The sequence below is a fragment of the Macrobrachium rosenbergii genome, chromosome 43 (genome assembly GCF_040412425.1).
Source record: "Macrobrachium rosenbergii isolate ZJJX-2024 chromosome 43, ASM4041242v1, whole genome shotgun sequence".
Lineage (NCBI taxonomy): Eukaryota > Metazoa > Arthropoda > Malacostraca > Decapoda > Palaemonidae > Macrobrachium > Macrobrachium rosenbergii.
In genome coordinates this window covers 46615633-46676580 of record NC_089783.1, presented here as the reverse complement: position 1 = coordinate 46676580, position 60948 = coordinate 46615633, and the positions used below count along the sequence as shown (strand labels likewise).

General features: G+C 36.4%; 1 protein-coding gene across 2 annotated transcripts; it reads left to right on the top strand.

Moving 5' to 3' along the window:
* The first annotated feature begins 297 nt into the window (after positions 1-297).
* On the top strand, positions 298-57693 carry LOC136828860 (tudor domain-containing protein 1-like). Of its 2 annotated transcripts, XM_067087136.1 has the most exons (21): positions 298-398; positions 3905-4032; positions 12768-12918; positions 14910-16290; positions 17091-17213; positions 20718-20847; positions 24971-25078; positions 27609-27655; positions 29566-29963; positions 31418-31607; positions 32879-33032; positions 33792-33929; positions 35666-35784; positions 37307-37437; positions 40219-40253; positions 44374-44566; positions 46146-46307; positions 49900-50111; positions 52042-52131; positions 55381-55502; positions 57422-57693. In XM_067087136.1, exons 2-21 carry the CDS (start codon positions 3925-3927, stop codon positions 57519-57521), a joined length of 4092 nt encoding a protein of 1363 aa, XP_066943237.1. In that variant the 5' UTR covers positions 298-398; positions 3905-3924; the 3' UTR covers positions 57522-57693. The 2 variants fall into 2 exon arrangements, with proteins under 2 accessions (XP_066943237.1, XP_066943238.1); XM_067087137.1 differs by lacking the exon at positions 46146-46307.
* Positions 57694-60948: the final 3255 nt, after the last annotated feature.

The following is a 60948-nucleotide window of genomic DNA, read 5'->3' as shown; positions in this document are numbered from 1 at the left end:
AAAAGTAAATAATGTCCATTTGAATGTTCTAATTCGTACATATCTACTGCACGTTGCTGGATACATCTATTTATTGGGGCGGACAGTAAAATCATTATCAATTCACTACATAAAAAATACAGAACTAAATACATTTAGCCTTGTGGGTGGGTCGAAAATGCAATGAAAAAAATAATTCGGTTGAATTGGAAAATATGTAATTGATCTTTCTCGTCGATATGAAGAATATTATTAGTTAGTTCCTAAAATTGCAATCTGATTTCTTTTTTTAAATGAAGAAGAATGATTAATTCTTAATAATAAAATGATGAATGAAACGCAACCAAAGCATTTTGCTTTATTGAACGGTCCCATAGAAACACTATGCAACGGACGCCGACTGGAACAACCCTTGAGAGGTAATAGAATCTGCATATATATATTTTATATTTTATACTTTAACACTAGTTCAGTATATTGGAGTTTTATATTTTGCTCCGTCATTCAGTCTCCTTTATATGGTTAATGTGAATTGAGTACTAAGATCTGTTTCAAGTTAATTGGTACCGAAATAATTCCAGCCTTTGTTCGTGTTCCAAGACCATACTGTTACTTTAAGAGGCCTATCATTATACGGTATCGGACTTTATATTTTTGCTTTGTTCAAGTCTACCTGATGTGATTAATGTTGAAAGCATACTAAGGTCTGTCTCAAACTAATTGGTACCGAAATAGGCCTACTTATTGCATTCGTGTTCCTACCTTCATGCCTGTGATGCTCGTAGGCCTATAGGTTAAATCACATGACCATCATGTAGCCTACTAATGGAGTAAAAATACAGACAAAAGATGGAGAATTTATCATTATCCCGGGAAATTTCTTACATTATCTCATCGGTAATTTTTCGGAAGAAATACCGGTAATTCTAAGTATTAGCTCCGCGCCTGTTTTTACCTTGGAAACTGGTTTTTTCGACACTTTTAGGGCTTCTGACACTGGCGGTGCATTTGTTTGTTGTCGGCCAAAAGGAATGTCCCTTCGCCGTGTTTAGTACTGGCCCCGGGGTGGGCGGTACCCATACGTTAACAAGTTATTGCACTTGCTGGACGGGATATGAACCGTTCGAAACAGACGTAGTCTACCCGCGCTCTGTCTCGTGGAGATCACATATGGAAACCCCTTGCTGGATGGACTTCAGGGGTTAATTACAAGTTAATTACATTCGTGTGATAAAAATTGAAGGTAAATCCACAATTAGCAACCAAAAACCTGTAGAAAAAGTCAAGTTGGAAGGAAATCGCCACCGCTGAGCTACTACTTAGATCTACCAAAATACCAACCTATCATAACGTAGGAGTGTGTACCGGTTACATTTTTGCCGTATTATCTATGGAGGGGGTGGTGGGCAGGTATTGTCATATCTTATAAGTCTGGAGGGGGTGGTGGGCAGGTATTGTCATACCTTATAAGTCGTAATTTGATTAATTATTTTTCTCTGTTATTAAGCATTTGCGAAGGTTATGTATTGAGAAGAATTTTTTGTTTTGATGTGTTTTACCCGAGAAAAATATAAATTATAAAGCGGGAGGTGCCTGGAGTCTTCTGAAAAATAACCATCTCATCTGTGCTGCATTTACTTAAATACTGTAGCCCAGGTTACACCCTCTTCCATATTGTTTAGCCAAAATAATTAAATAGCCTAAATAGGCCTAGGCTAAAGGATATCTTCATGCGGTCTTCTCCTTTACATTTACCATAGGCAGGAATAGAAATACCGACTGCTGCTACGCCCATCTAGTTTTGATAAGAAACAATATACGTGTAAGATGAACGTACAAACATAAACAATGGATGGTGAATATCGTAAACACAAACAAAAGACATCAACATAAACAAAATGCGGCAAATATTCTGGTCTGCAACTGTTGGGAAATAGGCTACGGTAGCCTAGTAGTCTTCAGTTTTACCAAAACTAATTTAGTTGCAGCACAGAAAGGTCAAGCTGATGGATAAATCACAGTATCCTACCAGAAGGCCAAATAGCCTTCAAATAAGTGGGCATTATTTGTCTGTAATACCATAGGCCAACTCGACATGGTAACATTACACTTGAAGCCAGTAGGCCTATTACATTTCAGACTTGAAAGTGTAATTTTCGTAAGTTTTGATGTGCACATTGAATGTTTCTGAGTGTTGTTTCATAAGCAAATTAACAGTTATGGAGGCAGTGGACCTCATCCCAATACCCTGCAATTTGGGGACAACAGTGGAAAAGGGGTTTTTTTGAGTAGGGGAAATGCACAAAATGAGTAAAAATATAATGATTGATTTAGGCTAACCCTGCTTAACTGAGCTAGAGGATTTTGTCCCCTGGACCTCCCCGGCCCACATAACCAAACCTAGGATGACCCGTATTTGCCTAGACCTAGACCCCCTGCTTAATCAGACCTAGGAGGCTACATCATTCCCTTTCTATGGGGAACCCCCACCTAACCTACTTAGGATGCAGGGTCCTCAAATAGCCCTAGACTCCCACCTAACTTAACCTAAGGTACTGCAGTTGGATAATAAAGGTTGCAGCCTAATCAACCACACTTGGCCTAACCTATCTTATTGGTGTAAATTACACAGGCTACAGTTTGGAATAATCTGTAGTAGAGGAGTGCCAGTTACAGGCTCCTGGGCCTTTGGCTTTGGGTCATCAGCATCAATCTCAGACTCAAGATAATCCAGCACTAGCAGTTGAGACCCGCATCTTCTACAAGGCTGTATGATCTGTTTTACAAAGTTGTAAGTGTTATTTTGGGCTATAGGGAGAATGTGATTAGTGGAGAGGCAGAGGCTATTGCAGCAGGTTTTGTAAGGAGACCATAAATGGTGACTTATGACGCACTTTCTGCCTGGAAGGCCCCATACAGGTACTGCATGGTCTCTAAGTTGTTGAAATGAGAACATCTCTTGACAAACTTAAGTACAGGGTCAAGTGCCTCTAGTGCAGTCAAACATGTCTCTTCTAGTAGTTCTTTATCTTCATATTTGTCATTGTCCTCCTGTGTGTTTAGTGCCACAAGGTAAGTCACACTCAAGATTATTAGGTCCTCTGTCATCTCTGAGACCACTGGTATTCATGACCATCTTGTTGCACACAGTCCACAAAATCCTGCTCTGTCAGGTTGCACAGGCCATGACTGGGGCCACCTTTAACAATATGCAAGGATATTTTTTCATTCATTTGCCAAAGTTGATATCTTGGCCCCATTCCAAATTGTCTTTGATTTCAAAATTTGCTAGTAGTCTGATACAGAGAGGAGTCTGTGCTTAGTAACAGTACTCTCAGATCTAGATATACCATCTAGATTCATTACTGCCATTGGTTTGAATGTTCCTCAGCCCCCATCCAGAAAGGCACTGTTCTATAACTTTCGTGTCTTGATAAAATATCTTGACTTTCTCCTCTATGGTGAGTGGGCCTGAGAAAGGCTAGCTTTTAGCCCTTAAAGCAGTAACCACTTCTGTAGCACTTGGGTCCAGAATATCTGATGAGTTTCTTCATGGCTTTCTGCTGAGTCAGCAAAATTCTATCAACCATGAAAACAGTTTTTATTTTTTATTAAAAGTAGGATATAGTCATAGGAATGCAATTTGTAAAGGGTATGAATCATGTTTTAATTGTTTCCTTTGTAAAGCTGACTACTACTTGTAAGAAATGTTGCATCTCTGTTTTGAAAAGTCAAATAAGAATCAGGATCTACTAAAATATTCAGTTTAACAGTATATTATTTTGTAGCCTTTAACAATTTTCATACAATTTTAGTGCAATGTAGTCTTGTCTTATGAATTGCTGTGATTGCATGGATATTCCTGTGTTATGAAAATAGAGATTGCCAAACAGGAACATTGTTCTAAGATTGTTTTCCTCCTTAGTTTCATGAGGTATACCTGACATGGCTTCCAGCAACGAAAAGAAGCGTTGTGTCCTTGAACATTACTTTCGTGTCGTGAAACTTAATGTTGATAAGGCCAAGATTCAGCTTGATCAACTCATGGAAACAGTAAGTACTGCTAGTGTATAGCTTATTACAATTAATCTTTATTGACCTTACCTAACCAATATCCAGCTTCAGGTAGCAGTTAAAAGTGACACCTATGTAAATAAACTTGTGTTCCTATAGCCAAATCATTGGCTTTCTTACCCTCAAGATTCAATTTAAGGTGGGTGATCTGATGCCTGTTAATTTGAAAAATAATGATTCTGCCACACTTGGATGTAAGATATAACCCTTAGTAGAATCAAATCCAAGAATTTCTGTCTCCCATTTTCATCATAAAGTCCTATGGTATATTATCATTTGGTTTACTACTCTGTATCTGTTTTTACTGAAGTGTTCATACTCATCCTCTTTTCTGTCTCTTACTTCACACTGTGGTTTTATACATGAACTTACCTGTTGTTTACATATAGCTGTAATTCTCGATCTCGACAGAAAATTCAAAACTGGCGGTCCCGCTAATATATGGTCAGGTGATACGACTACCCCGCCCTCTACCGGGGTACCTGGATCCATTTCCATCAACAACTAATCATATTTTCTCTGTCGGGGCCGGCGACTAGTCGTCTGCTCCTCTTCAGGAAATTCATCGGTGCTTTTTCGTTTCTTCTTTGGTGAAGTACCCACTTTTGTTGACAGTTCTGGCTTGTTTTTGGCTTTGTTGAGATTTTTCTAGTTATGTCTGATTCAGGATCTCAAATTAGATATTGCGGGGGTTGTAAAACTCGAATGTCTCGGTCTAACATAGACCCTCACTCTTCTTGCTCTAACTGTAGAGGGAAATTGTGCATGAATCTGGATAGATGTGATGAATGTTCGTCTTTGTCTGTGCTTGATTGGCAAAAGTTGGCTAAATATCAGGCAAAATTAAGTAAAGATAGGGCACGTAAGGCTTCGGCCAGAAGTTCCTCCCAGAGTAGGAGTAGTATTGCCTCTTGTTCTGTTCCTGTTACCCCCTCCTGTTCCTATTCCTGCCCGGAACCTGTTGTTTCCAGAACCCACTACCGTGTCAGACCTTCGGGCAGAATTTGATGGTAAAATTTCAGCTCTTTTCTCTGCGATAGAGAAGATTGGCCAGGATGTGAGTGCGATGTCTAGACATCGAAGTGTTTGCAGTGATAGTGTTGTGGAGGAGGTGACTGTTCGTCCCCCTCGTTCTCCTAGGTCGAGGCCTCTGTCCGGCTCCCAGGGCTCAGGGAGAAGACATGCCGAAAGCCGAAGGGAGGCGAGTGGGGTCTGCTCACGAGCAGTTGCTCCCTCTAACAGTCCTGTTGCGTCCCAGGCTGTTGCAGCTCGCTATAGTAAAAGCGATGCGGAAGTGTCTTCTTGTGCTTCTGTTTCGTCGAGGAGGAGTTGGAAGCAGTCAGAGTCTAGTAGGCCGCTGAAGAGACACAGAGCTTCCTCTCCAAGTCAAGTTCCTATCAAGAAACCTTTGGCACGTTCTCCTCTTCCGTCTTGTAGCTTTTGGGATAGCCCAGAGATCTCTTCTTCTTCAGGCAGTCCGGATGTACGTTCTACGGATCGTAAGCGAGCGCCGGATCCTCCTGTTAGCATGCAAGTAGCGGCTTCCTTCCCGTTGGATCCCAAGTCGGCTTTTATGCCTCCGGTTCCTGGCCCCCTTTCGCAAGAGGACAAATTGGACAAGATTTTGAGACTTTTCGAAGGTTTTAAAGCTCCAGCTCTTCAGGTTCCTTCTGCAACTGAGGCTCCGGTCTCTGCTCCCGCTCACGCACCTGGCGCCGCTTCCGCTCGCACGCCTGACTCCGCTTCCGCTCGCGCGCCTGGCTCCGCTTCCGATCGCGCTCCTGGCGCCACTTCCGCCCGCACCGGCCGAACTCACGACGCTACTTTGGCGCTTGGCGCCTCTCCAAAACACGTTTCCAAGGCGCACAATGTTTGCGCTTCTAGCGCTACCATGGTTTTTGGCGCCTCTTTGGCTCTCGGATCTTCTAAGGCTCCTGACTCCTCTCAAGCTCATGTTTCGGATACGCTTGACGCGGGTCGGGCTCTTGGCGCCTCGGTGACGTTCGGCGATAATCAAGAGGATAACGCAAGTTTGGCTCCCGGAGACGTTTCTATCCGCGGTGCTCCAACTGCTTCAGAGATTCTCTCCCCAGTTTCCGATGTTTCGGAAGTAGATGATGTTCCGTCTGCTCCTACTTCCAACTTTAAGCATCTCTTACAACTTTTTGAAGAACTTTTTCAAGAAGACTTTGCTCCAGCTTCCCCTTCGTCTCCGACTACGCAGTTTGCCAAGGATTTTAAACCTCCTTCCTCTAGATTTCTGAAGCTGGTCCTGTCTGTTTCGGCGAAAAGAGCTCTCCGAAGGCAAGAAGGATGGTTGAGCAAGAAAAGATCTCAGGGTAAAACATCTTTCTGTTTTCCCCCCTCTCAACTGTCTTTTAAGTCTCGTTCGTGGTATGAGACTGGGGAAGTCTTTTCCTTGGGAGACTCTGCCTCCTCTCAAGGGGATTTCTCCAGCCTTGTGGATTCTGCCCGTCGCTCAGCTTTTTCTTCATCCAAAGTCGGCTTCTCGTCTTCGGAAATTGACCATCTGGTGAAGAGTTCCTATAGGATCTTGGAGATCTTTTCTTTTATTGACTGGTCTATAGGAGCCTTGAGCAGGATAGTGAAAGTCTGTGATCTTCCCCCCAAGACTGCTACAGATCTTGATGCTATTTTGGCCTGCCTGGACAAGGCCATCACGGACGGAACGTCAGAAATTGCCTCAGTGACTGCTACCGGCATTTTGAAGAAGAGAGCACATTGGATTTCGTTTGTCGCGAGAGGAGTCTCCAGGAACCAGAAATCTGCTCTTCTTTTGCTCCTTTGCTTAAGGAATCCTTTTTCCCGCCACGTTAGTTAGGGAAATTTCGGAGGCTCTCTCACGGAAGTCTACTCAAGACCTACTGGCTCATTCTTCGAAAAGACCCAGGTTTTCAACTACTCCAGTAGTACCCAAGCCTTCTTTCCCTGTATCCTCTAGGCCTTCTCGGGTACTCCTTCTCGGCCCTTTCCCCGTGCTAGGGAAGAGGAAAATTCTCTTCTCATCCCCAGAAAGCTAGGGGTACCAACCGATGAGTTCAGGGTCCTTCATGCAACGGTCGGAGCCAGACTACAGTCGTTCTGGCAAGTTTGGGAGGCCAAGGGAGCAGAACCTGGGTGATCAACGTTCTGAGAGAAGGCTACACCATTCCCTTCTCAGAGAGTCCTCCTTTAAAGTCTTCGCCAGTAGACTTCAACGTATCATCCAGGGACTCAGAGAAACTTGTGGTGTTGGAGGAGGAAGTTACTTCCCTCCTTCAAAAGGGAGCCATAGAAGCAGTCCTCGAACCTTCATCTCCGGGGTTCTACAACCGTCTGTTTCTGGTTCCAAAATCGTCAGGAGGATGGAGACCAGTCCTCGACGTAAGCGCCCTGAACAAATTTGTGCTTCAAACACCATTCAAGATGGAAACCACACAGTCGGTTATCAATTCCCTGAAGGAAGGAGACTGGATGGTGTCCTCGATCTCCAGGACGCATACTTTCATGTACCTATCCATCCGAGATCAAGGAAATTCCTACGGTTTGTGTTCAGAGGCAGGGCTTTTCAATTCAGGGCTCTTTGCTTTGGCCTATCAACAGCCCCACAAGTTTTCACAAGGATGATGGCTCCAATTGCGAAAATGGCTTCACTTAGAGGGAATTCACATTTCCCTTTACCTCGACGACTGGCTGATCCGGTCTCCGTCAAAAGGCCAATGCATGAAGGACCTACAAAGGACCCTTTCTCTTACCGACGAATTGGGACTCATAGTAAATCTTCCAAAGTCACAACTCTCTCCATCTCAAGACTTGACTTATTTGGGAGTTCGGATGAACTCAGTTCTTTTCAGGTTTTCCGACGTCTCAAAGGATCGAGAAATGCCTGCTGAAAGTGAGATACCTGATGGCAGCCAAGACTTGTTCTGCCAAGGAATGGATGAGCCTTTTAGGCACCCTCTCATCGCTAGAGATGTTCGTCAGTCTGGGAGGCTACACATGAGACCTCTTCAGTTCTTCCTACAGCAGATCTGGAACAGGAAGAAAGACACGGATTCGTTTGTTTTTCCTCTATCCACTCAAGTAAAGCAAGACCTGTCATGGTGGAACGACAGGAGCAAACTAGATCGAGGTTTGTCACTGAGACAGAGGAACCCAGACCTGATGTTGTTCTCCGACGCTTCAGACGAGGGTTGGGGAGCAACATTGGGGATCTTCAAGTGTCAGGCAATTGGTCTTCATCCCAACGGGATTGGCACATAAATGCGAAAGAGTTGAAGGCAATACATCTAGCCTTGGAACATTTCGTGCTTCTGGTGGAAAACAAAAGATAGTAGTGCACTCGGACAACTCCACTGCTCTGGCGTGCGTGTGAAGAAACAAGGAGGCACTCACTCCTTCTCTCTGTTCGAGATCGCAAAAGACCTGCTTTTGTGGGCGGCAACCAAGAACATAGAGCTAGTAACTCGCTTCATCCCGGAGCTCTCAACGTAAGAGCGGATATCCTCAGCAGGTCACTCCAGGTCATTCCGACGGAATGGACCCTCCACCAGAAAGTCTGCCAAGGCCTGTGGAAGGTTTGGGAACTCCCATGTTAGACCTGTTCGCAACGAGGGAAAACCACAGACTACCTCTCTTTTGCTCTCCTGTTCCAGACCCAGAAGCATTAGCGGTGGATGCCATGCTCCTGGACTGGTCGGGTCTCTTCCTTTATGCATTCCCTCCCTTCAGGATGCTGGGAGAAGTCCTGAAAAAGTTTCGAGCACACAAAGGTGTGTCAATGATCCTTATAGCTCCATGGTGGCCAGGAAGATCATGGTTTCCAGAGCTACTGGAGAAAGTAGTGGATTGGCCAAGGAGGTTGCCATTCAGACCAGACCTTCTGTGCCAGTTGCACAGCAGAAAGTTCCACAGGAACCCGTCAGATCTAAATCTGACAGGGTTCAGACTCTCGAGCGACTCTACAGGAGGAGAGGCTTCTCTAGAAAGAGTGGCGCAGGCAATGGCTAGATCAACCAGGCCCTCGTCTACAAAGGTCTATCAAGCGAAGTGGAAGCGCTTCAGGGAGTGGTGCTCCGAGTCTGGAGTGTCTTCCACTTCTACGACTCTAAGCCAGGTTGCGGATTTTCTTTTGTTTCTGCACAAGGAGAAGAAATTGGCTGTCAGCACGATTAAGGGTATAGGAGTATGCTGGCGGCAATTTTCAGGAATAGAGGTATAGATCTTTCCTCAGACAAAGATATTGCAGAACTCCTTAAATCCTTTGCTACCACTAAAGGCAAATCTCTTCGTGTACCGCATTGGAATTTGGATGTGGTGCTAAAGTGGCTTACCTCCAAATCTTTTGAGCCTTTGAGTTCCTGCTCCGTTAGGAATCTAACTAAGAAAACTCTCTTTCTCTTGGCACTGGCCTCGGCAAAGAGAGTGAGTGAGATTCATGCTCTGGACAAAAGAGTTGGTTTTTGTGCGGATAAGGCTGTAGTTTCCTTCACCTTGGGTTTCCTAGCTAAGAACGAAAAACCCTAGTAATCCATGGCCAAGGGAATTTCCCATTCCTAGCCTATCCTCCTTGAGTGGAAGAGAAACAGAGAGACTTCTCTGTCCGGTCAGAGCATTGAAATTCTATCTGGACAGGACCAGAAGTGTAAGAGGAACTCATGATTTTTATGGTGCTCAACTAAGAACCCCAAGAACCCTCTATCTAAAAATGGGATTTCTTTCCTTTTGAAAGAACTGATTCAGGAGGCACACAAGGAGTTAAGGGATGTGGATTTCCCTTAGTTAAAGTGAGGCCTCATGAAATTAGGGCTATTATGACTTCTTTAGCCTTCAAGAAGAACATGGCTTTAAAGGACATTCTAAGTTCAACTTATTGGAGATGTTCGTCTGTTTTTGCCTCGCATTATCTGAGACAGATCCAAACCACATATGAAGACTGCAGTACGTTGGGCCCCTTTATTGCGTCTGACACGGTGATGGGCAAGGAAACCAGAGGCTCTAGATCCTCTCCTTAGTTTCCTTGGGTGCAGAAGTTTTCTTTTTGGTCGACTACTAGAGCCTAAGAGGTTAGATGGCCTAGTAGGTCTAATTTTAATAGGTTGGTGTGAGTTTTTATGGTTGGGTGATATGATGGTGGATGCTTTTGAGTACTGCGCCTGAGCAGGGCATTATATGCTTTGGTTGATTGTGTCGAAGACGGCTGGGCCAACAGACCTTTCTCCATATAGCAACCTGCGTCTGAGCTACTAGGCCCCGCAGTTGCACTAAGGATAGCAGGTTACAGAGGCAGTAACCGAGAAAACAGCTTCCTTAGCAGGTAAGGATCCAAAGTTAAGACGTTTTTCTTAGCCTGATGATCTCAGGTTTTTTCCATTTAACACTTACAGCTGTCCATGCCCACCGCCTCAATGTGGCAATCAGCTATATGTAAACAACAGGTAAGTTCATGTATAAAAATGACATTTTTATAATAAAATAAGATTTTATATCATACTTACCTGTTGTTTACATATAAAACATTCCACCCACCTCCCCGCAAAGGGACAAGGGGACATAGAAAATATGATTAGTTGTTGATGGAAATGGATCCAGGTACCCCGGTAGAGGGCGGGGTAGTCGTATCACCTGACCATATATTAGCGGGACCGCCAGTTTTGAATTTTCTGTCGAGATCGAGAATTACAGCTATATGTAAACAACAGGTAAGTATGATATAAAATCTTATTTTATTATAAAAATGTCATTTTTCTTTTGGCAATTTTATTCTGGTATACATAGTTCTTGCTTTGTTGCTTTCTCTTGTTTTTTTTATATCCTGCTATATGTTGTTGATAGAAATTACATTTGTTTTACCTCAAAGTCTTACCACTATTTTAGCCAAAGCACCCATCAATTTAAGCTGGTGATGATGATTGTTGTTGTTAGATTAGTTTAGGTTAGGTTAGGTTAAACTGAGGAGGAGGAGAGCTCATTTTATTCATACTTGCACTTTATATTACCATGTCAGCCTTTTATCTTAATTAAAATACTTTTTAATAATAGTGTATACTTAATTTCTCTTAATTTTTTTTATAAATCTGGTCTGATCAGTGGTTTTCCTTAACCCCACAAGCCCAGGCAAATGTACATTAACATCATCACCTGGCTGGACAAATTTCGAGGTTAGGCAGTTAAAAAAAATCAGCAGCTCTAATACTAACAGTTCTGCTAATGGTGAGCGGAGCTGACTGGAGGGTTTTTGGCTTGGTGTATGGCCTTTGCTTAAACAGTTATAAAAATATCACCAACTTTTATCAAGTTATAAATATTCATTCATTCTAAGTGTTTTGTACTTGATGTTGCAAAGTTACAATCACAGCTAACATTCTAAAGTATTCACAACTGGATTTGCCCATTATTCCTAACAGCCAAGAAGAAATAACCATTCTCTCTCTCTCTCTCTCTCTCTCTCTCTCTCTCTCTCTCTCTCTCTCTCTCTCTCCATTAAGTTCATTAGATATCATTTACGATAGGGAAGCATATTGTTTACGTAAGTTACATGAAAAAAAGGACCTGTGAATTTATATTTGTGCTTTCGCCATTTAGCTGGGTTTTACTTTCATGTTCACACTGAGAAAGATGCAGTCAGCGGCATAGTCTTGATGATCGAAGAGTTACTATATAGGCTATGATTTACTGTTTTTTACTGTAAGGCCAATAATGGGCTAGCTCAGCCAATCCAACTGTACGCAAATAGTCCTGATAGCTCTACATTGACTTCAGCAAGCATGGTTTCCAGACTTTGTTCTTCCAGTGGACAATCCGAGAGGACTTCCAGGCTGGAGATAGCTATTTTGTCCGTTTCACTTTGTTACTACCTCCAAAATCTAAGCCTAAACTTTCATTAGAAGAGTAGTAACTTCAACTAGACAGTTGATATCTGCAACCCAGGTAAGGAGTCTGTAGTAAGGTTTTGCTGGTCCAAGTTGAGACTTTTGCATACAGCGTTGTAGGAAGGACTTTAATCCACTTCTTGCCACTAGGCCTTATTTAATGGACTTTGCTCTTATCCTTAGTCGTTTTAAGAAGTTGGCTGTGTCTGTGATTGGTTTAGAACCTTCCCTTGAACTGAATGTAAGTGAGCATGGGAATGTGGAAAAATTAGATACTGATCCAGGAAGTTGAGGCAGGATTGAAGTTGATGTAGGTGGTGATCAGATGCTTTACTCTGATTGTATTTGGAATAAACTTGAATAGAGCACACATACACAGCCTCATTAGAAAATCTGTTAATCTTTCTCTTCCATGCAGCACCATTGATTAGTATCTGATTGATTAGACTTGTGGCAGTCACATATTTGAATAGTTGGATAACCTGGCTAGATTGTGAACCCTTGGTTGATGATTAATTCCTGTTGTATTCGGTTGAGTTCTTATGTGTCAAGATAGCACTTATCTATAGATATCTGGAAAAAGTGCTTCCTCACCACAAAGCCAGTTTATAGCTTGATTCAAGAATGACCCTTCATTTGTTTAGTTTGATTTTTAGATGCTGTTAGACAGATATTTATGTTTTTAAAGTTTTTTCATGAGAAAGTGGAAAAGTTTTCATAGAGACACATTTTGTACTTATCTCCCTGAAATTAGAAAGAAATGTGAAATGCATAATTTGACCCAAAAATGTGTTTTGATTATGTTAGTGGTTTATACTTATTTTGATTTGTTTCAAATTTCAGGGTGTCGGAAAAGCAATGCCTTTAAAGTTTTTACCGCCAAAGGAATTCACCAAACAGTATTCACAAGTTGAGATGTTCCTTGTAGAGTTGTTATCAATGATGAAATCTCTGAATGAGCAGTTGGAAGGTTTCATGAAAAGGTACCCGTCAGGTATGTTGAATTCTTTATTCTTTATCTCTTAACATACACAAGATGGGAAGTAACTCAACACAATTTTTGTATATACAGTATAACATTTCATGCTGCATGTGAGGAGATATTCTAGTGATGTTTTTAGAATTTGTGGCCTTCTTTGTATTTGTTTATACTAGAGTAGAAAATGTATCTGATATAAGAAGCCATTGTTAAAATTTGGTAGCCAGTTATGAATTTTAGACCTTCTATGCACTGCTTCTTGTTACTAAAGTATTATACTGTATGTGCATTGTGTTAGAAGGTAAAACGTAAGTCTATGTTTCTAGTAATTTTTTAATTTGAAGCTAATTGAGGAAAAAAAATTAATCACCAGATGAAACAAGGATAGGCATTAATAAAAAGTTTCCCCATAGCACAGTAAAAGAGAGATTAATTGACAGTAAAATCTAGGGCACAAAATGTAATGACATTTGAGATGGTGAATTTGGGTGGTAAATGAGTTGAGCACAAGGTAATAAAAATACTGTAGTATGATTAAGATGATTATTATAGAGTGTGAACACTCATGAACCCTGTACAGTATAGCATCATTATAGTGCTATTTTATTTTCTTCCTTGCCACCATCAGATTAAATAAGAATAAAACAGAAAAATAAACCATATACTCATTGATAATTGTCAGGAGAGAGAGAGAGAATTTTCATTAACTGATCAGTTCTGTTTGTAGGTTATTGAATTGGCCTGTATGTATTAGGGAGAAGAAGAAAGGGAGCACTAACTCATTTTTGAAATCAACCTTGGATTAATATCTTTTATTCTAGGTTTAGAGATAGGTCTGAAATATACAACTATTGCCTTTCTGTTTCCATCAACATGTTGGATGGACTTATAATTATTGCTTAGTATGCAATATGACCATCTACTCAGCTACAAACAGAATTTCTATGAAAGTTACACTCACAAAAGCTAAACATAGGCCTAAGCACAGTGTCATTCTGTTTTCCCCATGTACATTGTGAAGTTTCCTGAGTTTATTGTAATAGTTGATGAGAATATTTTCAGCTTATGCGATAATCATCAGTATTTTTTATTTAATTTTTATTTTTTAAGTAAGAGTTTCTTTAGCATGATGATTTTAAATGTATGTAGCCATAAAATGGCTCAATGTATGTAGCTGTCAGCAATATTCTCTTCTTTGACCTTGAACAGCTTTTGGTTCTGTCTTCAACAGCACATCAGTTTCTGTATTATGATTCAAGAATCTTACTGATAATTTTGGTAGTTATCATAGCAAGTGATTGTAGTGCAAACTCAAGTGCAGAGCGAGCTTTCAAGGCTGATGGATTGAGCTAAGCTAACCCAAATGCAGAACACCAAATACTTGACTCAATTCAACTATTTTTTTCTCTTGTAATTCAAATGTCACAGAGGCTTTAGCATGAGACATCTTTATAATATGATGGAATGATTACAATTCTTTACTTACATGTTATATCAAACAAAAACGGAAATCTTACATGAATAAAAAGTAATGTTGAACTTTTGAAATCAAGAATAGAAGACCTACCATTAGTTAGCATTGCTCCTATTCTTCATGATGATGAGTGAAATATTTTGAGACTTAAATTGTGTAATTTGTGCACAGTCTAATTCATGGTAATAGGTTTTTACTCTTGATATTTTTTGTGTGTATTAGGCATCTTATTGTTTCTTTGTACAGTTATACCAAATCAGTAAACTTTGTAGCATGAAAAGAAAAGTTTGTGTTTTATTTAGTTTGTTGGATCTAAAGACAGTGAAAGTCTAAATTTAGTTATGTGAGCAACTGTACATATTCTTTATTGATGATGCTATTTATGAAGGTGCACAAGAATTTTCTCTTTTAATAGTAACATTGCTGTAATTGTTTAAAAAACTCATGCAGTGAAGATACTATATGTGAAATCTCATTTGTGATACTGTACTACATAACATTGTGGTTTTGAATTTGTCACCCTTTATTCCAGAAACATCTCTGCTGCTTCATGGATTAGAAAGTGAAAAACTGTTGCATCCTTGGAACTTACCTGGTGTTGAAGAACCAAGTGCAGTTTATCAGAACACACCAGTTCAGTTGGAAAATTTACCCTCAACAGTTAGTGAAAGCAATGTTTTACCATTGTATAATCTAAACTGTGCAATGTTTGTGACTTTCCCTGAAGAACCCACAGTTACAAGCCTTTATTTACCGTCTACAAGTAACTGTGTTTCAGCTCCTTTAAATCTAGGTGTCACTCAAAACGAGTCTGGCTTCGTTGACAACCCTAATCATAGTTGCTCTCTAACAGCGAGCATTCACGCTCCAATACCGTCTGTCATTCCTGTGAGTAGTTCTGCTCCTAAGTCTACTTTTGCAGATCACATGTCACATGGCTGTGTATCTCCCTTACCATTGTTTTCCACACAATTTGATGACCATAATTTAACTGAAGGACCCACTGTTGAATTATATTGTGAAGCACATGATAGCGGGGACATGGGTCCTGTGCATAAAGAAATTTCTTCTGATATTTCGGAGAGAATGTTTGATGATCACATTATGAAGAGGGATGTTCTATCTGTGATTCAGGAAGGCAAGGAAAGTGAGGTTGGAGGCAATCCTTGTGTATCGGAAGTGTATACCTGTGATGTTTCTGATTCACTGAATAATTTTTATTTGAGGGAATCATCTTCAGTTAAAGTTTTAACAGTTGAGGATGATAATTTTGAAGTGCTGTCATCCAGTGACCAGATGGTGATACCTGATTATCTTCTGAATCACTGTGAGGTATCACAGAATAAAACAGAAAGTTCCACTTGTGGAAACAGTGTTGACAAGAGCCAGTCAAATATTCAACAGGAGCATAACTACATAAACTCTGATGAAAAGTGTCATTCTGATAATACTATGAGTGATTGTAAATTCACAAGTGGTAAACCTGAAGGCTGTTTCACAAGTGTTGAAGATAAAAATAATCATGGAAATGCTCTGGCCGTGGAAAAAGTGAGTAGCGCTCTAAGTGAGAGTGGGCTTGGCTTTGTAAGTGTTGAAGGCAAGTGTGATACTGGAAATAAAAGTGAATGTAATCAAGAAAAATCAGGAGCTGAACAGTGTGAAGATGAAATGGATGTACAAAATTATATTCAAAACGAACATAGTTATTCATTGACTGAATGTGAAGATGAAAATAAGAGGGCCAAGAATTTTGGTTGTGGATCCCAAGCAGTTGATACTAAAACTCAGGAGTTCGTTGAAAAGTTACTGGTTAATGAGCCTGTGGAGGTATATCTTTCACACTTCAAGCCACCGGATTGTGTGTGGGTCCAACTAGCTAACTGCAAAATTTTAGAACTGCAAGATAATCTTTGGTAAGCTATTTAATTGAGAATATTTTCTTTTTGTTAGATTACTGTTTTAAATTAATGTATTAAGCTCTACAGAGCCATCAACAATCAACTTCTGACAATTAATTAGGGTTTGTGAAGCATTTACAATCAACCTCTGACAATTAATTAGGGTTTGTGAAGCATTTGGGTATTATAACTAATGACCCTAGAAGCCACCCTTTATGCAAGGAATGACAGGAAGAGTGTCAAATAGAAAATTACCACATTCGGGTTGTTGTTGATAATAATGACTCGGATCTTTGTCCTGTGAGAGTTTGGAAACATCTGCTGTCTGTGAGTTTTTTGGAATATTCACTATTCCAAGAAAAATTCTATGAAAATTCATAGCTTTCATTGTTATTTGGTTTTCACGTTCTATCCAGAATAATTGAACAGTGTAATCCATTGCTTTATATTTGAAGAACATATGTTTCCCTTTGATTGGTAAGTGGCTTATTATAGCCCTAATTTCTAAAATTTATTGAATCACTTTCTGTTTTTACAGCTAAATTCATGCTTCATTTCTCTCTCTTTCTAGAAAATAATTACCATAGTACAAATTTGATTGGGCTGTACACTGTGGTTTTGATGTTTTAAAATGTTTTACTGTACTGTAATGTTCAAGTTCAGATTACAAAATTTATTCATATAATGTATATTTGCTACTTATTTGGTTATTCATCTTCTACTAAGTGATTGTAGTATATTGCATAATAAGTTCAAGAATTATTAGCTGTATCATAGATAAAACATGGCTAACAGTAATATATATTGTATTTCAGCAATATTCTTGAAAAAGAAGGGGTAGCACCACTGGAAGAAATAAGTGTTGGAACAATGGTTGCAGCACGATACAAAGTAGATGGGGTATTCTACAGAGGTATTATTACAGAGTGTTTGAATAAGTAAGTTTTAATTCTTGTTTGAGGCTTTCATCAGTTAATGCAAGGAAAGAATGTGCTTGTAGATCCAGGAGTGTTTGCAAAAAGTTGTTTATTCTTACACAAATACAAACCTTCATTCTTTTACATAGAAGAAAATTCCTTCAGGCAAGAGCTGGAAATGGCCTTTCATACTTATTGACAAGGTAGTTAACTACAGTACCAATAAGTTGGGAAGGTCCCACCCACCTGTTGGTCTGCACTCCAGTCTGCTTCCGGCCGCCATTGAGCACAGACATCTCTCTAGACTCTCTGCCCGACTTGGCTGTTCAAACTTTCCTTGATTAATAAACTTGAGGATAAGTATCCTTGCAGGGAAATTCTATATAGATTTTCCTTGCTAGGATTTAATAATTTGTTTTCACCAAAACATAGCAGCTTCTGGAAGTGTTCATCAGCAGTTTGTGTCGTTCTCTGATTTATTTACTAATAATATTTACTTGTTAGGTTTGTAAGACTTAGTCAGTATTTCTGTTCTACATGTGATTGTGCATTGATTACTTTTATCGTATTCACTCAGAAGGGATAATTTGAAATGCTATCAGTTGGGTCACTGCTGGTTCTGGAAGTTGGGTACAGTGGTACTTAGTTCCAACTTATTTTATGACTTGTGTGGTTCAGTTGGTAGCACCTTTGCCTTTCAGCTGAAAGACCGGGGTTCAATCCTGATGTGAGTCAGAAATTTATATTCTAAATAGAAGGGAGAGGTGGTGAGGAGGGGGGATGAATGGTAACAGACGGCAACCAGTCAAAGGCAAAAAATGAGCACCCACTGTTTAGAATTTAAATACAGTACAGTACATTAAAGTGAAAACTCATGTTTTTATTGTTGTTTCTGTGACCTTCTAATGTACTAATGTGATGATATTTCTTTAAATGTTATAGTAATGTAATATTTCTTTTGAAAGGTATAGTATGGTAACCCTCAAAATAGGCAAACTATCTCAAGAGTCCAGGAACTCGACTCTACTCATTAATATTATTTTGTGTGGGAAAATTGTGTTTAAATAGCATGATTTTAAATAGTATGACCTCTCCAGGAGCATAACCCTTGGGTTATTTGAGGGGTGAGTGTATTGTCATAGAATTCAGAACATTAAGGAACTTCAAGGGGCATCAGGTTTTTGAGGGGTGGAGTTGGTTGGGCCTTGAACGTGTTTTACAGCACCTTTCAAGTCTTCTGACTCACAATAGAGTTCTTTCTGCCATTTTTTGGGACAGTCCGTTTCTTTTCCGAACAAAACCACAGTCATGTTATTTTTGCTTTATGAGGAGATATGGATTCTTACTTTTGAGTCCGTCATGCCCAATCTTGTAGTATTAAGATGGTCACATCCTCATGGAATGCTACTAATTGAAGTGCGCATTAGAATTTATTCAAGCAATATATTTTTCGCTTATAGTCCTGGCCTTTTTTTTTTCTGTTCTTTAGGCAGTATTGTGCTGATTATGGAAAAGGTGCTGTTATTTTCTTTTATTGTAGTTATCATTATTCTCTGCAATGAGTAGTAATATCTCTTGAGGCAAAAGATTTTTCTTTCGCTTTAGATTGCTTATTATGGGGATAAATGTGATCAGACAAAAAGAAATCAGTTGTTGTCCTCTTGTCAGACTGTCTTTCCTGTACAAAAAAAAAAAAGTTGCCATTTACCACTAGTTTAGCTCATAATGTTACCAACTGATGTTCCTACAATTTGTATGAGAGGGAAGAGAATTTCGCCTCAGAATTCAGTAGCGCACTATCCTTGAAAGAGGTAGGATGTGTTACTTTGTTGAGAGCGTTATGATACGGGATTTGGCCGACCAAGATATGCCGTTGATGACGCTTAATAGGTTAATAATAAGGCTTTTATCTTACTTTACAGGTACTGTTTGCTTATATAATCATACTTTATAGCGAAAAAGAAAATGGAATGACTTCAGTACTATGAGAAGAAAAAAACACTAACTCGATTAGTTGTCACACTTCCGTAAGACATTTATTTAATTTGTTTTAAAGATTTACGTAATGGGTGTTAAACATTTTATAGATAATTTGCTGTGTTTACATTAATATTAATATTTTAAAATTACTAAATCATTGTTATAAGCACTTTAGGGTGTATATACTTGAGATTAACAGTATTAGGAGGGTAATCGAAGATGACTTTGGGGGTTTTGGGATGATGGTTTGGGGTGTATTTTTGTTTGAACTGATATTAAATTGTTTTAGTACGATAATTTAAGGTATATTTTTGTTTTAACTATTATATTAGGCAGTGAAATGTTAAGATAAGCCGTTATAAGCATTTTACAGCAGTTTAAGGGGTACAGGGTATAAATATATCTATACTTTATGGCAAAGACATGCATTCACCTATATATAGAATGATGTATCGGAGTTTCTTTTATAGCGGGGTAGGCTTGGACGCTTTAATCCGTTATCTCAGTGAGCTACTTTATTATTATTTTTTACTATTGCTATTATTACAGTAAACACCCCATATTCGCGTCCTCATGATTCATGGACTCACCTATTTGTGGATTTCTCTATGGAACATATATACAGTACACATTATGCGCGGAAAATTCGCCCATTCGCAGTACTTTTCACTGAGAAATATTCACTAATTACTATATTTTCATATCACTTTCATGACTAAATGCACTTTTTGTGATAAATCTAGTAAAATACTCTGGTATAAGCATTTTTAGAGGGTTTTTTTTGTGTTTGAACTATCAAAATAGGCAGTTCTAAGTGTTTTTAGAGGGGTTTTAAGTATTTGCAGATTTAGCTATTCGCAGGGGAATGTGGTACACATCCCCTGTGAATACAGTGGGTTCACTGTATTATTATTGTTACTATTATTAATCTTAATAATATTTGAAAATTAAATGGTCATTTTTTATCATAAAAATGCATTTAGTCATGAAAATAACATCAAGACATACTAATTAGTGAATATTTCTAAAAAAAAAAGTCTGTGAATTGCCGAATTTTTTGCAAATGATTTACAGATATGTTCCACAGAAAATCCCATGATTGGTGAGTCTGTGAATCGGGAGAATGTGAATACGGGGTTTACTGTATATAATACATGTATACACTGAGAAATTCTGTTTGGTAGCAAACACAATGTATACGTTTTGTTAAGCTTCTTGGTAAAGAAGAGGTTAAGTAGGTTTTGATGCATTCTATTAAACTATGTTCTGTCGTCTTTTTTTTTTTTAGATGAGTGTTATATGTGTTTGTTATTGAAATTTTTGTGAGAACAGGTTTGGAAGTAAATGCTTCCTCCCAAGCAGCTGGCACACCAGTTTTGTCTAAACTTTTATGGAGCCCACATTCTTCTCTGCTAGTTTTTCAAGCTAAATAGCATGTAATGGTTTTGTTGGATAGTGAATTGTTTTTGCTAGTTTGATTAGAGTTCTTATTTTTATGTATACTAGATATGTATATCTTTTTTTAACTTGCATGTCTCTCCACAGAGCTCAGGGGGCAAAGGTTCTTTTCTTAGACTATGGAAATTTAGAAATTGTTGAGAAAGCTGACCTTTGTATGCTGCCTGATCGCTTGAAGGCTACTCCGGCCATGGCCTATGTATGCATTTTAACACACGTAAGTTCTAGCTGTTGATCAATAGTTAAGAAAACTGCATAGTTTGGGAAAAGGTATTTTTAAGACTTTTTTAATATACTGCATTAGAATAGAATTGCAAATTATGTTGGATGAGAAAGTAATATTAAAATGGTTAAAAAATGACTCGTTGGTAATGGATGGGCTGTAAGCTACAACTGTTAGTGATATGTTTATCAGCTTCTGTATGTTTATGTGTACTGTCATTCTAGCGTGTGTAAATTTCTGCCACCACTTATTGGTCTTTTTGCCGATGTCTCTGAAAACTAAAGGAAAACAGGCCAGAATTTATACCCAATGTTTCATGTTCGTTGTGGTACACCTGCATATGAGACAGTAGTATTGTTTCAGTATATTCGTAGATATTGAGACTTGGGGGAGTTAAGAGAAAAGAAAGAATTAGGAAGATTGCAATACAAGATAATCAGAGGAATGAACAAGTTGCGAAAACATTGTAATGAAGTCTAATAGCAGACAGGCATGTGGCCAGTGGAAAATAGAACCAAGTATAAAAAGGTGATGCTTTTACATAATACTGTATAAGAATTTATAATAAAAGTTTTGTAAAGAGATAGTGGAAGATCAGATAAGGAAACCATGTAGAGGATGATGGGATAACATTGTATAAATCCAGAAAAAAATATAGAATTAAGGTTGAAGTAATAAAAAATAATTGAAAGCAAGATCCCTCGAAGGAGCTAAAAAGTAAAGTATGAACTGAAATACAAAGAAAAATACATACTGTACTGTATAGGGAAAAGAGCAGAAATGATAATGTTGAGGTTTTCCAGTGGAAAAGGGAAAAACGGGTAAATTGAGTAACTAAATATCATAGAATTGTTATTTTCATGAAGACAAGATGAAATATGTCAAGTCTGAAAGAAATTACAGTAGCTGAAAGAAAGATAGGTTATAAGAATTGTGTATGGAGGCTGTTGACACCAAGGAACATTGGTTAGCTCCATGTTACTTGAAAAATCAAAAGGGGAAACTTTTGTATAAAAGACCAGCTGAAAAAATAGTTGAGTGCCAGTATGCAGAATTTCAACACAGTAATAAAAAAGTCATCCCCCAATTATTGTCAATAATAGGGATAAAATCAGTTTGTCAATACTGTACCATGAGGTTGTGTAATGCAGTGACTTATAATTTGTTTTTTGCTTTTAGCCATATTTGTTATGCAGTTAAAAAGGCAAAAGCGTTGAAAATGATGAAATGTCGACACATTGTGGGTACTTTGAGTTACCCAGTGATTGCTTTGTTTAGACCAGTATTGTAAAGCAATTTTTTTTTATAGTAGAATGCAAACAATTATGTTTTTTTTTAGACAGTTAGTTGTAAATTAGTGCAATATACTCAGGAAAATTTAAAGAAGGTATGAAATTCAGTGAACATAACCAGCTTGCAAAAGACTTACATAAGAATATCGTTTTATGTGTGTGTTTGTATGTATTACAGCGACAGTGCAGATATTGGAACAAAATGAAGTATAATGATTTATTTTTATATGTGGTGGCCTCTATGTCCAAATCATTCATAACCTGTCATTAGCATGTATATCCTACTTGGAACAAGTGTATTGTGTATTGGATGATCTTTCTTAAAGAATTTGAGTTTTCCTGATTGGTTGCTGTTGGCAGGTTTTGTGGCCTGGGTGAATAGCCATAACTTTGAAAATACAATAGAAGTTTTGAATATCAAGTTTCAGGTGAGAGTCTTAGTTTTGATTTCTTCAGCCAAGGTGTAAGATAAAGCATTGGTGTAGTAGTTTAAGGTTTAATGTATTTGCCTTTCATTGCAGTTAATGTAGCTTCTCACCATGAAACTTGATAACTTCAGAAAGTAGGTGTATTAAATCAGGCTTTTAAACTCTAATATAGTATTGTTGAAAGTGAAACTCTAATATAGTATTGTTGAAAGTGAAATAGTTAAGCAGACTCTGGTATAAGCTCTAAATGGATTCTTTCAGCCATGAATGAAGGGAATGAGGTACTTATCCCTTGGTTTTGTAAACATTATTTTTATATAAGTAACTTACCAAGTAACTACATACCTATAGTTTCTAACTACTGTACTGTGTTGTGGCAGCCTTAATTGAAAATTCACACAAGCGCTTCAGTTGTTTTGTGTAGGTGACTAGTCCCGCCCACTAATGGGAATACCAGTAACAACTTGCCAGGCAGTCTCATTCTGTTTCTGCCATGCTCGGTGTAAACATCAAGTACTTGCAGCAGCTTTTTCATTATTTGTCGGTTATCTAACTGGATTTCGGTGAAACACTATCACTGATTTTGTGTATCCTTCAAGCTTACAGCTTTTAGGATCAGTATTTTATTGTTTTATTAAGATCTGATTCAAGTTTATCTTAAATTTTGCCACCATAGCAAATTTGCAATCAATTGGTTATTTTTCCTTTACAGATTTTTCGGTAATGAATACATACCTGCAGTCTCGAATTACATATGTTAGGAGTTGAGATATGTTTGTATGGTGGTACTCTGTGTACTTCATAACATTTGTCGGTAAAGAATTAATTTAACATCTTATTATTACACTTTCCTTTGTAGAGAATTGAAAAGTATAAGGGCAGGAATGCAGTAGGGGAGAATTGTGGTTAATATTTTGGTTATGATGAGCTTTAACAAGAGAAGACATTCTCGACAGCCAAGAACTGTGCTCTGGTACTTGCTTCGGCAGTACATATACTAAAAAACCTGGCTTTCAGCTCATACTACTAATGCCCAGTAGCACTCACCAACTCTGAGGAAGAGTAGAGAGCTCTCTGCGCAGTTGGTTTTACAGGTGTTTCCTGCTCACCTGAGCAGGACCTAAAGACCAGAGGACCATCCATAACCCATTGCATTCTGGCAAGGACCCATTTTGCCTTCTGATTAAGAACGCATTGTCCTTCATCCTAAATGGGCTTTTTCTGAGACACTCAGATTCAGGAGCGCATTTAGCCAACTTTTAGATGAAACTAAGGACGTCAGAGCAGAATCTACTTAATTAGCTTTCATGATTTTAATGAAAGTTAAACAGTGTTAATTTTGCAGTACCTTGCGAACATTATTAGTAACTGGCATGGTATCATGGAAGGAAGCATAGGATTTTCTCCTACTGTCTCTTCACCTTTTAGTGAAGTGTCTATTTTGGATAGCTGGAGGAGTACAATGTACCCGGAGCATCCGCCACTCTCGGTGGATGGGGTGTGGTTTTCTTTCACTGTAGGTGATAGCATTATCTGGTTCATTTTTTTATTATGGTCTGGCGCCGAGGGCAAGGGCACCTTTTTAGGTATAGCTAACCATCGGACAACTTGAGCCGCATAACTTCCACTGATGCATTGTTAGCAATTGTATTACTCCTTTGCTACAAAGTTCCCACTCAAGTAGAGGCGCTCCTCAGCTTTATTGCCATGCCACTACAGGTTAAGATGAGCACCAACCAGAGTCAGTATTCTCCTGCAGTAGTTCCCTTGACTGAAGAGGAACGACAAGCTTTGTTCTCAATGCTAGCAACTTTTCTATTTCAAATTCATTACGTGATTTAATGTTTTGGAGGAGAATATGTCCATGTTTCCAACCTCCTGTAAATGTGGGATTCAGCTACGTAGTTACTTGGTAAATTACTTATATAAAAATGGCATTTTTATAATAAAGTTTTATAGATACTTACCAAGCACCTACATGATTGGGGCCTTCCTTCCTCCCCTCTCATGGACATAGGGCACAAACAGAATGAGATTGTCTGCTAAGTCGTTCTTGTTATTCCTGTTAGTGGACGGGACTAGTCACCTACACAAAACAACTGAAGCACTAGTGCAAATTTTGAATTTAGGCTGCCGTATGAGTTAGAAACTGTAGCTATGTAGTTACTTGGTAAGTGTGAATGAATCTTTCTTTTATTATAAAAATGCCATTTTTTTTTTAAACATTTCATTTCAATCTTGACCCCTAATTTATTTTAGTGACTTGTTTATAAAGATTAGTAGAGTGGTGTGCCAGATATTGTAAAGCTTCATGAATATGGTCAGGGAATCCAGAATCCTTTTTTTTTTTCTAGTAAAGTATAAAAGAAATGTGGAAAATTAATTTTTCTGTTGCAGTTTAATGACATCGAGTTGAAAACAGTCAGTGGTGGTCAAGCAGCTGTTCTTACTGAGATTAAATCATGTGTTATTAATGCTGAGTCCGTGAAAGCTATATTTGGAAAGGTAAGTAAAACAAAGAATGCTAGTTTTAGAGTTCATAATTGTCTTGATCATATTTTGGATTATGTTGGGGTGGAGTATACTTTGACACATTTTGGAAACTCTTACTTGATTACTGTTTTTGCATTATATGATTGATATTAAGGTTATATGCCATTGGATATTTTGTTTCAGTACAATCTAAGGGGTAAGAACAAAAACTCAATTTAAAGATTGCCGTATAGTATCCTTGTTATTGCAGTATGTTCTTTAGTAACAAAGCAGTTGACTATGATACTGTATAAAGATATGGTAAAGGAGGAAGGTAGTTTTTGACAGTACCAGCTTAGAAGAAAATCTATGTAGACAGGTATAAATGGGAAAAATCCGAGGGGAGTCTGTACTGTATTTTAAAACCCTTTTTTTTTTTAGAAGATATGTGATATTTAACCCAAAAGTTGCTGTGCATCACTAGAACCGACACTTTATATGCTGCTCTAGGACAATGACAATATTATCGACACTTTATTTTGAAATATCGCAGTAAATTTAGTCCCTCCCCTTAGCTCTGTTTGAGTGACATCAGCAGTCTCACCAGCCATTCAGCTCACTCTTGAACATAAAAGACGCCAGATTTCTCTTAATCATAGGTATAAAAATAGCAAAATTGTAAACCTTCCGTCAGTCAGGGGGGTGGGACCAGGGAGGCTTTTGTGTCCTGAAGTTGAGCAATAGTCAAAGATTTTTATAAATCTTTGTTTATTTTGTGAATTTTGGAGATAGTGGCTTTTGATGATGATGCTTTTTCATATGCATCAAACAGTGATATCGAGATAGATAATTACAAAGACAGTGACAATAGTCATATTGGTTTTAAAGTTAGTGTGCATATGAGCATATGACAATTAACATACACCCACATATACACCCATTCAGCCAATTAATAACTGTTGTATATTTTTTGTACTTTTATAGGTGTTTCTTGAATAGGTGGGGAGTAATATTGTTATGACAAATTTGGAATTATCTCAGAAAATACTGCATGAAGCATTCCAAAACTAAAAAGTGGTTTTTGAAAAAAGTTTTCTTTCCAGAAAGTATTCTTTTTAAATATAAGTTTTTAAAAGTATCTTTTTTTATATTTTATTTTTGATTATTAATCTGAGACACAAGGCAATTACAACCATCTATAACATTAGTTGACAAGTTAAGAAATGAGCAAGAAAATATTGGTCCCTTTACTGAGTTGCAAATGTATAATATTGCCATCGTCCTTAAGTGGCATCCCCCTAGCATCTCTTGAGTTAAACGACTGTCCAGCTAAGAGTATCAGGAAGCTTGCATTTAATGCCTTTGTTTCCTGTCTGAGGTGAGGGAAGAAGGATTTCAGTGAGCATAATTGAAAAGAGCATAATTGCCTTATCATTCTAAAGAACAGACAAACAAGTAAACATAGAAACTAGACCAAAAACCAGATCTCCTAGTTAAAGATGATTATTGGCCCAATCATTTCTCATATATCTAATGGTATTTCCTTTTACCAGTAGCCAGACAATTTGTATCTACTTTATTCAGACTGTTGTTATTCAATTTCTTACTGCCTTCTCAATACCTTTACAGTATAGTGTCTTCCCAGGTTAACAGGTGTGTTCTGTCCTTTTTAAGGTTTTTCTGCTACAGCATGGTGCTCTTGCTTCTGTTACCAATATCCTCCTACATATTTTGAGCATCAGAAATCTCCTGCTCACATCATATTTTGCAATCCCAAGCATCTTTTTTATGCTGTGTATGATATTTGATACAAAGTGCTGAGTTCACCCTTGTCTTTTTTACAGTGTACTCATGGTCACTTTCCTTACTGCACTTTTCCCTTTTCAGTTTCTGTAAGCTTTTTTTTTTTTTAATTGGTTGTGAACAACATTTATGCTTGTTCCTCAATTCATCTTTTAACATTTGGTCTTCTGCAGATAGTAGCTCTCAGATACCTGTCTTCTGCAGATAGTAGCTCTCAGATACCTTCCTTTGTGGGCTCTTATGCAACTTCCTCCAGCAGTGTTATAATTAGTATAGCACCTGCCACTGTCCTCAATATAGATCTTGTGATATGATGCAGTAGCATCACTAGCTCAGTACATATTCCTGGTACCTTCTTGCTTTTTTAGTACCCAATAAATTGCTTGTCTTTATGTTTTGTCAAATACGTACTCAAGATCCACAAATATGTGTTATAAGCTCATCCTCTTCACATGGTACTTTTCTTGTAGTAGTTTCTTCATTTTGAAGACTGTCTGTGTATATGATTTCTCGAGAGTAAAACCAGTCTGACAGGTTTTAATTTGAAAAAGGATCATCCTTTTCTGAGACTTTTAGAGCCAAATTCTTAGAAAAGGGAGACTGAGTAGTTTCTGTCAAAATATTTACAGGTAATTTTTAATCTTATTACCTATAGAGTTTTTTTTTTTTATATAATTTAAGCAATTTTGTTGTATCATAACTAATAGATTGTTAATTTATAATAGATTTTATTTTGTAATTAACCTTTATATTTTCATAGTTGCAGGAAGATGAAAGAAAAGATTCATTGCTGATCGGCTGTGCAAGGTTCGTAATTTTTTTAAATTTTTTTAATCTTAAAAGGCTAAAAAATCAATTTTTGTAGTTTGCTAGCCATCAGTTTTAAGCTTAATTTGTATTGAGTTCTTAATCAGAACAGAAATGTGACTACTTGACTGTATTTTATCTTGATGGCATACAACAGTAAAGCTGGTTTGATGAATTCTTACACATTTACAAAACTATTTGTTTGTGAAATTATAAATTTAAATAAAAGGCTTGGCTGAAGAAGTTTTATAATTTTGGTGATAATGAATTTCTTCTCACATGTGCTATGCCATAGGAAGGTCTACATGGCAGTTCTGCCAGTAATCACTAATTGGTTTTCATGTGACAACTTTGGATGGTAATGGATCATATCATAAGATTTGTAGTATTTAAAGTGATATTTTTCATTTACTGTAAAATAATGGATATCTTTGGGAAACCCAAGGTCCGAAACTTGATTATTTACGTATATTTACATGTACAAGACGACCTTTAGATAAGATGGTAAAAAATGATGGGAAATAACACACACACACACACACTCTCTCTCTCTCTCTCTCTCTCTCTCTCTCTCTCTCTCTCTCTCTCTCTCTCTCTCTCTGCTAATTTGAGTAAATGGTATTAGATGCACATACTGTTTGTGTGTGTGTTCACAATGTTTTAAAAATATGCAATGCAGGTAACACATCTTTGGAAGACAAAAAGCAAATGTAAATTTTGCTGTTGTCAGTTGCTTGGACTGCTGTATAAAGGGGGGTTTACTGTATTATGTTATCATAAATGTTATTACTACTATAATTACAGTACCATTAAAATTTCTGAAAGGTTACTGAAATATAAAGGTTGCTGTGAGTGCAACCATAACTTGATGTTGACATTTCCACAGCTGGGCTTGCATAGATAAAAATTGATTTCATTGATATGGAATTATTCGTCAAATAGGCTATTTATTATGAAGATATGCCAATAATATATAATGTAAAAATGGTTTTATTACCTTTATTATCAGTATATTTCATAATGTGAATCTTTTCATGTGTGTCGGTGGTTATTGCACCAAGGCAGAGGCTAGCCTACCGATAAACATCACTTAGAATTCAAAGTTTAATTTTTAGAATGGTAGTATAAGTTGACCCCCAATTTTTAGGGGTTAATTTTAGTATTTATAGGTTGCCTTGTGTGCAGAAATATACAATAGTTATTTCTTGAATAGCTAAACTAAAGTAATATTTGCTAGTATTTTTATCTTGAAATTGGTCAACATAATAAACATATGTATATCTAAACAGTGGAAAGTTTTAAGTACTGTACAGTAGTAAAATTATTGTTGTCCTCCAGCACCCAAACATTTGAAACACAAACCAACTGAAAATTCAATGGGTTCAATAATAAGCAATAAATCTGGATAATTATTGCATAAGATGAAGATCAGCAGGAAGGGCTAAGATGTCATGGAAAAAGGGTATAGATGATTAGACTGGGTGGCAGTGCAGACAAAAAGTACATAAGACATGAGAGTGGAGAGAACTCGTCGTATCTATCTTTGTAAAGGGAAAATTCTACATAAAAATGTTGATGAGTATGATGATTGTAGGCTATTGAGTATATAATTTACTGATCTGATGATTGTACAGTTAAGCACTGTACGATCTTGGCTAGTACTTATGTACAATTGTGTTTTCAGCAGTGGATTTTAATAAAGGTAAACCTGTTGCTAGTAGGATGTTATACCAAAAATTCAGTTTAAGCATGGACAAGTCTTCACTCTTGCAGTGAAGTTTAGTTATTATTTCCCAAACAAAATACAGTATTTACTCGACTGGGATTTCATAAGTTGTATGAAATAATGGCCTTCAAACTTCTGGAAATGTTTGTATTCACTGTAATTCCATATATCACTGTGTTTCCAGGTATTCTGTTCGTGTGCTAACTGAGAACAAGGTGTTAGGAGGAAAAACAGATGTTACAGATCAGTCAGCAAAATCTAAGGAAGTACAGAAAGGGCAGAGCACAACCAAAAGAAGGAGGACTAAATTTTCCAAGTTAGATCTCACAGCAACAGGAAATGAAACAAGTGGAGATGGCAAAAGTGCTGGTGTGCAGTGGACCCCCTTGTCTGAAGAGGGAATGAAAGAGTCGTACGTTCCAAAGTCTCCCATGCCTTTGTGGTCAGCTTTAGTTAAGAGGTCCATCTCGTCTACTGTTTACACTATAGATGCGGATAGACACATAAGCAAAAGCAGAAAGCATGGTCATACAGGTTTCTCAAAGCATGTTGGGGATTCTAGTACTGATTATACTGCTCAAGGTAAGTGTATTGAACTCCCTCCTTAGTACTACTTGCAAAGCTCTTGAATGAGTTTTCACCTTACCTGTAAGAGTGTGTGGAACGACATTAATTCCTCCTTAGAAATGAAAAATGGGATTTATTCTCACATAGCTCATAAATTTATAGTTTAAATTTTGACCTTTGGGTGTGGCCTTAGCTGGACTACAGAAATTTGACTTTTAAGATGCCTAAGGGAACCCCCTATGCAACAAATGCATATTCCACATATGTATTGCTATGCTCTCAGTGGTTGAATCTAGTTTAAACCAGGACATAAAGCAATCATTAATGCATCCAAACAAGGTTTTTTTTTTTGGCCTGTTCAATAAGTATTGTCACGATATGCTGACACCTTAAACTATTTTATAAGCATAGTGTTTATTGTTACCAACACTAAGTTTGCCACTCTGACAACTGCCTCTAATCAAAATATTCCTGGCAGCATTTTTTCATTAGCCTTTGGTCAGCACTTTTGTATTTTAATGATCATATGAGTTTTATTTATCATCTGACCAATTCCTCCTATTCAGTGTATACCCAGCACTGAGTAAGAGGGAATGTATTTTGGAGTTTCAAAATCTGTGAAATTGATGACAGTAATCAAGTTACTTTTGGTGAGACTTTTTGTTGTTGGCTAGAATTTCTCAATGTTTACAAGAGAGAAACATGACCATTTGTTATTAATCTTGCAAGATATGGTTATTCATTTTATTATGGTTATTTTGATCAAGACTTTAAAACCTCTTATGTTGTATTGATGGGGGAGGTTGGAGGATTTGTGCTGATGTAGCCCTGATTGATGTGACTTGTGTAATGGCTTGCTCAGATGCAGATTTGGTTGTTTTTCTTCTTCCTCCTTTTCTTTGGTGTTTGTTGTTAGTAGACTTTCTGTGTTATAATGTTATTTGGTATCTTTTCAGCATTGGCTGTTTTTATTTGGTATCTTATCTGCATTGGCTGTCTATTCAGTTGGTGTCTGTATGGCCATGTGTTCTCTTGTATGCTTCCTCTCTTGAGCTATCTCTTAATGTTGTTTTGCAACGGCTGCTTTCGAACATTTCTCTGCATGGGGCGGGACAAATTCAGTTTCATTTACTTTGCAGTATATATGGTGGGTGTAAAACTCACTTATCTAGTTGTGTTGATTGAAGAAGTCAGAGGTATTCTGCTGGTGGTTCCCTCACTGGTTTGACTACTGTAATTGCCCACTTTGATGCGTGTGTGGAAAACTGATACTGTAAAGTCTCTCTCTCTCTTCTCTCTGCTGGAGGCCTCAGTGTGATAGTATACATAATATCTTTAATTTATGTGGCGCACAGAACAGTTAGTGGTTAAGTAGGTATGTTTCTATGTCCAGTGCACTCTTTGTTTTGAGAACATCACTGAATAATGAAAGATATATGTTAAAATTTGTTCTCTTTGGTGATTTGCAGCTGTATTGAGTGAAGGAAGTGACAATTCTGAAACTCTGATTCCTGCCTATGCTCTGCCTTCAGTTCACCTCAGAAAAACCACTGTTCCAATAAATGCTTGCACATTAGTTCCTGTGGTGCTTTCCCATGTTGAAAATCCACATTTGTTTTATTTACAAATACTTGACAGTGAAACAGCTGTGTTAGACAGGTAAGTTATGTATGTTGTTCATTTTGCTCTGTGAGAGAGAGAGAGAGAGAGAGAGAGAGAGAGAGAGAGAGAGAGAGAGAGAGAGAGAGAGAGAGAGAGAGAGAGAGAGAGAGAGAGAGAGAGAATGAATGCTTCATGGTACAGTCATTTAAGTTTTAGTGTTTGCACCGTGGTCTTATTGCATGATTGTTGTTTTGCATTACTCTAGGATAAAATTTATGCTATGTACAGTACAGGGCAAAAGATTGGCTCATGGAAGCCAATTGTAAATTATAGGGAAGTCTAGCAAATGTGAAATGCACTGACATTGTACTTAATGCGCACTACTATTCAACATTATACTGGAAATTAGTACGTTGTGTGTCCGTTTTCTTGTCTTGCAACACTTGTACATACACAGCATTCATGATACAGTCACATATATCACAGACAATACAGTGCCTTTGGATGTCTTGTGTTTGATAGTAGTAGTTGATCATGAATATGCAGTGTCTTGAGTGATACATTTTTCTTTCTAAAGTGTCTTCTTTTTGTTAATTTTGTGTTATACAATAATTCTTATTTCTTTGGATTTTGTAAGGTTTTTAAAGGTAATATTTATAAAGGCTAGCCATGGGGTAGAATAGCCTAAGGTAGCCATGTCACTTTAGCTTTCTGCATTGCATGTATTCACACCCCCTTTGATGGATTAGTGTGAATTATCTACAGGCAGTCCCGGTTATCGGCGGGGTTCCGTTCCCGACGGCGTGACGACAACCGAAAATCGCCAATCACCGCTAACTGAAAATCGGTGATAACAGCACTAATCCCCAGTTAGCGGCGCTGCCGATAAGAGGCGATCAGCGCCGTTAACCGGTTATCAGCAACGAAAATCTGGTTATCGTCGTCGCTAGACAAGCGCCGTAAAACCGGATCTCCAGTAACCGAGGCTGCCAATAACCAGGGACTGCCTGTAGTGGTTACTGAAGATCAGTAAGTAGTGTAAGGCTTAACTACAACAAACTAAAGCTTTGTTGAAGGCTCAAGCTATTTCTGCTGTCCCACTTCATAATTTGCTTTGCATAAGCAATACAGTACTTAATCATTTTTATTTCAACAGTAATGTACACTATTTGATGTTACATTTGACTCCAAGCATTCTCTTTTTCATGGGAGTTACAAACATTATAATTATGCCAGTAAGCTGGGTGGTACATGTAAAGTATTGTATTTCATCAATACAGTATTTTTAAAAATATCACAAATTACCAGTAAATGATGATGTATTCTAGGTTCCAGAAATCGATGTTTGATTATTATAAGGCAAATTTTGACCTTATAAAAACAAAGGAGCTGCCTGTTGGAACATTTTGGGCTGTGCGCAGTGAAGATGGTAGCTGGAATCGTGCAGTGGTATTAGCTAATAAAGTAAGGCCTTCTGGAAAGGTAAGCAAGGCTGACATTAATTTTGATTTTGAACAGTTGTTACTTCCAGTGCATTTATCCCAAATTAAGTTTTGTTTGGTACCAGAGACTTGCAGTGAGCTTTAAATACTTTAATTACTAACCCAACAGACTGGCAAGTAAGAATGTAAACTGTAACTATTCATTCAGGTGTATAGACATTTAAAGTACATATTTTGTACATACATTTCATTATACTTGGCAGAAAATAAGTCAGGAAATGGGGTATTTTATCACAGCATAGTCATGTTGCATACATAAGGTAAATAGCAATCATAGATATCTGTGATGAGATAGCATAAGGGATATGAAATTCTTAGCCCAAATCAGATCACCATGTCAGGCACTGTCTTGTGCCTTTAGATAACTCTTGCTTTTTGCCATCCTATCCAGGTCAGAATTGGGTAGTATTGTACCACATGTCATTATTTACATATTAGCTTTCTGGTTATCTAGTGAGTTATAATATTAAATTAATCTTAGGTTACAGCAATGGTTGGGTTAGGTTATGCTGCAGTTTCAGGGCTGGATTTTGCTATATCTGAAAAGACTTCTTTAAGTATAAAAAAAGCTAGAAAAGTTCCTGTACACTTTATCATTGTACTGACCATACCCATGGATGCCAAGTGTTTTCAGGTGAATTTCACGTATCACTTTAGTTCCATGTTGTAATATAAAATTCCAATTAAGAGTGAAATTTAAACTGAACTTATTTTCAGTTTTATGACTGTAACTTTCCAGATAATACGTTCACCAGAAGTTGAAGTACGCTATGTTGACTCTGGATGTAGAGCAACTGTTCCCATCAGCAGAGTCAGGGTTCTCCAGGAGGATTTTACAGCAATGCAGATACTAGCTATTCCATGTTCCTTATCTGAGGTAGGTATCACTGAATAAAGACATTTGTTTATTATTCAGATCTTCAAATATTAAATGCTTTCTGTAAGGGGTATATTGTTTGTTAGTTATTGGTTGCATAAATGCTAGGGTTTGAACACAAATATCGTATACACATACAGAAAGTAGAGGGAAAAAATGACAGTTCCCTTGGAAGTTTTAATGTCAAGGATGATTTATGTGATACAGTATAATAATAATTTTCATAAATGGCAGTTTTATTTGTTCATCCATAAATACAAATCTTGTTTAGAGTTTTTGAATTGGCTGGTAAGTACAGTACTGTAATGTGCACGCTATTTCTGGTTTTGTTCATATATGTTAGCTACATATGTTTTGTGGTCATCAGTTCATTCTTAACAATTTCTTGCTTGCCCTCTTTTTGAAGTACTGTATGTTCCTCCCAGTGTGTTAGGAAGTGATATTTTGCTTATCCTTGAAGAGCTTAGACATGTTCCTCTTGCTGTGGTAGGAAGAAATATTCTGCTTGCCTTAGAAGAGCATAAACTTCTTCCTCCCATTGTATTAGGAAGTAATATTTTCCTTGCCTTTGAAGAGCATAGCCATTTTCCTTCCACTTTTGCTACAGAGCAATATTCTGCTTCCTTTTGAATAGAATTGTCATTTTCCTCCCACTATGCTAGAAGGCAATATTTTACTTGCCTTTGAAGATCATAAGAAGTAATACTGTGCTTGCCTTTGAACAGTACAGTCATTTTCCTGCCAGTGGTAGGAAGTAATATTCTGCTTGCCGTTGAAGAGCATGCCTCCTACAGTGTTAGATAGAAAGATTCTGCCTACCCTTGGAGAGCATTTTATTTTCTTCCCACTGTAATATAGGAAGTAATATTCTGCAAACTTGTGAAGAGTTTACGTTTGTTCCTCCTACTGTGTTAGGAAATAACAATTTGTGTACCCATGAAGAGCTTAGGCTTGTTCCTCCCGGTGTGTAGGATGTGAAATTCTGCTTGCCCTTGAAGGGCTTTGACACGTTCTGCTTGTCCTTGAAGATCTTAGAATTGGTCTTTCCACTTGTTCTTGAAGTGTATTGTCATTTTCCTCACACTGTTAAGAGTATAATAAAATATTCTCCTTACCCTAGAACAGCTTAGGCTTTTTTCCGCTCACTGTGTAAGAAGATAATGTTCTGCTCTCTTTTGAAGAGCATAGACTTTTGTCTCCCACTGTGTTAGGAAGAGGAGTGATTTCAAATAGTGTTTTTAAGGTTATGGTCCTACTGGAATAATCTGAACTGGCTCAACATTTTCTGTTAGATCCAAAATGTTTGACTCCTTCAAAAGTTCAGCGTATAATCTCACAGAGATGGAAGTATCTTTTAATTCCCTATGGCACTAAATTAAGAAAAATGCTAAAATATGTTACCATACTTTGCTTTCAAGATCTTATTATCAGTTGCCACTGCTGAAGTACTTCCACTTTTTGTTTTTTCAGTAATGGATAATTACCCTTCTACTGAATCTCAAGTTGATAAAGAAGGTAAAATACATTTCAGGGAAACTACAGTACTCCCAATTTAGTTCATACCTGACTGTCAAAACAGTTAAAGATTACACCTTTCTGCTCTAGTTCATAACATAGGAAATGTTGAGTTAACCAAGACCACACTAGGTTTACTATTCTAGAATTACAGTTTTTCAAAATTATAATTTTCCATTACCCTGACACTATGACTTGGGACTAAAGAAAATGTTTTTCAGGTGTACCCAGATGATAAGTTTAAAAAAGATGTGTGGTCAAAGGCAAGCATTGAAGCTTTTGCTAATAAATGTGGAGGAGTGGAGTCCACATTATTTGCCAAGTTTTATTTTCCCAGTTTGTAAGTAACATGTTAAAAACTTTATTTTTGTAGTACCAATTAAAGATTTATCGTTTTTCTAAAGCATATGTTTTAATAGAATGCGAATTGAATACTTTGGGTCAGTACTGCAAATAATTATATGTTGCTTTAGTGAGATCTCTGAAAGTGTAATCCTAAAGATGCATTCACGACCATTCCCAATTAGAGGCAAAAGAATTTGAGTCTTTAAATATAAACATTTCCTCCAGTATTAGTACCCCATTCACATTGAAGTATGCGTGAAGTCGTTAAGGCAGTCCCTGGTTATTGACTGGGGTTCTGTTCCAACACCACGATGATAAGCGAAAATCGTCGATAAATGAAAATTGGTGATTTTCGGCACCGATAGGTGTGTATCAGCGCCAATACCAGAGTATTGGCACTTATCGGTGCTGAAAACCACTGATTTTTGTTGCTAGACAAGGGCCATAAATCCAGATCGCCGATAACCGGGGCTGCCTGTATAGTATCTGTATACATTTACACTCTATATCCAAAAATTGTGTTTACAATCATGAACATAGGCAGCACAAAATTAGAATAAATAAGACATAATGTCCTAATTACTCAGTTTACACTGTTGTCCCCAAACCATGGTCATGAGATTTGCGGTAATGTCATCTAATGTAACATTGCAGTTTCTCTTCCCAGCTGAACTCTGCAGTATGATCAGTAGTTAAATATTTAAAATGCTTTCATGGAAATTTAATTTTCAGTTCCTAGAAGGACTTTGAAAGACCTGTAAAATTATATTCGTATAAGGTCTATAGTTCAGTGTATAACGTTTTATTCTACAAGTTATAATAAATATGTGGTATCCTTGCACATGTAAGCATTAAGGAAATGTATTGCTGATAAAGTCACCAAATTTGCTATTAATGTAGCTAGATCAAGTACACCAGTTCTGTCAGTGATTCATACATTGCTATCACAACCACCCATCATCATCAGTGAATGATAGTTTTTGTGGAATGATAAAACATTATAACAATTTAGAGTACATTGTTTGACTATAAAGTTTCTCATTTCATTGAACATGTTTTACATGACTGTCCAGTTTGCAACCAACAGTGATTATCAAGTACAGTACTGAAAAGATGTCCTGAAAGAAGTTATTGAGCATCTTCAACATTTTTAGTTTACATAATTGTTAGATTTTAAATTTGTAACCTATTAAATAAGATCTATTTTATTTATTTATAAACAAACTCTATGGACCAACATTGTATGAATTGGGAATGTTAACAGTGGTCTAATTAAACTATCTGTCAATGATAATCATCTTGAAATTGAACCATTTTTGTTTAAATTCACTTGCTGTGTAGATTTGATACTTCTGTTTGTGTAGTAGAGAAAATATTGATAAGATTATCTAGGTTGTTAATGAAACTGGAAAGTGTTCTTGTGATTTTTTATGAGCACTGTCAAGAATGACCTTATCAATTTATGTGATTGTTTATAAAATGCGATGAATCCTAAATTTTTATTTTATCATTATCAGGGATGAAACTTACAAAGTTGAATTGAAGACCCTGGAAGGTGACAGCATTAACAAATATCTTGTGGACTCAGGGCATGCCAAAGCAAGCTCAGCTTCTTGTTTTGATGGTGTAACAGCAAAACAGGCAGTGGGTAAGTGAGTTCTTTTTGCTTTGCCCGGAATATGTATAGCATAAAGTTTTTCAGAATAATTATTTCATACACCCTCCCACAGTGTTACTACAACTGCTGAACTGTACTTTGTCTTTTCTTTTAGGCACCATACTTTGAAACCACTACTTGGTGACATAAGCATTGTGGGAAGATAAGATTCTAGTGCCCAAAGTGGTTGAGTGTACTGTACCGTATATTTCCGTGTATTAGACGACCTTTAGATAAGACGAGGTCAAAAATTATGGCAAATTTTCATGAATTTATCTCATATCATTAGTGTAAGACAACTGCTGAACTACAAAACCATCTGTGTATAGGCTAGCTTTTGCATTAACAGGTATCTTATGAAATATCGGTAATGTAAAGATGATGGTATTACAAATGCTGTTTTACTCACTGTATCCTTAGAAATTCCAATTCTTTATCATGTTTTTCCCATACACGGCGCCTAAAAGGGAAAACATTGTTTTGTTTACGCTTCGTTGCCAATCACAAGCAACCCCTAACAACATGATAATGTACGATAATTATCATACATAATTATCGTTATATGACTGAATTGTTCTAAATGAATATGAAATGATAATGAATGCTTTATGAAAAATAATATTATGTTATCCTAAATGTTATTACTACCATAATTACACTACCATTAAAATTTCTGAAAGGTTTACTGAAAGATAAAGTTTCCTATGAGCCCAACTGCAACTGGGCTCACTTAAATAAAAGTTGATTTCATTCATATGGAATTATTCCTCAAATAAGCTATGTATTATGAAGATATTCCAGTAATATATAAGGTAAAAATGGTTTTATTACCTTTAATATCAGTTTATTCATAATGTGAATCTTTTCATTTATGTCGGTGGTTATCGCACCGAGGCCGAGGCTAGTCTACCAATAAACATCTCTTAGAATTCAAGGTTTGATTTTTAGAATGGTAGTATAAGACGAGCCCCGGTTTTTAGGGGTGAATTTTAGGATTTAAAGGTCGTCTTATTGCGGAAATATACGATAATTTATTTGTTTAATTTTTTTTACCAAAACAAAATAAAAAAAACCTATTCACTTGAATGAGAGGGGAAATAAAATGAAGTGTACTCCTTATATACTCTTGAATTACTCCAAAGGTGCCGTGTATTGTGCCAGCTTTTTCTGTTTGCTTCACATCAGGGTTCTGATAGTTTCATGCCCTGTCAAATAAATTTTGAAAAAAGTCATCTAAGCCTTTTTCTTTGAAGTTTTTGTAGTTAGCAGAGGAGTTAGTATTGGATACATTGTATTGCCTTTTGTAATGGCTCATGCTAATTTGTGTTTTGTCAGTAGATCTTAATTTTTATATTTTTGTATGGTTTTTAAAGATTTTGTTGTTTTCTGGAGCATTATGTATCTCTGAAATAGATTGTGCTTTACACGTCCAGAGGGCATACTGTTACCTAGGTTGCAGGACATAAAAGTAACAGATCAGGATGATCTGCAGATGCCATGCCTTCTATAATGTGCGCACCAATCTCTTGTCAAATATTCATCAGAATATCTTGGTGAATCCCCAGCCTTATCGGCATCATTACTTTTTATGAAGGACTAAGTTTCAAAATACCTTGAAAAAATGCACAAACTTTGGACTTATTTTACCACACCAGTAAATGTAGGATAATTTTGATGGCCATGGGATTCTACACTTTTACTACTAAAGAATTTCAATTTTTGAGCTTCAGAACCATTAACATATTCTGACAGTGTGACTTGTACTGTGTTCCTCATGAAACTTTTATTAGCAGGTTTTCTCCCATACAACCTCTCAGGTTCTTTCAGTAATGTGCCTGTAAATTAGACCACCTCTTCAGCATTATAAATTTGGCTTGGATTCAGATTCTGCTCAAGTGTAAGCTGTGAGAAGGGACTCACATACTATTCAGCAGCATCTGTATTGGTAGCTCTAGATCCTTTTCTGATTACTTAATTCTTTGATGGGCATTAAAGTTCCTAAACCACCTCATCATAGTCTTCATATCTTCATACAACATTTTACCCTTCTCTGTGATGAATGGGCTTAAATTGAGCTTCTCCTCATCACACTGGGCAGTAGATGACTATGTTCAACTTGTCTATTCTGGTATTCGTCACGAATTTCACCTGAGTAATTGATGAAAGTCCCTGAGCTGTAAATATAATCAGCAGGTCTCTTTGAGCTTTGATATCATAAAGCATAGAGAAGTTGATCTTGTATTCTTCCATTTACATATTTCTGTTTATTTTTCAATTCTGCTGTGACTTCTGTTCTGTAGTCTTATGCAGAAACACCACCCATGAATAATAATATGATTTTGGCTTGATATTTTTAGTGACAGGGTTCCTAGATTTCATTCTTTTTTCACAAAAGAAACCCTCTAAACTCTTTTACAAGTTGAGGATGATGAAAATTATTCGAAACCAAAGAACTCTGTTAGTAAACTTTAACCAGTTTTTGCTCTATTGTGTGCTTTATTGTTGTAAACAGAAGATTTTATGTTATGGAATTTTGATTTACCTGACACTTTATTACTTATACTGTGAGCATTCAATTCTTTGATTATATCATTCCAAATATTTCTTTGGTAACAGTTTGTTTGTCATTAATATTAATTTTTGTCATATTTCTTACAAGCTGCATAACTTTCGGTATTGCTTTAAATAACTAATTGTGAAGCATATTTACTATTACACAATTTTTGGTAATGCTTTAAATTACAAATTGTGATGCATTTTTAATATTTACAGGAAATGTTTCGAATAACCTGGCTGATGAAATTACTGTAAGTAGCTTTTTTAAGTTTCTGAACATTTGAGACATTACAGAATATGAATGTTTTGTTCACAGCAATTAATCTTTTTGTCAAATCACTGAAAACATTTTTCATTGGTATTTGCGTCTGTTACTATTTTGATCTTCAAGCATTCAGGTGACAATGTATCTCTTTACAATATTGACCAACCAAGGGTCATTCTCATATTAACAGGTGTGTCAGTTAATGTGAGATCCTTCTGGACATTCAGTTCACACTTCATATAATAGAGTAATGTGCGTTTCTGAAACTTTGTTACAGCCTCTTGCAATTATTATTCCTTTGCTGACCAAATTTGTGGAGGGGATTATAGTGTTTCCCTCCTTTGGTCTGTTCACATCTCATAATGTCTTCTTATGCTATTATTGTCATTGCAGTTCCTTCTGTGTAGTAGAGAGAATTAATGTCAAACTGGGTACAAAGGTATACCATTATGCATAGGCGAGTGTCCTTCATTGTGTTTGTCAAACTTGCCATGTCATTACAGATGCAAAGGTAGATAAATTGGATTGCATGAACATGAAAGGAGATTATCTGCCTGGGTGACCATAAGTGTCCATCATACCTACTTAATCATTATAACTCATAATGATTGAAGGGAATCCAATCAAGCTTTCTGTCATGGCTTGTAAGGATGCTTTTATACAGCACTGGCTTGGTTTCCATTATCTTCCTCTTTGTCATCCTTGGCTTGGCAGATGCTGTGGGTAGTATTTTACAAGGCCTTGCAGGCCTCTAGCAACTCATCTGCCTTTTCTAGGAGGTCTGCCATTAATATTCCCCCTGCATTGGGATTGGCAGCTTGGATGTTGATTCGGAGGCAATGGAGTCAAATTTTTCTTATGAGGACCATCTTTGGATCCTATCAGTATAGCATTCCAGGAGTGTTAGAAGGGTCTTGAGGTCATCCCAAGCTGCCCTTACCATTGTGTCCCCCAGAGCGCAACCAGTTAATTGCTAGGGAAAAACATGTTGGTCTGCTAGTGGCTCCAATAGCTTACCAGTGTAAAGGAAAGAGACATAGGAATTCAGTGAGACTAACTTTATTCTCAGGAATTATCTTCTTTTGACCAGGCATGTGGACAGATAACTCGGTGAAAAGAAATTGCTTAGCCATGCAGACAGAAAACTAGTGATAAGCAAACATTTGACACATGGAGTAACATTGTTATTACCTGTTGAAGTTGTTGGCTAAACCATGTTTCAGCTGCGAAGCTTGCAAAGCGTTACAACTTGACTGAATATGGTAACTATGGAGGCATTGTACTTGTCATTTGTGATGAAAATATTCGGTATGCTTATACTCGGTAGGCTGGAGAAAGAAATTGATGAGAAGCTTGGAGGTGAACAAGCTGGTCAGAAAATGCAGGAGCTGCACACATCAAATATTTACGCTGGGACATATTGTCCAGCAAAGTTTGGAATTTAAAAATCCATTTCTGATGGCATATGTTGATTGTGAGGAGGCATTTGACATTGTCCACAGACAAATATTATGGAAGGTCTTACATCAGTATGGCATTCCAATGAAATATGTAAAGCTAATTCAAGATGTCTATGAGTGAAATAGATGAGATCTTGCCAAGGATTTTGCATCACATATAGGGGTGCTGCAAGGATATGATATTCACCTTTGCTGTTGCCTTCATAGATTTTATAATAAAAAAGAGGTGGGAGATGGAAGAGGTTTAGTTTGGAGTTACAATAGGAAATTGACGAACTCAGAATAGCAGATGGTACTGTTTGACTTGTCAAAACACCACAAGATTTCAAGCTTGCTTAATAGGATATGTCATATATTTAGAAAGATGAGATTCAAAATACTGTAATCCTTTAAAAAAACAGAAGTAATGAGACCTGTGTATGCACAAAGGGATAAAATAACTTTAGATGGGGAAAGGCTTCATGGGGTTGAATCTTTCACACATTTAGGAACAGTGATATCCGGACAGGTTCTCTTCTGTTGGACAAATCAAACAGCTGGCAGGCTGAAAAAGATTTGAAAATCAAATAGACAAAGTGAATTGAAAAGGAAGATTACATATTTATCTATTATTATATATACTGTATTGCTTTGCAGTCATGAATCATGATGTAACAGTGAAATCTATATTTAAAAGATGTCATCAGTTTAAAACTAAAGATTTCGGGAGTAAGATGGCTGTATAGCGTGCAAAGTGAGACCACAAATGAAATCACCCTATGTAGATGAGATAATAATTACAGTAAATGGATATGGAAGTGGCTTGGCCATATTGTTTGCACAACCCCTAGGAGAATGCTATAGTGTCAGCTAGACCTCTGTGGGCACTAGAAGAGTTGGAAGACCCAGAAATACTTGGATGGGAACCAAGGGAAGGGAAGCTGGAGATCTGTGGCAGATGAAGCACTTAAAAGACATGTCATTAGGAATTTCATAGAGGCCCTTTGAGTAATGGCATTAGATGTTATGATGATGGTCAACTCAGTTGAATAGTAGAAATAAGTTTCTGAGTTGATGTTCATAATAGGACATGACCAGCAAGATTTCCAACCACCTCAGAGCAGTCTCGCTATTTATGTCTTCCTTGCATTGTATTCAGTTAGTGAAATTTCAAATGTTCATAGATATTTCACTTCAGTTTTTCACAGTATTTGTTGCCATTGTAAGTATATTTACAATATTTTAACTATTTCATGCTCTTATTACAATTTGAGATTAATGATAACCTTATTCTTTTACCTTTCATGTGTAAAACTAAGATTCATGGTTAAATGTGTATCTTTTATTTCATCTCAAGAAACAAATATTCTGCAGCTTAAATAACCCACACACATTTCTTCAGTTTTCAAACTCAGGGGTTTAGGAAGACAACCATTCCTAAGGAATAAAGGGTATTGCAAAAATGTGCATTTCCAGTAAAACAATCCAATAAATAATTGTAAAATCAGGTTAGACGTAACTAGAAAGTTTAAATTTTTAAAATCCTGACCTGGATAAAAGTTCTTAACTAAGACAAAACCTTGTATATTTCCATATAAAGAGATTAATTCACAGTGATTCCAGTAAGAAAAACGTGATAAAAAATTTGTTTAAGTAAATGAAAAGGCAGCAATTCAGGTGGCTTTTATTAGATGGCTGTTACCTAGATAGTGAATGATCATGAGTTGGCAACTCAACACATTTTAACAATAAAAATAAAAATTTTGAGAGAAAAAAATATAAAACCATGTGCTATAGTCATTGCCACGGAAGGTAGTTTTTCTTTTGGTAGGGGGCGTTTTTTTTTTTTTTTTTTTTTTTTTTTGCAGTGGATGGTCATCAAAGTAAACAAGCTAAACACCTCAGGTATTATAAAGAGCTAGTTCTTATAGCACCTGTTTAAATTGGTAATTGTGTGCAAAAGTGTTGAAGGGTAGTTTTTCAATGAAAGAAACAACAGTGTTGCTTATCCATGCAGGAATAGCATGTAAAAAACATGCCTTTAGATGAGTGGCAGTGTTAGGAAATAGCATCCAATTTCCAAATTGGACATTTACAGTATACAGTATACTATATAAGATTTTAGTATTTATGAATTTTATGGTAAATTCTTGTGAGAGTTTGATCTGTATCTGTTTTGTCACACCTTGGCTGTCTTTTGTTTCAGAGAGTCTTCAGGCTTCTTTATATATTTGTGTCAAAGTTGATGTTGGGGATTAAATTACAGTGTTCTGTCATGCATACCAAGGAGCTTCCAGAAGCACATCCTTTTAACACTTTGTAGGCTTTGAATATTTATGTTTTATGTAAGTGTATACTTTTGAAAACATTGCTTATTTCATTTTAATATAATGTCAATTCCTTTTGGTTCTATAAACTGATCGGCTTATCACAAGCATGCCATGTTCCATGGACAAGAGAAATCAAGGTAGCTGTTCCCAACAGTTCCCTTGCTTTGTAAGTTTTTTAGGATCTTAGTCACCACCTTTACTTTATTTTATATGGTACTTTTAAATTCTTCTAATTTTGAAGATGTTGCGTAAATATGAGTATGATCTTTGTCCTTTCAAAATGTTTTAGAATTATGATTAGTTCTCAACTATTTTATCATACTATCTTAATTTTCAGACTACCTGGAATCCTATGGCTGCAGAGTTCTTGGCAGAAGAAAACAATATTTGTATAGATAATGAGTGTGCTGAAACAGTACTTGCTGGTATTAAAAATACAGATGAAAGGAGACTATGCAAGTTTTTCAGGGAAGGGAAAAAGTGTCCCCGAGGAGAAACTTGTCAGTGGGAACATGCAAGATACAGGGATGGTGAGTTTAAATGTAACTTATTATTTGAAAAGTTTGTTTGTGAATTTTAAAATAATAGTGTTTGTTACTTACCATTTTCAAATTGACTTATAAGCAGAAAAATTCATAGGAAATTTTCATTTACAAATTTTTATAAAATAGCGGAATTTACAGATTGTATTCCCATTTTCTCCTAGAAAATATTAATCTCTCTAGGATAGAAGACCAAAACTTGCGAAGGTACTTGTAATAAATGGTCAAATATTTTTTGGATTAAAGGGATTTTTGGTACTGGTGATCATATAGCTGAATGCAACAGTTTTATGGATTAGCACCGAAAAGTATGCTCAAATCTCCCTAAAAGTGAAAATTCAAAAATTTATTGATTGGTAATATAAGTTTCTCAAAATACATTTGACACATCACCATCTTTGTATATCAGACTTCTCCCGTATGTTTTTCTGTTTTAGTGACATAATTTTTCCTGAATATTTTAAATTTTTTCATTAATTATGGTTACATATTTTATTAGCAGACTGGTAATTTGAATTGTAGTTGGATGAGGAGCTTATGTTAAAAAAAGTAGCATTTCCTTCATACATTATTCATTCTCCAAATGTACAACATTCTGGACATATGAGTATTGCAAAGTATGAACAAATTGTAATATAGTTAATTGAAATATTAAAGTTATAAAATAAGCTAATACATCTTCCTGCCAAAGGCATAGTCATCTGCATTTAAAAGATGTTGAAGTTTTCTGTGTAAGGAGTAGGTGCTTAAAACTCAGCTTTACATAAAACAATAAAATCAAAAACTTATATGTCAAGTTGCCATGACAGTGTCCTATTGTATAGGACTTAGGGTGGTACAGTCTGACCTCTTTAAACCAGCTCCCAGGGGACGAGGCCATAGCTGGACCACAGAAAATGCTTGATGACAGAAATCACCCTTAAAAAACCTGTATGTAAACAAAGTCTTGCAAGCTCATCCCACATATATATCGCTGTGTTATCAGAAGTAGAACAAAGCTTATGAATAATCGCTGTCATTCATTAGGCTTAGTTCCTTATGAAAATTCTGGCTTGCTTTGTAAGTATCTCCCTGGGAATGCTTACACCTTCGGTTCGTTGGAGCTTAAACCACTTTAAAAGCGCACTGACATGTTCTGATCTCCTGGCACCTTTCCAATGTTTTCCAACACTTCAAACATTTCTGGCTTTTGTGTTCAGCAAAAAACTAAAAATCTTCTGCTAAACCTCTGAGACTTTTGTGTTCAGCAAAAAACTAAAAATCTTCTGCTTTTGTTTCTTTAAACCCCGCAAAGTTTGTTATGCCGAAAGTTATCCACTTGCAAAATTCAAGTAACCGTTCATTAAGAACAAAGGTAATCAGTTTGAAATATTGGTAGAAATTTCTTAAGGAAAATTCTTAAAGAAAGACATTTATAAAACTAAATATTCCAGTTGTCCAAAAATACATGTAACATGCAAATTTGTTGGGAACCTACTTAGAGAGGTATATTAGTGTTGAATACTCACCACAGAGAAACACTGAACTTCTTACTTTTAGAAACTTATGTAGTTATCCCATTTTCCAGGTGTTACTTCAGAGAGGGAGCCTGTCTTTTATTTAAGTACAGATAATTATGAATTACCAAAGGTTGGAGCAGCATTGGCAACCATTGTTACAAATGTGGTGTCTCCATCACATTTTTATGCCTATTTTCCCCATGGAATGAGAGATCTTCGTGAACTGGAAGGTAATGTTTGTGTTCTGGGTAATTTAGAGTTTAAAGGAAGCTAGTATTAGTAGTAAGTTAAATAGTTTGAAGATCATGAGAATTGTAATTTCACAATAGTATTTGATATTAGTTTTTTATTTTTTATTTCTTTTAATTGTAGATGGTTCATTAAGCAGGTTGAGACTTTATGTTTATAAACATTGATGGCATAAAATTTTTTGGGGAAGCCTTTATGATGCCACTTGCAATGAAAATTGTGATTGTAGTCTAAGCAAGAATGGGCTGAGTATTAGGTTACTGTAGAGAGAAATGGAATACAAATAGTGTACGCTAGCATTATTTAATCCTGTGAAGTAATTAATAAGACTTCTGTTGTGGACCTGAGAGGAATACTGTTTTATTAACAATATTGAAAAGGATCCAAATAACAGCAGATACAAAAGGAAAGAAAGCATAGGCAACAACCTTGAATTTATGTGCATGGTCGTAATTTTAATGAGGATTAAATTAAAGTGTGTTTGCTTTGCTGTCAGCTTTGAAAGCTTTTTGTTTTGATACAAGGAATACAGTATTGGCAAAAAGGCAGAATTCTTTGTTAGAGATAAAGAGTACTGCTGGTAATCTCATTGCTCATCTTTTTCTCCTGATTATAGTAACCTAGAAAAATGGCTATGGAAGGAATGCACCACATTTGGAAAGTACAAAAGAAATGAAGCTTTTGGGAAAATAGTGTTGTAGAACTACATTGGTATGTTTCATTGTCCACCCTCATATCTATGAACCTTGTGTTTTTGAGAGAATCCCAAAACACACGTGGCAGATCATGCTAAATGCTACTGGGCAAATCCTTATTTTTCCCTTTTATAGTTTTCTATAAATTTATTTTTCATATTTTTACCCTGGTTCTGCTCTCATTTTGGAGTTGAGTACTTGTACTTTTTTCCTAGCGTATTGAAAAGGGAAAATAAAAAAAAAAAAAATAAAAATGACAAGGTGTCAGTTGATGTCTTTAGGCCCTGAGAGGGTTAATGTGAATGGAGTAAGATATTAAATATTGAGGACAAAGCAAAAATTTTCAAAATTGCATTACACATAATTGAATGTCACAAGAGCAGCTCACTTGTGTGATGAGTGACACTAATTTAAAGCAAAGGTAAGTTATGGATGATTGAATTCTCTCTCTCTCTCTCTCTCTCTCTCTCTCTCTCTCTCTCTCTCTCTCTCTCTCTCTCTCTCTCTCTCTCTCTCTCTCTCTCTAAACCATATTTTCACCATTTGAGCTCCAGTACGGAAAGACTGTGAGAGGACTGGTGCAAAATCTCAAGGAATAATTGAATGGAAACAGTGGAGATGTGTGCAGCACCCACCAGTATATGTTGAAGTTGAGGAATCACCTGGAAGAGAGCTGTCAACCAGCCCAAGAGAGTTTATATGCAGCACAAGGATGCCAGAGGCATCACTAAACAAGAGAACCAGAGACTGTTGGTTCAGAGTGGGACAGAAGGTACTATTGTTACTACCAATAGAGGCAGACAAGCTGATGTCGCAGTGGAGAGGGTCATAAAAAGTCAGGGAGATGGTTAATCTCATGGGCTTCAAGTTTGACGTAGGTGGAGAATTTAAGACTTTGTGCAAACATCCTGATTGGCTACAATGAAGAAGCAAATGAAGTCTCTTCAGATGTCATGGAAGAAGAGAGATACTTAGGTATGACCATGATTAGGAAGAACCTGATGAGGACCAAGTAATCCTGGATGATTGCTATTTGGAACTATGACCATGGAAGGAAGTAGAGACTTACAAAGGTGTAAACAATATTGGTGAGTTAAGTTAGCAGTAGAAGGAATAGGTATTGTGGTTGCTAGAGGAATACCAAAACATCTCAGCCAGCAATCCAGGAAGCAGAACACTGCATAAAAGTGACAATAAAGCAGTACTCTGATAAAAGGGAACTGATCCAGGAAGAAGTTCTGGAGATACTTGAGGTGAGAATCATTGAAAGATAACAAATGAGACATCATGGTGAATTCTTGTTACCCAAAGTATCAGTCAAGTCTCAAAAACAGTATGCTTACAAATGAACAACTATCTGACTAGTGATCAGCAGTAATTATATGGACTCCTAGTACATTTACTGTACCGAGTGAATATATGGCATGGAGATATGGCCTAGAATCATAGGCTCTTCCAGAGTTTGGACATATCACTAATTTTCATTTTAATTCTTTTATTCATGTATTATGAAATAGGAAGTATGTTAAATTTGGAATGCCTCTCATATTGTGTTCATAAGTTTCAGTTGTTATGGTAAAATTTTTGTTTATTTTCTTAGTAATGCTTAATAGTCGTCATATTCTTATTCATATTACTCTTGTGGCTGCTAGAAGGTCTAGAATTAGCTGTACACACAGTAGGTTACATTAAAACAGCAAAAGAAAAGAATTTTAATGAAATACCTGTATGTGCAAGATTGCAACTATCCAACATGAAGTTTAGTAACTGACAGAGTAATGCTGAGCTGTGCCACTCAGTTGTGCAGAAGTAGGTAACAGATTGCTGTAAAACCCCAATTTTTAACATACAAATATTTACATTGGATGTTTGAAAATGACATGTAGCAGTATTTTGATGTATCATGCATTATGAAGGGTTTAGAGCAGGCATTCCAGGATCATGTTTATTTAATGCATCTGCATTTGAAGTTTACCTTTCCCCAAAAGGGAAAGATATAGCAGTATGATAAGAAAATGAAAGAAATCCAAGAAAGAATGTTCAACTGACCTCATAGGAGGAAAATTAAACGTGATGGAATAAAGTTAGAAGGCTCTTGTAACTGTTTATATTAGTGCTGAATTTAACCATTCCAGCAAAGAAGTGATGCATTTCTTTATTTGAGGTTCTGGTTTAGATTCATACTAATGTTTCCAATATGTTACCAAAGTCGGCCTTTACTGTTGTTACTACTTTGGCTATTTCATGTGCTGTTTGTCAATATGCCTCCATTAGTAAAACATATTTTTTTTTTTTTTTTACAAAAATGATAAACTTTTAACATATAAAAGTTCATCTGTCTTCATCTTTACTCAAAAAGATTCAAACTTTGTCTTCCACTGAAAGAAGCTTTGCAAGTTAATGGCCTTTTGGCTTGAAGGTGAGTGAACAATTTTAAAAATTCATATTCTTTAGTGTTTTATTTTAAGAGATTATCATCATATAAACCATTTTAGTGGATCTGATTTTATGGATACAAATGGTATGGATGTGAAATAGACAGTTTTCATCTCGAATATGCTTTAGGCAGGTTTAGTATTTTTACTTTTATTCATTTTTAATGAAAGGTTTTTCCATTGCAGTTGATTATGTACCAGTTTTGTTGATCAACGAGCTGAAGTTATTCAGTTACCTCTCTTTAAAAATGGCTTAGATCCCTGTACAATATAAAATACTGTAATCATAAGACTAAGAACATGGCATGAAGGTGAGGACTTGTTTGCCAGTGCAGCTTTGGGAACTGAAAGTTGTACATTTTTCTATGGATAAGATGGAAAAAACCAAATTTTTTATAGAAAGTTTCTTTATTCATTTTTAATGAAAGATTTTTCCATTGCAGTTGATGTTACCAGTGTTGTTGATCAAGAGAATCTAGAGAGTTTAGAAGAGGCTATGCATGAACATTACAGATACTCTTTGCCAGAGGTCAGTGCTTGTTTGCCAGCAGTTGGGGAACTGAAAGTTGTACATTGTACCCGAGATGGAAAGGAAGATTTTTATCGTGTCCGTATCTTAGAAATACAAAGGGAAACTAATTCTACTGTCTTCAAGGTGAGAAAATGTGCAGCTTGGGTAAATTCGATAAGTATTTGGACAGTGAGCCTACTCAGGGAGGCATTTGGAGCCAGGTGTACATTCTGGATACTTATCATAATCTACAATAAAAAGGTGTATGAAGATATTGTTATTTTGGTATTTTGACAGTGAGCCTTCTCAGGGAAGTGTTTGGATCCAGGTTCGCATTCTGGATATCATAATCTACAACAAAAGAGCACATTAAGATATTGTTCTAAAGTATACTTTCAGAACCTTTTCCTTCATCTGTTATACAAAGTTCAGGTTCTGATCTGTCAAAATGAAATTTATAGGTGTTATCCTGCCGTGATGTTTACCTTAACTGATACTTTGTTCCACTGGTAACACATTATTGATGTTAGAATTAACAGATTTTTGTATTCAACATTTAATGCTGGTCATTTAAGCAACTCAAAACTATTAATTAGCTATTTATATGAATGCATTTGTTCTTATGAGAATACAACATTTATATGGATATATCTTTGGCAAAAGGTCCAGTCATTTAAATTTGGTAACAAAATAGTTAACTAGTGGTAAGTGAATGGTGGACGAGGGAACCACCCACTCACTACAGCCTCACTTTCTTTGGCTGCCATACCATGCAGCTTTACTTAAGCATCTTGCATCATGGCTCTTGTTGGAACTTTCAAATGTGTATTTCCTTGTTTGATGGCCATGACTGTGGCTTGTTGTGGATTTTGCTTAGTTTTGTATGGGGTTAATGATGGTATCTGATAATTCTAGGAAGAATGAAGGTGTAGATGTCCTGGGCACGAATGAATGCTAGATTTGTGTGTAGGTAAATTTTTGATATGGAGTGATTATTAGAAAAATGGCATTGGTGTGAAGAATAAAACAAAATCACTTACATGATTCTTTGATGTGAAATCTAAAAAGTGGAAATTGGAAAATACTGCTGTAAAGAAAAATGATTTTTTAGAGTGAATTAATAATTTCATTAAGGTTTGTGAACATGAAATTGTAACTGAAGTCAAAAGGAATTTGTAAAGAACTGAAAAGCATGTAGGAGTTGATGTTTATGAAAACAGTTCAGTGATGGAAGAAAAACCTGGGCACAAACGGAATTTGATGACATGATTACCTACTTGGGTGAGTTACTCCATTACCCTACTTGATATATTCATGAATAACTTGAATTATCCATAACAAAGAAAAAGAAATTTAGAGCACCAGCATTCTACTGAACATGTTATCGTATAAGAATTGCCGTTTAAAATTTGTTTGTGACTAATCTTAAAAAAAAGGTGTGGTAGTCATTACCCGTTTTATTTTTAATTGTGTTTAAGAAACTTTTGTACTTTTTTTTTTTTTGTAAACCATCTAATCTTCTTGGCACACTAATTTAAAAACTAGTAATTGGTAATCTGTACGTAGTGTGAAGTATGCTTGAGATAGGGGAGAGAGTGATGAATGAGTGGGAGATCAGAGGCTTGGACATTTGCATTTGACCCATGGATATCTGATGGATCAGCAACCCCAGTTGTCCAGTGGTGACTGTTCGGTCCAGTTGACTGTACAACATTTGCTGGTTGTATTCCAGTCATGGTAATTGTAGAAGATATTTCCTTTCTGAATGTCAGTATGGCGAAGTCAGTTACTTTCTCTCTGGAAAACTCAAAGAGGAGTAGTTATATTTAAGTTATAGAAGGAGCTAGACTCCACAACAACAAATTTATATTCAGTAGCAGGGGAAATATCTTTAGAAGGAGTATTTGTTCTCCAGAGTAGGCTAACTGACAGTGTTCTAAAACTTGTCATCTATAATTATTTGTATATTTATACTTTATTTCCTACTGTAAAATTGAAATACATGTATTTTTAGGTAAATAATATGCATTTATATTTGCTGTGTATTTTTAAACAATTGTTATTTCCATTTCAGGTCTTCTTTATTGATTATGGTGAATTTTTATGGGTCAAGGAGGAGCAGATACGACCTATGGTGCCTCAGTTTTCACACTTACCACCCCAGGTATATGTAACTTTAAAGACTAAGCTTTTTTGGAGTACAGTACAGCTAAGCATTAGCAATGAGCATTCAAGTTTTTAAAATTTTCAGGTTTGATAATCTGTGTGTTTGTAATTATTGTTTTGCATTTTACCGAACAGTATTTGGTATTTTATATGTGTATGTACTCAGTGTCAGTAGTATAGTATTTAGAGATATCATGCATTATATTTTATGAAAATTCAAGTTTACTTATGTTTCAATTTATTGAGAGGAAATTTTCACTTGATACAGCAAGTGAATTTGAGAGGATCAGTTTTAAGAATTTTCATTTACATTGCAAGTACAGTACAGTATATTTAAAGAAGTCCTTTATACAATATGCATGCCTGACACATACAGTATTTGGATAGATTTACCAAGTATTACAGGCATACCATGAAATAATTAATATGGAATTGTAATTTTTCATTGATTTTGATTTTGAACTTATGATGTTCAGTGTACGTGATAAATTTGTTATGATAAATAAGAGAATAATTTACATTCTTGAAGCTTTTCAAAATAGGTTTCATGGCAAATATTACATCTTTGGTACTACCATGTAAAACGAGTGTGCTGAACAATTTCAGCTCCTTGTCAACATCTTTGGAAATATTCATTGATATCCGCACTTACTGACCAAAGAAACCGCTGTTGACTCTTAACTTTTAAAATACTGTAGTAGTATTTTGTTCTTTTTGCACCTCCCAACAATCCATTTTTGATAATTATAAAACCACAATGTTTATAACTTACTAATAAGGATACTAATAAGGACAGTGCGTTTATACATACTAATAAGGACAGTGCAGAGTATGTAAACATCAAAGCATATTTGCAAAGTGAAATGATAATACAGTAGTTAATTCAAATATACAATGTATATCAATTATGATTTATACATTTTAATTTTGGTAAATGCATAGACACTGAGGAACTGGTCCTAATCCCCAAACTTTTTCTACCAAATATATCTAAAATTACCTTATTATTCTAAAAAAACTAACGTTGTCAAACCCCGTAGTGGGTCGTACCTTCAGGTGCACTGTATTCATTACTAAAGGTTCTTTGCAGCGTCCCTTTGGCTCCTAGCTCCAACCCCCTTTTGTTCCTTCTACTATACCTCCATTCACATTATCTTTCTTCCATCTTGCTATCCACCCTCTCCTAACAATTATTTCATAGTGCAACTGCGAGGTTTTCCTCCTCTTACACCTTTCAGACCTACCTACTCTCATTTTCTTCTCCAGTGCTGAATGACCTTATAGGTCCCAGTGCTTGGCCTATGGCCTAAACTCTATACTGTATTCCATTCCATTCCTAATGTTATCAGACATGAAATTTCAATACACAACTCATTATGATAAATAAACACCCAAGTGAGGGTATTCATCAAAATTAGTAGTGGATAAAAGCAGACACGGACAAACTAAGAGACGCAACTTGATGAGAGGGAGGGAGAGGATGAGGAAGATTTCTTGGTTCTAGGCTTTAAAGAATGAATTGATAGTAATCTTAGTTTTCTCATCAAAAGTTACCATATTTGCTTTTGTAATATTCGATCACTATTTTACTTAAAAATAAAGATTGTCGTCTACTGTATTGTGTGTAAAATTCGAGTTCCAGATCTGTAGGTGCTTAACTGACTCCAAAGCTAGGTTAAGCTTTATTACACATTCAACATTAGTATACATTTACCACGCTAAAGTTTCCTAATATGTGCATAAGTTGTAAAATAGAAATATGTATGCACAAAAAATTAACATAAAGAGAGAGGTAGATAAAATATCCTATGCTGATGAACAGTGAACATGGAAGAAGTATGCATTTTATTACAATACATCAAAACATTGGCCTATGATTCACACACTCTTGAAAGTGACAATTAATACAAGAAGTTTACGTAATAAAGTACTGTACTGTGATAGGTTGTAACATAATTTGTGATACCTTTAAAATAAGTACAGTATCAATAAAATTGAAAGAAAAATATATTGCAATGATCAGTTAACATGTAAGAAACAGGCATTTTATTATCAACACTATAAATCCATCTCAATATTGGTTCAAGATTTACAAATAGGTAATGGACACTTAACTTACATTGTGATAGGGTACAACACATTTACACACTTAGAAATCAGTATCAATAAGAAATAAAAAGGACTGTATTGATAAGCATAAACATTCAAGAGCACACAGTTTTTCTACAAAATCTTACAGTAGTTGTACTTTAGTTTCTGTCTCTCCAAGTTGTTTCAGGCCCATGTTAAAGTAATTTATAGGAAAAAGTAAGCACCTACGCTCATCACTATGGGTTCCCTAGCAACAGGCAAGGGAGTTCTGTGCTTGGAATAGCTTGGTTCAGTTTGTGTTGTTTCTCTAAATTTTCATTTTTTGAATGATTTTTACCATAGTTTTTGTTTTAATTTTGGAATCCCTAAGGACCTGTGAATTTACAGTATGTATGTTGAATTTTGCGTATGTAGGGTTTTATAGAAGTTTTATTTGTTGCACTGTATTGTTAATATATGCTAATGTTTTACAACTTTATTTTATTCTGTAATTTATTTAATAAGAACCTTCAGTTTTAACAGCTTAAAAGTTGATTACAAGTTCTTTCATATGTAGGAGCATCATAATCGCCAAATTAATGACATACTCGTACTTCAAGGATGTTTTTTTAGCAGTCTAGTTTGTTCTCACCAAAACTCCCTAAATTTGGTAAAAATATATGTATATTACATCTGATTTGAAAGCTGGACTCAACAAAGTGAATGCTACATCTTTGATGACGGGTCAGTTGAAAGCTGGACGAACGTCAGCCTGGCAGCCAAGTCTTTGGGAGGGAAATGGTCTGGAGTTCGGAGGTCTCTTAGATGGTTTTTCCTTGGTGAATTCAGTCATTTATATGGTATTTAAGTTTTTGGGTCTATGCTTGCCCAAGACATTATTTTTCATTATTTTTCACAAAATTAGATAGTGATTATATAAGTGTATGGGATGATTACCTAAAAAAATTGCTGAATTCTTATGCTGAAGGTATGTAGTAAACTACATAAGCATAATTTATTGTGCAGATATTTCACTGTTTACCTTGGTGTTGAAATTACTGCTGAATTTTAACCTGAGATTAGGCAAGGGTTAATTTGCATTAATAATGTACATTGATTGCCATAAAGAAGCACTACCAATTCTTTTGGTAATGCATTAGTGGTCTTTTCTTTACAGGCTGTTGAATGTTACTTAGAAGACCTAATAAAGCCTGAAAAGGGATGGGAGAACTTTGCAACCATGCATCTGAAGATGATGACTGAAAAGATTGAGCTTGTTGCCGTTGTAAAAAGCATTGAGTAAGTATTACCCCTGACATTTGAACCTTATAAATTAGTATTCACTGTTCTCTATCACATCATAGTTTTTAGTATTTTTGTGAGGTTTTAAAAATATGCAGTATTAATTTGAGTACTGTATATTGTTATCATCTTCACATTACACTATTATCATTATTGCCCCTGTAACTCTTTTCTGAATGACCTTCTTCACAGACATGAGACCCAACAGGATTCCACTGAGGAACATGTGATGGGGCCCCATATTTTAAAGTCTATTTGTCCCTTTTGGTATAACGAGTGAGTTAGGTATCTGTTGGTTAGCCAAGTTTGGTAGATCTCAGCCAGAGTAGAGTAGGGCTGCTCTTATTCCAAGGAAGCCTGACTGTTGAACTGTAATTTATATCTGGAGCACCATTCTTGTATAAAAACATATAATCACTTACTGCATGGCTGGTTGTGTCATTGATGTTATTGTTTATACTCAAGCAGTAGATATTCCTGTTAGTGACCTTGTAGGAGCTTGGAAGTGATCAGGAAAATACTTATGGTCCCTTATCTGGATGAAATTCATATTATGGCACTGAAAATCATTACTTCAGCTCAGTCCTAAGCTAAATTCTACACCAAAATAACCGTGCTGGTTGGGACTGTAGGCAAAAACAGGAATGGGGTGGCCATCTTTCTTCCAGGCATGGAGAAAGGAGAGGCTGCGCTTAGAAAGCAAGGTCATCCTGTGACCATCAAGTGGGGAGAGAAAAGAATTCACCTTATTAATAGCAGTACATACTTGCTAGTTAGCCCCACTGGGAGACTTGACCATCAGGCAGGAGATCCATTTGCAAAGCCATATGTTATAATTGGCCTGACTAAACATATAGGTAAGTCAGATATGAAGATCAGGACCACAAAGTGCATGAGGAGAAAATTGAGGTGGTATAAAAAAATCATTCCTCCACCTAACTGATATTTGCCTACTGAATACCATAAATGTGAAGAAATATAAAACAGCATAATACAGTGCATGTATTTAATTTTCTTAGTGTCATATCCTCTCTGTAGAAATGTACAGGCTATATATGAAAGTTACAGAAGTATATTTTATTTGCTTTTTACCAGTAATTTAGCAATTTTCTACATGAGAAACATTCAGGGTGTATACAAGCATCATAGATTTTTGCTTTATTAAGGGTAACCTACCCCACTTCCTTTTTTACACTTTTTGTGCTGATTGATAGGGAGCTGGTGTTGTACTCTACTCTGCGAGTCTTTCCACAGAATTCTGCTTTAATTGTGCTGAAAGGCAGTAATAAGAGAAATAAAGTAGTTAGTAAATGTAAGGGCCAATATTTTATGTGTACTGTTGAAGGTGATGTTTGATGCTGCTCAGACTAAGACTTCCGAACATAATGCTAAGAGAGATGTGCTGTAGTATAAGTTGAAAGTCGGGAAAATAAAAGATGTGCGATTTTTTTAAAGAAAAATTACCCCTTCCCCCATCCACTTCAAAGTTTATTGACAAGAGGCCCACCTCAGTTGTAGGACCCATGTAAGCTCCAGCCCCTTGGATATGTCTGGCTCATGCTTTCTTGGGCTTTTGGGGTTTAGTAATGCAGTATCAGCATTTTATATATCACCAAATGCATTTGTTAGTATGAAAGAATGGTATGCACTTGTATATGAAAACTTTATGTACAGTGGCTCTACTATAAGCAAGTTTTAATATCTCTCTTTTATTACTTAACAGGAACTGATCGCAGCTTCTGTGAAGAATTTGTAATTGTCACCTTACTTTTTTTTATATATTTTTTAATGAAGGAATATAAGTACAAGTTTGTAGACATGCTTGTTGCCAGAGGTAGCCAGGTTACTGTTCCAAAGACTAATATTGATATAAATCAATATAACTGTGATTATAATTTTGCTTATCTTCTCAACAGCACTATGAATCGACTTGGTGTTAACTTGTTCAACACTACTGGCAAAATTGACATCAACATCAATGACGTTCTCAAGGAGATGTGTGCTGTATCAAATTGATGGATTGAAAGTGTTTGCTTTGGAATGTCTTTTCATTATATATTTTATGAATAGTGAACATTTTTGTTTAGTAAATTCTTTTGTTTTTTCCAATCACATGTGAAAACTATTGGATTTCAGTTAAGATTTTTTTTTTTTTTGCTATTGAAGAATATATTCAGGACTCATTTTACTTTGTAAGTTTACTTTTATCCTTGTCATTCCATAGGGAGAAGCATGCTTGATATCTCGAAAATAGAAATAAAGAAGCAAGGAAACAATAAAAGGGGCAATTGAATGAATTAGCCATATAAGTAGGAATGCAGAAGATAAACAGACCAGCCCTTAGGGCTTTTAGCTTCTAATTATGAGACTGTTTTTTTATGTATGTGGTCTAACTTGAGTAAGCTAATATGTTTTGCAAAAGAACTGTACAGTACTATATTAAGATTTGGAACATGATAAAAATTAGTATAGAAAAATAAACCATATGATGTTGCAGCAAAAAACTCGCAGAGATCAGTAGCTTATTGTTTGTAGTAAGATGATTTTATTTCTTTGAAATTAAATTGGGAATTGGAAAACACCCTTAGAACAGGCCATTACACTCATAAGTAATATATGTTTGGGAATGGCAGCTTGATCTGTCAGTCACAAAGCCCCAGTGGTTTCCCCAAAATTGAAACTTATACCTCACATAGGAACTAATCTCAGTTGGGGCTAGGACTTAAGATCTTCTGCATAAGTTAATTGATTTACTGAGGCAAGGTTACATTCTTTAGGATTTAGCACCATGTCATTCTTCCCTTTTGGAAACAGTTCTGTAGGAACTATGAGAAAAATTATGGCGCAGTCATAATTCAATTAATGGATGCCTCGCTTAACGGGCAATTTGTTTAACGGACGTTTTGTCCAAGAAAAAATTTGCTATGTTAACAGACATTTAGTTGGTTTAAGGACAAGCAAAGGCTAATGGCTTGAACACTTACGGGATTAAGCCGATGATCTATTTGTAGTTCCCAGCTGAAACAAAGGGAAGGGTTCAGTCTAAGCTTGGGTCTCAATCACTGTGCATCTCTGCTAAGCTGTGTAGTTAGTTTACATATTGTGCAAAGTAAGTCATCCTGGCCCCTACCAAGGCTAGAGATGCCAGCAAGGCTGAGCCTGTTGTGGAGGGTACTGTCTCTCTGGGTAAGCCCTTGGGCTTGAAGGTCATGATGATGTGGAGTTAGTGAAGGAGAGAGAGCGGAGCTCAGCACAGAACTAAAGGATCTTCAGAAAGAGCAGCAACCCACAACTGTTGAGGAATTGTCTTTAGAGGAGGACGAGGAAAAGGAAAATGTCCCTAGTTCATTAATAAAAAGTGCTCACACTGAGGGAAAGTAATAAGTTATAAAACCTGTTTTAAACCTGCTCAGTGACCATGTCATTTCTCACTTTAGGAACATTTTATAAAGCAGGTAAAACGAAACATCACTGGACAGATTTTTAATTAAGAAAGAACACAGTGAATCTCAAGAAGAGAGCTGTAGAAAGAGACAGAAAACAATAATCACTCCACTTTATCACCACCTACCATGTACACCATCAACTCTCCCAATTAAAGGTAAAGTTAGATCAAATTTGCATTCATTTAATCTATTTACTTGGTTTAATGTAGGTAAAATTTCTGCACGCAAGGCTTGTTAAATTCGAGTTGAATGGCTTGTATTTTTGTAATTTAGGGTTAATCCAATTCCCATTTTTACTGTATTCCCAAAATAAGTTATAATAATTCCATGTACATTGCCTTTTCCTGTACCACTTACATTCTCTGTATTATTATCATAGGGTATTATATAACGATTGCATAAAACTGAGAGAGATAGAGAGGGAGAGATACCTGTGTCTTAGTGGAAAGCATCACCAACAGATAACCAAAATACTGCTTGAGACTCACAAAACACACTTCTGATAGGCGCCATTACACACTTTTCCTACATTCAGATCTCAAAAGCTAAGATTAACACCAATGACCACACAAAATTTAATATTTTACATTAATAATTTCTATCTTTTGAGGAAAGAGAGGGAACCACACAAATGGTCTCTAAAATCAGAATGAACAAACTTTAGGATTCCAGCAAGAAATGAAACAATCAGATGACGTCATTACCGGAGCAAAACATTTTGGGTTCAAGGAGCCTGTTAGAACAATGCATGATCAGAGTAATGTACTCTTACAAAACATGATGTAATCGACCAAGACGTGCATTTACTCTCAAAAAGACATACACGACTCGAGCAGAAAATCATATGGGACAAAGCTCTTAACGAAATCTCAACATGATCAAAACAGACGGCAGCTGGCTAGTCACAAACGGCACGCTTTCAAAACAAGACGAAGAACCAAAGTTGGTTTTCAGAACAGTGCATGAAACATTTTGAAATCATTCGTCTTTTTCTCACATGAGACAAAACCTTACATGACTCGATTGCCATTCCCTCGCTTGTTAACGCGTTATCTTTCGCAATGACAACTGAATCAAACATACGGTATCACGAGTACAGAACACATGTTGCTGGGAGACAAAATGCGCGATCACATACTACGTTATTATTAAAAAGTGTGATTAACTCTAAATCATGCTGTTAAGTCATCTAAATCACCAACTCTTTTGAGATCTGACATTACTGTATACTATGCATGATCACATACTACGTTATTATTAAAAAGTATGATTAACTCTAAATCATGCTGTTGTCATCCAAATTGCCAACTTTTGAGATAAACGATACGATATTTCAACAATTATTATCATTACACAGAACACATGATAACCAGAATGGTAAATATATCAACTCCATGGGAAGATATACATTTTACAAGGCAACATCATGAAATTCCAACCCCCCTAAGATTAATTATCCCGGGTTTGAATCCAACAATTCACAATGGGATACATAATCTGCAATTACATTGTTCTTTCCAAAAATGTCCTCTATTTTTACACAGTACGTTTACAAAATCAGTCAGGGGAGATACTGTGACTGAGAAATTCGGACAGAATCAACGATAAAAGCCAGCCATGCCCAAAAATCTTTGTAGCTGTTTCCTGGTAGTAGTGGGGTAGACTTAAGGATTCCTTCTACGTTAGCATCAACAGGAGCAAGAAGGTCTTTTCCAGCCTCAAATCCCAGATACTGAGCAATTGCCTTTCCAGACTCACTTTTTTGTAGGTTGATTGTTAGTCTTGCTTCCCATAGTTTCTTGAACACTTTCCTTAAAATCTTCAGATGTTCTTCCCATGTATTAGAATAAATCACAATGTCATCAAGGTATACACCAATCTTCTATGGATCCTAGCCATTGATCCATCACTTGTTGAAATGTTGTAGGTGCATTGATCAGACCAAACAGCAAAACAGTGTATTGGTACTGTCCAAAAGGAGTAACGAAAGCTGACAG

Coding starts and splice junctions, on each gene's coding strand:
- LOC136828860 (XM_067087136.1), top strand. CDS start 3,925: ATGGCTTCCAGCAACGAAAAGAAGCGTTGTGTCCTTGAACATTACTTT. Junction 17,214..20,717: donor ATTACAGAGTGTTTGAATAA/GTAAGTTTTAAT, acceptor GTCTCTCCACAG/AGCTCAGGGGGCAAAGGTTC. Junction 52,132..55,380: donor TTTCACACTTACCACCCCAG/GTATATGTAACT, acceptor TTTTCTTTACAG/GCTGTTGAATGTTACTTAGA.